The 57,384-nt window shown below is 33.0% G+C and overlaps 1 protein-coding gene across 1 annotated transcript; it reads right to left on the reverse strand.

Annotated features, from left to right (window-relative positions):
* Positions 1-12,735: 12,735 nt before the first annotated feature.
* LOC127737612 (uncharacterized) lies at positions 12,736-50,125 on the reverse strand. Its single transcript, XM_052248456.1, has 4 exons — positions 49,943-50,125; positions 24,072-24,163; positions 17,628-17,677; positions 12,736-13,751 (listed from the first exon to the last, which is right to left on the reverse strand). The coding sequence occupies exons 1-4, from the start codon at positions 50,020-50,022 to the stop codon at positions 13,572-13,574; spliced, it is 402 nt and encodes a 133-aa protein (XP_052104416.1). The 5' UTR covers positions 50,023-50,125; the 3' UTR covers positions 12,736-13,571.
* Between the last annotated feature and the right edge of the window lie 7,259 nt (positions 50,126-57,384).

Here is a 57,384-nt window from a genome sequence, read left to right on the forward strand (position 1 = left end):
CTTGTTTTTTAAAAGTTTAATTCTAATTCAATAGTTTTCGACAAAAAATGTCAAAAAAATGGATACAAATCATCATTGAGGGTAAATAACTATAAGGCGTCTGTTTAGTTTCGGCTATAATGACTGATATGAAGATCTTTATATTGTGCTGAATAGTTTTGCTTTTTTTCTGTTTCTTACTATCTATTAAAGTTCGTGCAGAAAAAACATCTTTCAAAGGGCAATAACTCCTAAAAGGAGTCAGTTGACAATTTCAGTTATGTTTACTTATTTGTGGATCTTATTGTGATTAACATCTTTGCTCTTTTCAATTTCTCTCTATCTATGATTTCTAGAAAAAAATGGAAAAATGGAAAAAAAACCATGTCAGGGGCAATAACTTCTGTAAATGGTCAGTTGACTATTACAGTTAAGTTGACTTATTTGTAGATCTGATTTCGATGAAAACTTTTGCTGTTCACAATTTCTCACTATCCAATATAGTTTCTGTGAAAAAAATGAGCAACATTAGTTTTTCCAGGGCAGGGGTCAATTGACAATTTGTCCATGTTGACTTAATTGTAGACTTTATTTTGTTAAACCTTTTGTTTTTTCATTACTTCTCTCCATCTTTAATAGTTTCCGCAAAAAAATGCAAAATATGACTAAAAATAGTCTTCCAAGAACAATAACTCCTGTTTAGGGTCAATTAATGCCAATTTGTCCATGTTGACTCATTCATAGATCTTCTTGTTCCTATCATTTTACTGTAAATCTCTCTCTATCTGTTAAAGTCTTCAAGATAATAACCAAAAACTGCAAAATTAGCAGAAAATTATCATTTAAGGGGCAATAACTCAAAAATGGGTAGTCCTACTTTTTCTTGAAATTTAGAAGAAGATAGATCTTGACCTGCTGGTCATTTATGCCTATGTCAGATTTGCTCTAAGTGCTTTTGTTTTTGAGATATAAGCCAAAAACTTTGAAATTTCCTTTAACTTGACCTTTCAGAGGCAATAACTCTAAAATCGGTTGTCCATTTTTTTGGAAAATTTTACAATGGATAGACCATGACCTGGTGATAGTTTTTGCCATATGTTAGATTGCTCTAACTGCTTTAGTTTTGAGATATTAGCCACAAACTGCATTTTATGTCCTATTTATAGCAACAGTGGCCATGTTTGTTGATGGATGAGGCATGGATGGGGGTGTCCCTCATTTCTTTATTCTTTTTTTTCTGGACCATTTTCATTATTTTTTATTTAGCACCCCATTATTCTCTATTCTTTATTTTTTTTGCCTATTTTACTCTATCTTTATTTTTTGGCCCTTTATTCTACACTATTTGACCATTATTCTCCATTCTATACCACTGGATGTTAAGCAAACAACAATCAATCACAGACCTGCCAACTTTTGAAAATCTCCATGGGGGATTTAGTGTGCGACCAGATTTTTTAGGGTTACAATTTTTGCAGCATTTCTGTGTGCACTGTTATTTACTCTTGAAATAGTCTCATATTTCTTCTTTTTTCTTTTGGTATACTGATGATGAGCTAATAAGCCTTGTTCTTTTATTTGCATGATTCTTGTACTTATTAATTGGCAATACAATGTATAACTTAATAGAGAAAAATGGCCTAAAAAAATAAAGGAAACAAAGTGAAGACCCCCCTTTTCCCCCTCCAAAGACCTTCTTATCTTTGCACCATGACTCAAAGGACCTAAACCTAATTGTCCTAAAGTTGGAAGGTTGAAGACAGATTTTGAGTTAGTCTATCAATATTAATGAGAAAATGGATAAAATTTGAGTTATCTTTCTTTGTGTTCAGAGGTGCTCTTATTGGCGGAGGATTATACACAGTAGAAGTGAATACAAAATGGCCTTAATTTTAAATCAGAAATGGACAGAAACATGTCTGATTTCAAAAATTTTTAATGGATTTCAAGATAAACGATGTTTTCTAATGAGTTCATTACAGTTTTCGTCTTTCAGTTAATTACGATTTTGTTATGAAACTACAGTAAACGTTGCAAATTGTGATAGCATGATAAAATGATTAAAATTAAATGCTGACTGACCGATTCTGTTAACAAATTAATTAATTTTGGGGATTGTTATGACCCATCAGATAAGCAGATTGCCTGTAACAACAAATTATGACACCTGTTGTGACCGTTGATTAGCGCAGTGTCGTAAACTTGTCATGAATATGTCGCCGAGTAAAATTCTAGATTTATAGAAATTGATCAGAAAAACTTCAAAATCAGTAACCAATAATTTTTTCCGTAGATTTTGTGAAAATTGGGATTTTGACTTGTTTTACGATCCCGATATCGGGATTCGGGTGGAGGCATGAAAATTGGGATGAAACCGCCAAATTCGGGATAGATGGCAGGTCTGCAATCAATCAATATATTCTATAAACCCCATCCAGGTTGCACTTTGTAAATACAGCTGTTTTTTAAACCACGCCTCTTTTGGGGAGATATATAATATTCATTGATATTTTGTTTTGTTTACGTACTGGTTCCCAGATATGATCTCGATGTTTCATCTCATAGAGACGTAACTTGGGAATGTTACCAATATAAATACAATATACAATATATAAATATAGCTGCAAAATTGAATTCTGAGGAGGACCAAAAGTGAAGGCAGGGGGAGTACAGAATTTTAGTATTAGTTTAAACTCTTAGAAGTTCAGGGCATATAAATGTTGAAAATATGCCGCACAGCCCTATATTTTGACCTTTGAAAAAAATTGTAGCACATATGAACTTTCCATTCTAGGATATAATTTTTTATGAAACTTCATTGTAAAAGTGGCACAATTTTAGCTGTAAAAGGAGTTGATATGGGAAATTGCATTGTCTATATTTACAGATGTGCAACCTCCAGACCCTCATGGATTAAATCCAGGGATACTTTAGGGAACATTTAAGTAAAGTTTGGTAACATTTGGCACAGCAGTTTCAGAGGAGAAGATTTTTTAAAGTTTACAACAACAGAGGAACCAGCTAAAAAAATGTGAATGCACGTCGTTTCGTAACCTGGTCGTTTCGTACCTGGTCGATTCGTAACTACGTTGTTTTGTAACTGAGACGTTTCGTACCTGGTGTAATTATATATGGTTATAACGTGTTAGTTTAAATTAATTAGTTTAAATGAAAAAGTTAAAGTTATTATTTAAAAATGATCAAATTGTTCATCTAATAATAACAATATTGTAATATTTTTGATTTAAAACTTTCTTAAATCTTTTTAATTATTGGCTAATTTGCTAATTGGTAATTACGCTCGGTGACAGCTTTAATGGTTTTATGACAACTAATGACAGGTAATAAAAAGTAATTACAGTAGATGTAAAGTGATTAAGTAGATTAATGGCACACGACCTGAAAAAAGATAATTATTTTCTCCTTTTTTTCACTTTTACATGCAATTGCATAACCCTCCTCCTTTTTCACCCGGGCTGGGGACCGGCGTTGGCGGAGTGAAAGTTGGTTTTTTTTAAGAACACTTTATCTTACTCTATTCTTTTTCTTTCTTTCAGATACATCACTATGTTGTCCTTTGTTTGCATGCTTATACTGGCATAAAGCTTGATTTTTCATCCGAAAAACCTAACACGCTGATACCTTTTTAGTTTACCTTCGGATACTAAATGATGATGGACAATTCAAATTCTTCTGTTCTATTCGCATGTGTGCAAAACTGTACTAGTAAAGTGTAAATTTATGTGCAATCAATTATTTAATAAATAAATATAGATATATATATATACATACATCAATAAGTCTTTTTATTACTTTTTACGTAACCTACTACTCTTATTGTTATTATATATTGATATAAGGTTACAAAACGTCTCAGGTACGAAACGACCTAGTTAAGTTACGAATCGACTAGTTACGAAACGACCAGGTTACGAAATGACCTGCGCCCAAAAATGTATGAGGCACTCGCCATAGTATATGATTTTTGTGTTTTGCAAAATCCCCAATTGACAATTCCGATGTTGGTACAAAATTCACCGATTTACAAATATATGATACATATGTTTAGTCTATATAGAACGAAATGGTATATGCAGTGCAGCAGTTGGCCCATATGGTACGAATGATATTATTCATGGGTACGAAATGATTGGAGGTACGAAATGGCCAGCCTCCTTATTTTCAAGGTGAGATCGTCCGACGGACTAGTCAGAGATTACCCTGACGTCCAACGACTGTTTTGTCGGACAAGCTGGGCCTAGGTACTCAAAATTCGCGTCCCTATATTATATTCCACTTACGCTTTGTCTGGTTCCGTTTTCAACAGCTTTCTTATCCTCTGTCTGGTTCAGAACTTTTAATATCAACTTTTACTTTACCCGCGGTTTTCACATACACATCACCAGTTACTGCCCTTTTCCCACCAACAGTCTAGTGGCTGCGGAGGCACTCAGTTTTTTATTTTTCAGTATTCTTCGGATAAAATCATGAAAGACTTAAAAGCCTTGAAACAGTTTTCTTTATTAAAGAGTATTTTCATATGATGAAGACATAATCTTTCGATCAGGTTAATAGACAATAATTTTTTTGAAATTATTTTTCATCCCTATCTGTGTGCTTTAAGACGTGGCCATGGGTGTCAGACCACACTGTTACGACTGCTAGAAGATTGGCGTGCAGCATTAAATAAAAACCAGTATATAGCTGCTGTTTTAATGGATCTTTCAAAGGCTTTTGATTGCCTACCACATGAAATCCTGCTTGATAAATTATCAGCATATGGTGTCTCTGTTCATTCTATTTCACTACTTTTTTAAAATCTTATCTGACAAACAGGAAACAACAAATTAAAATAAATAGTATTCTTAGCAGTTGGGCTGACATTCATAAGGGGGTTCCCCAGGGTTCTATCCTGGGTCCCTACTATTCAATGTTTTTATCAATGATATATTCTTATTTATAAAAAATGGAACTCTGTATAATTATGCAGATAACAATACTTTATCATACTGTAGTCCTGACTATGATGTTTTGATTTCTACTTTGGAATCTGAATCACTCAAACTAATTGAGTGGTTAAAAATAAATAAAATGCAGGCAAACCCCGACAAATTTCAGGTCTTAGCAGTTGGGAAAAAGACATATAACAAAAACCCATCTATACGTATCCAAAGTGCTGATCTTTCGTGTGAGTCAACTGTCAAATTACTTGGCATTGACATAGAATATCAGCTAAATTTTGATATTCATATTGGTAAAATATGCAGGAAGGCATCTCAGCAACTAAATATTTTGAAACGTTTGGGAGCTTATCTGAGAAAGCTAAGTAAGCTTTCTATTTTCCATACATTTATTTTGTCAAACTTCAATTTCTGCCCTTTGGCATGGCATTTTTGTACCGAGAAAAATTCAAAAAAATTAGAAAAAGTGCAAGAAAGAGCACTAAGGGTTGTGTACGAAGACCATTCAAGCTCATATCAACAGTTGCTTGAAAAGGCTAAGATGCCTTCACTGCATATTAAAAGACAAAGATCAATGGCAATTGAAACTTTTAATATAGTCAATAAATTAGAACCTGTCTGTTTACATGATTTATTAAATGTAAAAAAATGTCAATATTCTTTCAGATATAGAAATATACTGGATATACCACATGTAAAAACTACACAGTTTGGTAAGAAAAGTTTTAAATTTGCAGCTGCTACTCTGTGGAACAGCCTACCTGACCATTTCAGGACTGAAAACAGTTTTTTCTCAATTTAAGAGCCTTATACAGTCTTGGAATGGTTCAAAATGTTGTTGTTCTGCTTGTAGCTATTAAGCTTTTTTCATATTTTAGAAGTTGCTCTAACATGTTATTATGCCTTATATTTTTGCATGTGTGCTATATTTTATTTGTGCTTAATTTTAGTTGTGCTTAAATTTTAGTTGTGCTTCAGCTTTGGCTTTAGATATGTATTTTAATAGTGCTTTGCATGTATTTCAATATGACTGTGCTGTTATATATCCTGTCTGCATGTTGTGTGTTTTAATGTTGTGCTTGTGTTACCTTATATTCGGTAAAAAGCTCTTTAGAGCTTATGTTTGTATTGTTATATGCGAACCGAATCAAAATAAAACTTTCGTATCGTATCGTATAACAATATCTATTAGCTCAAACACATTTACATTAAATGGTTATGGCATTCAGAATAGGTCAGTATAGTACAATTGAAATAATAAACTGACAATAATTAAATTAGGGTGACAGTGGTATTCACACGAAGAAGAAGACTACAAATATGTGCGTATTGACAGATAAACAATTATTAATGTCCATGAACAAAAATGGATACATATCAAAAAATTAAAAAATAAAAATTATACAGATTTTCTCATTAAAAGACAATCATTAATATATTTTGTGGTGATTTTTATAATGATTGGCAAACTGCTATTCAAAAGTGTGGTCATATGCCTCAGTGTTATAGCTGATTGCAATTTGATAAAATTGAAATTAAGATTAGTATCAATTTTTGTATATAGGTATCCCTAAATGATATAAAGCATGGATAGACTGAGAAGAAACGGTATTCATCCTCAATTTCTTCTTGCCTATTACATTCTTTCAATATTGGTATAACGCCCCCTTTCAATTGCTAGGCCCGGAATGGGCACTGAATTTAAATTTACTGAAAACTGATCTGTCAGTTTTTAATTTACATATATCGATATACGGGGGTCTTTTTCCAATTTTTTGAGTCTTACAAAAGAAATTTAGTTTTTCACATTTAATGATAGAACAGTTCATAATTTGATAAGCCTGGTCCACGATTCTTTGTTGGATAGTATTTATATGATATTTCATATTAATGGGATCAAAAGAAAGATGGCAAAATCCTAATTTATTTAACCAGTCTTTAACAATGTTAATCCATTTACTTGTTTTCTCTACATTATGATATCTTTTATAGACTAATGAATTAGGTGACGGTTTACAATGTGGTTTAGAAATTTTATAGCTGAAAGCTGAATTTTTAAGTGCAAAGGAGTTCTGTTTGTCTCATCTACACAAGCTACATTTGTTGTTTTAACTGTACCCCTAAAATTTCCTAAATAAATTTTATTTGTAAATGTTCAAATGGATCTGAATCTTTGAACACTTTGCTTACACCCCATACTTCACTTCCATAAAGATTGATTGGGACAACTAAAGTGCCAAATAATTTTTCAAGCATACTGCAAGAATTATCTAAAGATACTGTTTTTTTTAACCAAGCCTCATGACCGAATTAATTGTTACTGGGCTGATGAGGCCTTCAGGACTAATAGTCCACCACCGTGATAATATGAAGTTTTTTTGTCAAGTTTGTGCAGGCGAACGAGTAAAAAAAGGCTTCATAAAAGAGGGGCGAAAGATACCAAAGGGACATTCAAACTCATAAAAAAGAAAAAGACCAACAAACAAACAATAGTACACAAAACCTGGGACTATTATACTATATAGTATAATAGTCCCAGACAAAACACAACATATAAAACTAAAGACTGAGCAACACGAACCCAACCAAAAACTGGGGGTGATCTTAGGTGCTCCTGAAGGGTAAGCAGATCCTGCTCCACATGTGGCACCCGTCGTGTTGCTCGTGTTAGTACAAACCCGGTAACAAGTCTAATTCGGTAGGTCACATTCGGGAAAAGAGGATGGGATTGTAGTTACGACATTAGGAACATATCCGCTATCATCCGTGAAACGGATATTCTGTAACTGTCAACCAACTCGTGATGGCGTCCGTAAAATTTACGAATGGATGATTTCAACTTCACCACTTGGAACTCTTGGTTTAATAGCTTCTTTGTGAGCAGCAACCCTCAATCAAGGAAATCATGATAGGAAATACAAGCCCTGGAGTATCGTATAAACTGGGAGATATATACTCCGTACGCAGGCGCTGCTGGAATGTTGCTACATAAAAATGGAAAGTTCATAATTTGACCGATGGAATCCCGTACACACCAACACAAGTAAATAACATCACCGATTATTTTAAGAGATTAGCACATTTACAAAACCTACAGAAAATGTAAACAACAAGACTAGTATAGACCTCCAAGATGAGCATCACTACACATAAAAATGGAACATATTATCATAAAGACCAATACAACCTCTAAATAAGGAAATATTTACTAAATTTTATCATCGGTACAAGGACATCATTCAAAATATGAATCAACGTGCAGATATCTTATACGTTCAGGAATTTCACATCCCATCTTTTATGGTAATATTCTATACAAAGCTCAAAAATGAGGTCATTCACCTCAAAAGCTAACCAAAGCTTTTTCAGAAATATAGTTTCGATATTGTTGTCAGGCCATTAGAGAAGGCATTTTTTAAAATTAATATTGATTCACTCATAGGTTTTTTTGCATGGGAAATAAACACATTTATTCTAAAACCAGTTTTTGGCATGATACGTTCTTATATCGTAGATCATATTTTATGATGGTATGATAAAGGGATTGTGCTTGATTTTCGTATGATGAAGACATAATCTTTTGATCAGTTTAATTGAGGTCTGGAGCTGGCATGTCAGTGACTGCTAGTAGTCCTTTGTTAATTTATGTTGATTATTGTCATTTTGCTTAGTTTCTTCTGTTACCTATTCTTACATCGAACTCAGTCTTCTTTTAAACTGAATGTTACTGTGCGTATTGCTGTGTGTTTATTTATTCCACATTGGCTAGAGGTATAAGGGGAGGGTTGAGATCTCACAAAACATATTTAACCCCACCACATTTTTGCGCCTGTCTGGCCTATGTTAGTGTTGTGTGTTTTTAAAATTTTGGTTCATTTATATGTTTCGGCGTTTAGTGTGACGTCCATTTTCGCTAAACTAGTATATATATACATTATTGTTTATTGGCCAGCTGAATCCCGCCTCTAGGTGAGGGATTTTCTCGCTGTGTTGAAGACCCATTGATGGCCTTGGGCTGTTTTCTGCTCTTTGGTCGGGTTGTTGTCTCTTTGACGCATTCCCCGTTTCCGTACTCAATTCTAAATGTCAACAGCAAACAAGACCGATATAAGCTAGGGGACATTTGATATTATGTTGCTGCATGCTTATTTTTTTCCACGTCTTTGCCACTGGCAATTTATTTTCACGTTTGTACACAATTGTTTCATGCATTTTGTGTTGCAGAATATTCATTTTCATCCTGTCTTATTCAAGGTTATTTTTTCAAATTTTGTTCAAGTCTAAAGACATCAAAATATGTTAACAACAGACCAATACATATTCTAGGAAATAAACAGTATTACAAAGACACCAGAACGTGAGTAACATGGCCAATATAAAATCTTAAAGATTTGTACAAATACACCTACACATGTGTACGGTAAGACCAATAAAGCCTCTTAAAGATTATCAAATAAATGTTTGGATTTTCAAATAGTTTGGCCTCGAGCATCACTGAAGAGCCAGTGATTGTTGAAATGCGCATATAGTGCAGTAACATTAGTACCATTAACGTTATAAACAAAGACAACCCGCACATTCAAAGACTAGACCAATGTAACCTCTATACTCTTAGTATGACTTAGATGGTTACAGTAGATTACCGATGTTAAATCTCATAAATCGATTAAAAAGTATGGTAACAAACAAAAACAGGGAATCGCATGAAGTCAAGGGGAACGAGACCGGTGCGTCGACTGGGTAAGCGTCTAATGTTAACAACTATAAAAGAAGCATTAGACTAATATAACCTTTTAACACATACTTAGCATTAATATGATAGTTTTTGCATATGCGTAACAAGCGGAAGTAAACTAGCTGTAAATTCACACCCAGGCTGATAACCCTTAATAGTCCTATTTGACCTCACGTGGTCGGGACGATATGGTATTATCATCCTGGGTGCGTTTGTAACTTGGCTGCGCTCACTCCCCAAAAAGGTTCACATTGTGGCTCGCGGCTGATATTTTACGATATCAATTGTGTAGAAACCCCATAATGTATACTACTGATACAATTACAAAGACATAAACAGATGGGGACAACATACCAAACCGACATTAAATTTAAAAGAGTTACATAAACAACCAAAATAAATACACAAAAAACAAAAACTGCAGACTATTAAGCTTGGGCAATACGAACTTCTCTAGCAGTGATATCAAGTACGGAGAGAAATGAATATACCCTGTCACAGAGAGAGAGAGAGAGAGAGAGAGAGAGAGAGAGAGAGAGAGAGAGAGAGAGAGAGAGAACTGCATTTATAGAACATTAAAATGGACAATATGAATCTATTATTGCTCTTCAAGAAAACAGATAATGCTATCAAATGATACATATACAGAATTGCTCCACACTATATAGTCCAGATAGTTAACACACTTGTAAATGGATGAAAGCAAATGTAAAATGGACATGCATCATGTAGTATTAAAGTACTGACTGGATGATTGACTCGTGGGCTAGCTGTTCACCGGCAACGGAGTCAACTTAGTGGGCATACACACAACACATTAGAAAAAACAAAAGTTGATGCATTCGAAGGACTTTTATAGATCAACTTCATTTAGCATTCTCAAAAGTTGGAGGGCCTAAAGAGGTGGAAATACATTATAAAGTATATTGCGCAAAACAATTATAACAAGTTAAATGCGAAAAATGCATTTAATTCTCATACAAGTAAAAACTCATCTATGTCAAAGAGAAAGTATATATAAAGTTTCTAATGTATTTTGTTTAACCTTTTTTTACTATCAAATAATGATTATTGTTGAGGTATGATGACTTGGTTGTAATATCTTCAATATTAAGATTTATCCTGCAATCGACCTTTCTACTACACAAATACAGGTGTACAGATAACAACAAATTTAACAAAAGTACTGAACTCCAAGGCAAATTAAAAAAGGGGGAAATCTATAAAAACTGACACAATCAAACGCTATCAATCTACGGAACATTTAAAAAAAAAATGCCATATTCATGACTTGGTACAGGCATTTTCCGAAGAAAACGATGGGTTAAACCTATTTTTATAACTAGCTAAACCTCCCACTTATACGACAGTTGTTTATATAGTTCAGTTATATTGACAAAATTGGGTGAACAAGCGAAAGTCTCCTGGTATCTTCCTTCTGTTGCGAGCGAACGGTAATGTTCAAATTACTGTTTGCATCACAGTTCAATCTGGGGTCATCATTGCGGTCCGCGTTTAAGTCGTGTCGATTTCATTTACAAAACAAATTTAATGATTGGGATGGTAAAAACTATACATTTTAGCTCAATGTTCAATTGCAGGATAAAAACAATATTCGTGGTACAGTGTAGGAAAATATAAAATGTGCATTCGCTAAAAAACAGGAGAGAAGCTCGACAAACCTCGCTTTTCTCTCTGTTTCTTAAGTTCGCCAAATAAATTTTATATTTTCATACACTGTACGAATATTGTATATATATTTAACTGAAAGATAAAGAAATTGTCAGTAAAAGACTTCGGATCTGCCAAATTTCACAAATACTTTCGGGTCTCTACGGTCAGCACAGACGTTGTTACTTTAAAAGAATCATTATTGTTCTCTTTGCCAACCTTACAATACAAAATATATTAGAAAAAATAACAAGAGCAGAAACCATGTCGTAAAAGGTCAGAAAACACCGTGGACAAAACTAAAATCAGAAATACAAAAAGTCTACAACAATACAGTTGATACAATGTACTAGGCTGAAATTTAAAAGACTTGTCAGACAGCATTTCATCATTTCTGGTTTCTGAAATATTTAAGACACGAGAATGGACAAGCGTTTAAAATTATTTTATCTGACAGTAGCAATACCTTTCTTTACTCCATTCTTTACACTTTTTATGGGAAACTTGATATAGAGCTAGTATGTCGTCGAAATTATGAATTGGTGTTTTGTCTTTTTGTCGTTTTTTTTGTTGTTGTCATGGCGTTGTCAGTTTGTCTTCGACTTATAAATTTGAGTATCCCTTTAGTATCTTTTTCTTCTCCCTATAGAGTCGTCCAATAGGAAATGCAGTTATTTTTCAAGGCATGTATCCATTAAAGGTAAGCTAAGAAGTTTAGAAAAAAATCATATTAGGATTTTGTCTTATAAAGATTATATAATCAAAATTTATGTTGCATAGGGTTCCCATTGTTCCTATTGCGTCTTCAAAGATAATTGTTTAATTTCTTCAATCAAGGCCTAGGATTAAATTTGAACTTTGGATTATTGCAGTACATCCGTACACTATCTAAGCTTGAGGTTAATTTTATCAAATAGCAAGAGTTGGCAGATGGTTTTGAAAAAAAGCAATTTAATTCGATAAAAAAAAATTGATCAATATTGGTAGCAATAGCTTATAAGATAGAAGAGGCACACATCGGTACAAGATAAATGTGTCGTTAAAATTACTATTCGCTCAATTATTGAAGCTTATATACCTCTTGCTATTGACATTAGCCTTATTATAAGAATAAATATAGAAATCTGTAACCCCTGTGAAATCACTATATTAATGCACAATGTATTCTTTTCACCATTATATTTTGCATTTATGTCTCCATTTATGCCTGTCTGGTATGATATGGACTAATACCAAATACACACTGTTGAAATGGTCAACTTAACTGTAGAATAGTCCAGGAAATGTGTAATGCGCATAAGCATAAAAAACACAGTAATTGGTTAACAAAATATTTCCCCGAATCATAATGAACCTAATTATTATGTTAAATGAATATAGCATTGCTCCTTCTATATTTGCAGTAAGATTTTATTGTCATGTATTCGTTTAGAGGATAACATTTTATTTTGTCTAAATCTTAAAGTACAATAAACTGGTCAAATACTATATAAATTCATAGCTTTAAGCTGGGATCAGTATATCTAACAATATATATGTTCCTGCTTTAAGTGACTATTTTACGCTCGATAAATGAAGTCTAGATGTTCAACTTATTTAACTATCAAGTACCATTATTACAATTGAAACACACAAAATTAAATAAAAAATAAGGTTTCTGAAATCATATCAAACGACAACTTAAAGTTTTCTTGTAAATATCTTGTCACTTGCTTGAAAGAAATTCCAATTGTTTTATCACAAAATCATACGAAAATTTGATGCAAATTAGCAGTAAAATTATCAAACCATAGTTCAACGATCGAAAATAATCTGCGTCGAAGATTCGGTTGCATGAAAAATAAAGTAAAAAAAACTAAAATGGCAAACGAAACTTAAAGAAAGTAATTAACATTAACATTTATATACATCTTTGATATGAAATTTGCAAAGCTGTCGACAGAAGAAACTTCAACTCCGCTCTTCTATATGCACTAGGCAACTGATCATAAAACTACAGTGGCACTAGTCAAGTGTTCACGGATGTTTTCTGGCAGAATTTGTTATTTCTTTTTTATTCTTTACGCTGATTCACAAATTGGCCATTAGCATTCACCTTTCTAAAATAAATCTCAATGCTATTTCAAATAATAATTCTTTTGACAATGTTTAGTTTCTCAATAAAACAAAAACTACCAAAACAGTTTGTTACACTACTCTCTACAAAAACTGTTATCACGTGACCCTCAAGAAGTTTTTGCCTGATGGTGAACAGTTTGATAACTATCTCCCATGCACACGTCATCAATAAGTATATAATTTATCATTTCGTCACGATCGTTGTCAACATCACTGAAGATATGGCCTTTATGAGATTCGAAACTGAAAAACAGGTCAACATCATACCCCTCGTCTGAAATGTAGGCCTGAAAAAGAGAAGCAATTTGTAACTTACAGGTCAACATCATATCCCTCGTCTGAAATGTAGGCCTGAATTAGAGAAGCAATGTGTAACAAACAGGTCAATTGATACACCCTGGTCTGAAACGTACATCTGAAAAGGGAAGCAATGTGTACTTTTTAGTCCTTTTACTTTTAGTAACTAGCAGGTCAACATCATACCTTCGTCTGAAATGTAGGCCTGAAAAAGAGAAGCAATGTGTAACAAACAGGCCAACACCATCCCCCTCGTCTGAAATGTAGGCCTGAAAAAAGAGAAGCAATGTGTAACAAACAGGTCAACATCATACCCCTCGTCTGAAATGTAGGCCTTAAAAAGAGAAGCAATATGTAGCTATCAGATCAAAAGTTGAGTTGACAGACCCGTAGAGCGGAAATACTAACGACTATACTTGTCAAATGGTACACCAAATGTATATTAGAAATGATAACATGTGTCTATAGGAGACCATGCCACTCTCTCACTACCACATTTTTATGTTAAGGGAACCGCGAAATCTGGTAAGAATCCCTTTGGCATATATGTTAGACTCAGATCGACGTCCGTTCCTCTAATCGACGTCCAATGTGACGTTATCACATAACAAAAAACGACGTCTGATCGATGAGAGGTTTATAAATTTCATTGAATCATTTATTTTCAAATTGATCTTTGTTTATATTATCTGTATCTTTTTGTCTTTTTGTGAAAAAAATGAAGAAAAAAAAACACAGTATAAATTTAATGCGTCCGAAGCGCTCTTCTGGATCTACCTTCATCAAGAACTAGTAGCTTACCGAAACTATAACTGTTTTCTTTTATTGGTATCAAAATAAAAGGACATATTTGACATCAGAAATTGACAATAAGACGATCACCGACATCATTATTACTTTTACATGTACATGCATAATAATATTTTGGTGAAAGACGTTCATATTCTCGACCTACGTTGTCGTTTTCTTTTCTTGTTCATATAAACAAATAAATATGGGTATACATTGTACGACAAGGAGACAACAACCCAAAGACAAAGATAATCGAAAGCCAACTAGAGGGCAGCATATCTATAGCCCTCTACAATGCTGTACAGACTCAAACAATAGAAAGAATAAAAACGCACGGCACATTGTTGAAAAGTATTATTATTTGGTCTTATGTTTTTCATCAACGTTTGGAGTTTTAGGTTCAACCCACCCTTTAATAAAGATGAGATTTCACTGCGATATGTCTATAAAACGGACGTCGATTGGAAAAGCAAAACAATGGACGTCGATTTGAGAACAACAAAAAAGACGTCGATTAGAGGGACATAAAATTGGCCGTCGTTTTGGAATGTTATTTTATTGTGACGACAGAAAACATAATGTCTCATACTATCTATCGTACACTGAAGAAAACAAATAACGCACCTAATCAAATTTTCATGATTGGTTTTTGAAAAGTTTGATATAAAAGTGTTTAAAAAAACAACTGTTGGATTCTTTTATTTTTGCTGCAAGTCTATAAAATGTTTTTAGATTTTCTGTCTACTATTGTAGTAACTAAAATGTGTTGGAAATATTTTGAACACTAGATTGGCTGAATGTCAGCATGTCAGCTAAATCTAATTATTCAACAACTTCGTTCTTGATTGAGTAATAAATAAATGTAGAAATTATTCATCAACAAGGGTCAGATTTGATATCTTAAATCATACAATCATTAAATATTTGGACTGTAATCCGATAATCCATTAATAGAGACTTGGTAACCATGTAATCTCATTGTCGGACCTGATTCATGCAGTTTATTTGCAATTCAAAAGACATGAATATTTATAAAGTATCGATTTTAGCATCTTATTCTCAGAGAAGTACATGGTTTTAATAGAATTCATTTTAGTCCGCTTTAATTATGAAACTCACAGAGAAATTGATTATTTATGGTTTTAGATAATATTACCAAACTCTCAAGTACTTTCAGGTTAAACAATTGTTAATTTCACAAAATCTTATTTCCAATGCATATTAAAATTCGAAGAAAGATTAAACATGTCACAGAATATGCAGTAATGTAAACAGCAGGTGTTGTAGAAAAACAGAGCCGAAATGTTTTATTCAAGTTCAATACTCTTTAATCAATCATAATGTACTGCTTTTTTCAATTTTGACATTTTATATTTATATTTTAGTTTGTGTTACTTTTTACCACACAAACGTTTTTTTTTTATGGTAGATCTATATTTTGGAAATCCATACATTCATAACTGTTCTGACTATAGATACTGCAACCTAAAAGCTAGCTATTTTTATTTTTTATTTCTTTTCTATCGGACCTTACACGCTAAGGATGACACCATAACAACCCTAGAAAATCCCCTGGATATTGTTTTAGCGAGAACCAAAAGCTTTGCAGATTGTATATTTATCAAAATTATTATGGCATCATTCTGTAAATAAGGCATGTGATTTTTTTTTAATTTGGTGAATACCTTCAAGGTGCAATGCAAGTGGCTTGTCATTTATACGAAACTGTTTGTTTAACATAGGTTGTATTCAGGGGCGGATCCAGCCATTTATAAAAGGGGGAGGGGGGGTTCCTAACCCAGGATAAAAAAGGGGGGGTTCCAACCCCCGGAACCCCCTTCCCCCCTGGATCCGCCGCTGTTGTATTTAATCCTGTGAGTATTCGTAATGATTGCAAGTTGTACATTTGGTCTATTTACTCTATTTGTGATAAACTAAAAATTTGACACTTCGAATACCGGATTAACCTTCATCAGAAAACATAAGGGATGTGCTAGTATGGGTGTATCCCGTCATCTTGGATTGCTTATTACCGCAAATGGTCGAACCAGATTTTTAATAAAATAAACAAATTTGTATTCATTATTTCCACCCTGATTTTTTGTGAGGTTCGTGTTGCGCAGTCTATAGTTTTCTATTGTGTTTTGTAGACTGTGGTTTTTCGTGTTTTCCATCTATGTGTTTGAATATCCCTTTGGTAATTTTCCGCCTTCCTTTTTCTAAATTTACTGTAGGACTATTCATTTCAATTAAGTAATTCAAATGATATTTTTACGATATATCTTAAGTTTTTGATTGATTCAAGCAGTTACAAACTAAGATATCTTAGATAATTGAGTTTTATGAAAGAGTTCATCCCATTTTTTTTTTTAATTTTCTAAAAGAATATGATGTGAGCTTTAATTTTATATCTTATTTAACAATTCTATCAACTAGTTTTCATTTCAGTCACATAATAGTTCTTTTTTGTGTATCCATACAAATTAGGAAAATGTTACCAAGTATGTATCTTGAAAACAATCAGTGGTATATCTGCCTACGAATTTCTTAAATTTGGAGAGAAAAAAACTACATGATGTAAACCAATACGATAATTATTATAAGTTCTCAACGGCATAAACATTGTATGAAATTAATATAAAAGGACTGTGAATAAAATTAACCATCTGCTGGAGCCTTTATATCAGATTAAAATCTGCACTTAATCTCTACTTTGCAATGGATACCATTTTCTTGATTATAAAAAATCAATAAGAATGCATTGTCAGCTTTTCTGCATAAATATAATGCAAAGTAGGAGCTCAATAATGTTAACTTTTTGGTGAATGAGCGTAGCAAAACAGAATTTTATGATGATATTCGAGTTCTTGTTATTAATTGTTCTTCTAACAAAATACTATACAGATCATACATAGACATTTTTTTCAATAAAGATTTATATTTCATATCTAATATAACATTTGCTGATGTTGTAATATCTGGCTGTAAATAATTAACCAGTTTAAATGTACAACTTTTGATACCATACGAGATCACAGTTACATAAATGCAATACATGTACTTATCAAACTTACTGTTGTTTCTACTGGTTCGCTGTTCACCCATACATGAAAGTTGTCACGAGCTACAATAAAAAAAATACTGAGTTTAACTTGATACTATTGTTGCATACATTTTTACTATTTTCATTTTGAAATGAGTATTTACATGTAAGAAAACATTTGGGATGTTGAAACCCAATATTCATAATTTTCTGGAACCGAAATGACTTTTTATTATACAAATAGAAGGTTATTCACACTTTAAAACGGGCTTAACCAATTTACCACGGAAACACACTTTCGCATATTATTCTATCCGTATCAAACCACGAAGAAAACTCATTTGAGAAACCATTTTGTTTTCATTCAAAACCTTTCAGAATTCTTTGATAAATAAATAATTTACATTAAAAAAAAAACAGTTTGTGATCTGAAACCTAGTATTGTTTATATATGTAAAATAAAAAGTGAATACCTTTAGAAGACAGTTAAAACCATAACACCCTTGGAATTTTTTTTCAAAAACCTATAATATTTTTACTGACATGATGATTTGGACTTATATAGAAATTGTACAGCTTATCCCATGAATCCTTAAATTGCGTTAATAAATAAATGTAAAGTGATACTTTTCTCTTCTGTCTTACACAAATAACATTCATTATCCTTAAAAATATTTCTATTTTCTTTTTACTCAAATTTCTTTTACACATTATATCAGTAGCGTGTCGTTTATTCCTAAATATCTTGTCCGACATAGATACAAATTGACTTCTCACATTTTTATCTACTTAAATATTATATAGCACCTTATGTACAGTAATCATAAGAGTCATTAAAATTACTGTCACTATAAAAGACGATTTTAAAAGTGTAAATTGTGCATCAATGTCGTCCGAAATAAAAATAAAACCACTTTAAAAAGTATGAATAGTAAATTTGCCATTCCCTATTCTCAGCGTACAACAGTTAAGATGACGGTACAAATTAACCTTCTAACTAACGGTTATAATGTTTTCTCAAATCACCGTCTCAAAAACAGCTGTAATGTTATCACAAAGCACAGTCTCAAATAACAATTATAATGTTATCTCAAATCACAGTCCCAAATGACATTTATGATGTCATAACAAATCACCGTCTCAAAAACAGCTATAATGTTATCATAAATCACAGTCTCAAAAATAACTATAATGTTATTACTAATCACCGTCTCGGATAACAGTTATAATGTTATCACAAATCACCGTCTCAAAAACAGCTATAATGTTATTACTAATCACCGTCTCGGATAACAGTTATAATCATTACAAATCACCGTCTCAAAAAAAAGCTATAGTGTTATTACTAATTACAGTTTCAAAGCATCTATAATGTTACAACAAATCGCCTCCTCAAAAACAGCTATAATGTTATCATAAATCACGTCTCAAAAATAGCTATAATGTTATCACAAACCACCGTCCCAAATAATAGTTATAATGTTATCACAAATAACCGTCTCAGATAACAGCAATAATCTTATTACCAATAACCGTCTCAAAAACAGCTATAATGTTACCCCATAAATCATCGTCTCAGATAAGTGCTATAATGTAATTACTAATCACTCTCTCAGATAACAGCTATAATGCTATTACAAATCACCGTCCCAAATAACAGTTATAATGTTATCACAAATAATCGTCTCAGATAACAGCTATAATCTTATCACCGTCTTAAAACAGGTATAATGTTATCATAAATCACCATCTCCGATAACCGCTGTAATGTAATTACTAATCACCGTCTCAAATAACAGTAACAATGTTAACAAAAATAACCGTCTCAGATAACAGATATAATGTAATTACTAATCACTGTCTAAGATAACAGCTATAATGATACTCCAGATCTCCTTCGAAGATAACATTTTTAACTCAAACCTCAACTCAAAGTAAAAAACTGGTTTAATCTTCCTCCGCACGGTTAACGTGTTTAATGGAATGAAAATAATCCCTGAACTATTTAGAAGGAAATAAAAGAATGCAAATTATGACTTCATTTGAAATAAAGATAGTTCGGTAAAAGATTCGGAGCAGTGGTAATAAGTGTCATTACAAAAAGCCGTCACTGTACACTGAGATCATATCATTACATATTACCGTCACTGTACGATGATCATGTCATTACAGGTTACAGAGTTATTCACTGTACAGTGATCTTTTCATTACAGATTACAGTAATTGTAAAGTGACCAAGTCATTACATATTACCGTCACTTTACGATGATCTTGTCATTACAGATTATCTTCACTGTACATTGATCGTGTCATTACAGATTACCATTAATGTACAGTGTCCAAGTCATTACAGATTACCGTCAATGTACAGTGACCAAGTCATTGCATATTACCGTCACTTTACGATGATCTTGTCATTACAGATTATCTTCACTGTACATTGATCGTGTCATTACAGATTACCGTCAATGTACAGTGACCAAGTCATAACATATCATATTCCCTGTACAGTGACCGATTCATTTCAGATTTCCGTAACTGTTCTGTGACCAAGTCATTACAGGTTATCTTCTTTGTACAGTGACCGATACATTACAGTTCAATGACCAAGTCATTACATATTTCCTATCTGTACAGTGACCAAGTCATTACATATTACCGCCAATGTGCAGTGACCAGGTCATTAAAGATTACCGTCAATTTACAGTGACCAAGTCATTACATATTATCTTCCGTGTGCAGTGACCAAGTCATTACAGATTTCCGTAATGACACAGTGACCAAGTCATTACATATTTTATTCCATGTACAGTGACCAATTCATTTCAGATTTCCGTAACTGTACAGTGACCAAGTCATTACAGATTATCTTCCTTATACAGTGACAGATTCATTACAGATTATTTTCCCAGTTCAGCGACCTAGTCATAACAGATTTCCGTATCTGTACAATGACCAAGTCATTACAGATTATCTTCCTTATACAGTGACCAAGTCATTACAGATTATCTTCCCTGTTCAGTGACCAAGTCATTACAGATTATCTTCCCTGTTCAGTGACCAAGTCATTACAGATTTCCGTATCTGTACAATGACCAAGTCATTACATATTACCGTCACTGTCCAGTGATCATGTCATTACAGATTATCTTCCCTGTACAGTGACCAAGTCATTACAGATTACCGTCACTATCCAGAGATCATGTCATTACAGATTATCTTTCCTGTACAGTGACCAAGTCATTACATATTACCGTCACTATTCAGAGATCATGTCATTACAGATTATCTTCCCTGTACAGTGACCAAGTCATTACAGATTACCGTCACTGTCCAGAGATCATTTCATTACAGATTATCTTTCCTGTACAGTGACCAAGTCATTACATATTACCGTCACTATTCAGAGATCATATCATTACAGAATATCTTCCATGTACAGTGACCAAGTCATTTCAGATTTCCGTCACTGTACAGTGATTATGTTATTTCAGATTTCCGTCACTGTACAGTGATTATGTTATTTCAGTTTTTCGTCACTGTGCAATGGTCTTTTCATTACAAATAACGGTCACTGTACAGTTATCATGTCATTTTACAAATTGCCGTAACTGAACAGTGATCATGTCATTCAGTTACAGTATCATGTCATAACAAATTATTGTCACTGTTCGGTGATCATGTCATAACAAATTACTGTCACTGTACGGTGATCATGCCATTACAAATTACTGTCACTGTACGGTGAGCATGTCGTTACAAATTACTGTCACTGTACGGTGATCATGTCGTTTCAAATTACTGTCACTGTACGGTGATCATGTCGTTACAAATTACTGTCACTGTACGGTGATCATGTCATGACAAATTACTGTCACTGTACGGTGATCATGTCGTTGAAAATTACTGTCACTGTACGGTGATCATGCCGTTACAAATTACTGTCACTGTACGGTGATCATACCATTACAAATTACTGTCACTGTACGGTGATCATGCCGTTACAAATTACTGCCACTGTACGGTGATCATGTCGTTACAAATTACTGTCACTGTACGGAGATCATGTCGTTACAAATTACTGTCACTGTACGGTGATCATGTCGTTACAAATTACTGTCACTGTACGGTGATCATGTCGTTACAAAATACTGTCACTGTACAGTGACCAGCCAATTACAAATTACTGTAAGAAAGAACCGTTATGATATGATTTTTTTTTAATAAAGAATGGTGTTTATTCTTAGTTAGGAATAAAAACTTTGCTAACAAACAAAAAATATTAAAATAATCAGTATTGATTTATTTTCTCTAAGGATGACGTAAGAAGATTTGATATGATGACGTAGCAATAGTTGTATTACAGAAGATTTATTGATTAATTGATACATTCTAGCCTAAACGTAATAGTGTTTTACTTAGCTTAACAAATGCAGTCTCCTGTGGAATGATAAATTAAAATTCAACCATTACCAATTTACAAAGTGATGATGAAATGTGAATTTTAATTAAAATGAGAATAGTTATAAATTAGTGCAAACGATTTGTCATTCATTCTTATTTTAAAAAGTCTTTAAACTTTTATATAGCTGCTTTCAAAGGTTTTTAAATTTAGCTTTAACGGTGATTAAATTCTCATCAAAATGACTAGCGGAAACAGCAAGTAAGTTAAAGAATATTTTTTTAATGCATTTCCCTTTTGTCTTTCTTAATATAAATCACTTTACCACATTGATTTATGCATTACAATGGAACAAGCCCACTCTTAAACAAGTGATAACATCTCTGCATTGATGTTGAAATTTATTTTTCATTTTTACAGTACGAATTTAAACATAAGATATATTATGTCATGTGTTGTACACATGAATGATTTTTCAAATGACTCTGTCATTATTTCTTGACTAGGAAAGAGTTATATTTGAAACCACATATAGGGCATGGCTATGGTAACTGGAATAAACACAAAGTGTATATTAAACAGACACACTACCGACATTTTGTTTATATCAAGCATTTGTTAGACAATTTTTTGTATATAAAACATTACACACTTCAGACAATTTTTATCCATACATGTAACACGATTACCGCGCTCAAGTTTACAATTTTCCAACTTTAAAAGGGGCATAACTCTAGAACGGTAAATGACTCATTGCCAAAGTTCGAACTCTGTCTTCGAGTTTTGGTTCTTAGGATTGTGTATGAGTTTCATAAAACTTTTGTTTTAGTGCGGAAACGAAAATGGAACGGACGGAACTCCGAAGGACGGTCAATTGTAAGACTTAATGCCCCCATTGACTACGACGGGAACATAAAAAAACTTTTTTTATGCTGGTTTTTATTGGTGGGGAGGGGTTAAACTTAAAGTTCCTTGTTTGATGAAAATAGAAGATAAGGTTAATAAAATATCAACTCAATGACATAAATAACACAAACACATCTACATATATATGTCGAGTTCTGAATCGTCCCGAGTCGAAAAAAGTTGAATGTAAGTTTCATTATTTGTAAACTTTGTGTTGAGCTATATAGATAATTTCCTGTCAAGTTTGGAGACTATGTTCTATCCCATAGAACTGTTTATCAAACAAACTACAAATATAGCTAGGTGTGCTTGATATATTGAGTTTCATGTCATAACTGACTCGAAGGGTTGGTTAAGTTTGCAACAAAGGAGATAGCATTTTCAAATTTAAAAAATTCCATTATTGTACCTGCATGTGAAATAAACATTTCCATTTTCCAAAACTAGTACGTGTTACTTGTCAATTGTTGATAAGGAAAAAATCACTAAACCAAAGATTCTTAAAGGCGAAGTTGTCATCTCTTCGTAGATTTACAGGCGTCATCATGCCTAGGTTAACCTATACAGAATATTTGTCACAGATGACCACATATATGATACATCTATTGCCATGATATATGGGATATATACTGTCTCCCTTTCTGACGCACATGAGTCTCCCTATCTCTGTTTATGATTCATAAATTAATTATAATTATGACAAACGATAGTTGACATTTGTCAATTTGGTTGCGGTTGTGGAATATAATCTCCGTAATGTGAGCTAGGTTATTTGTTTCTATTAAAACATAAAACACAAATTGATAAATTAAAGGGATTTTGAATTAACCAAGATCACAAACTTCGTATAATCGTTAACATTAAAGTGTAGGAAAGTATGATTTCTACCTCAAAGAAGAAGTACATTGAGCTTGATTTAATAATTGTGATCATGATTTCTACATCAACAGATGAAGTATATTGACTTTGCTTTCAGTAACTGCGATCATGAATCTTACACCAGCTGAAGTACTCTGAGCTTGCTTTCAGTAACTGCGATCATGAATCTTACACAAAGTTGAAACAGATGAAGTACTCCGAGCTTGCTTTCAGTAACTGCGATCGTGATTTCTTCACCAAGAAATGAAGTAATTGAGCTTGCATTCAGTAAGTTACTAAGTTACTTACAAAACGATATTTTGACATTTGTTCCATCGACTGTAAGTTCCCATCCTGTCGTAATTTTGGCAACGCCGTCTGATCCTATATATCCAGCTTTCCTACAAGTAAAAAACAACACTGTTTCTTAACATACATATATTATAAAAATGTATATAATTCCAGTAGTGTTCTTTGATATACTTTCATTAGTTTAGCTCCAAACCATAACGTTGAAACCCATAATAGAAAAGGTTTTTAATACAATGTAATATTAAAATAATATTGTATCACAGTTGCTACTCTAAGTCTAACTCAGTGATTCCAACTATCAGGTGCTTTAGAATTCCTTTTTACATTTTTACATATGTGTTTTTTTTCTCGAAAATATATCTTCCCATCATACAGGGCATGTGCTTCATCAAAATCCGAAAAACTAAATGGCCTAAACAGAACAGACAAAAAATCTACAAATGTCAGTAGGGTCACTTATTCAAATATATAATATAAAAGTGACTGTGTCTCTTTGGAGTATTTATTGGTATCGTTAGCCAAATGTGACGCATTAGCATTTAATGAAAACACACTTTGTACAATTTGAATACACTGAACTTGATTCAGAAATAAGCAAAACTAGTGCTCATGTTTGTCTCCTTTAAGACAGATGACGAGACATAGTAGTCAAACATGCAATCGAAAATCCATGCATACGATCGAGACGAAAAAAAGTGTCTTATGCTTATTGTAAGAAAAAAAAATATTTTCGGGGATGTTATCATTTCAGTTACGCGTTTGGTTTTATATATTTTGATATTTACCTTCAAAACAAAAGTGCCTCTTTTTACTTGTTATTTTTAATTTCTATGACCTATCGTGCATACATGATGTTAAATAAGGTATTCTTATTAAACATTTTAATCCTGATATCTATGACGAGTTTACTTATACATGCAAATGGCGTACTTGTTTTCATTAATCAAAGTAGGATTTCATTACCAACAAAAAGCATATATATACTGTTAAAGTGAATACACAATGTGTAGCAACATTACAGTATATTATCCGTTTGTCATGAATCAGTATAAAATCCATTTAAAATATATAATTAATTGATTTCTGGGTGTTAATAATAAAATCGGTTTATATCTTGCTTCACTGTTGCAGGATAATAGAATTCAGCTGATCCAGGAGCTGATATAATAATGTACAATCAAAGATCAAACAGATTTTTTTTATAATTAAAAGGTAATATTTGACCCTGACATATTTGACAGAGGGCGAAGTTTGAGGATTATCGCCACAACATGTATAACTGCGTGTTACAAGTCCGACGTTTCTTTGATGTCAATGGTATCCGGTGTGGGAACAGCTAACACTGCATATGCAGAGAAATCCAGGTTGTCAATTACTCATTAATATCGGTTTCATTATTTCCTGGATGTATTGATTGACATTATTTTCTCTCCCTTTACAAGATTAAATGCATGATAAAACAGCCTTCAAGCGATTAAATAGCTGTTCTAAATTTCATGGACTATTGAAAAACAGCGATACGTCTTCAAAGAGATCTAAAATTGTTTAGAAACGTTGACAACGATATTCATGCATATTCCGGGATATTTTGATAATACTGAGCTCCCTCTTATTTGTTATATTTACAAGAAATCTACCCGGAAATTTGTGTTTAATTATAGCCAATTGTGTAAAGATGTTAATATCACTGAAAATACACCTACTTCATGTAATTGCAGTAATTCCGAATACATTTATGGACCCATTTCCCATGTTATAACAGGAGATCTTAACATCGTTCAAGACCGAGAGTTAAAATCATTCCTCAGTAAAGGACCTAAATATCGTCCCCCGTCAATTATTAATTGGAATGAGTGTCGTAATATCATCTACGACTCACTCCATACTTACTGTTTGAAATGGATAAAACGGGAAAAAGCTGACAAAAAATCTTTGGACTCTTTTTTTAATTCAGTAATGAACATAGTTGATATACGTATTCAACATTTTAAAGAACATTTTACTCTTAACAATAACCACAATAAACCTATTTCTCGTATCAAACATAAACTAAAAGAACTAGCCAAGGAATTTGTTTTTGTCCCGGCCGATAAAGCTGCTAATAATATTATTATTGTTTGACGTAAATTTTACATTGAGGTTCTGAAAAAAGAAATCACCAATTCACCAACATTCCAACTGACTCCATTTTCAGAAAACGACATCTGTAACAAACATAAACTTTTAGCTACCGCTTTACAAGCAGAACCAAATACAATGAAAGTCCCAACTATGTATTGGCTTCCGAAGCTACACAAAACACCTTACCAATATAGAGTCATTTCGTCTTCAAGCCATTGTTCCACTACTAAATTGTCTATTCTTCTTACCAGTACACTTGGTACAATCAAAAACCTGATAATAAATTGTTCAAATAAGGCCTTCGAAAATAGTGGAATTAATTACTTTTGGAGTGTCAAGAACTCGTTGGAAGTACTTGATAAATTACATGCATATATTGGTGATTTTGAATCTGTTCAAAGTTTTGATTTTTCTACCCTATATACCACATTGCCTCACATTCTCATTAAGAAAAAATTCACACACATAATTAAATGGGCATTTAAAAAGTCAGAATGTGAATATATATGTTCAAACTCTTTTAGGTCATTTTTTAGTAGCAATAAACAAAAAAACTATGTCAATTGGACATGCTTTGATACTATATATGCCCTTGAATTTTTACTAGATAACATTTTTGTTCGCTTTGGAGATTCCGTATATCGTCAGGTTATCGGAATTCCAATGGGGACTAACTGTGCACCACTTATTGCGGACCTTTTTTTGTATTGCTATGAGTTACAATTTATGACAAAAATCAGCAAAGACCCATCGAAACAACATCTGATACACAAATTTAATAATACTTTTAGATATTTGGATGATATTTTGGCTCTCAATAATAACGACTTCAGTATGTATACTAAAGAAATTTATCCTGTTGAACTTACTTTAAATAAAGCTAATACTAACAATGACCACTGCCCTTTCCTCGATCTTGATATCTATATCATTAATGGAAAGCTTAATACTAAAATATATGATAAAAGAGATGATTTTTCATTTCCTATCGTAAATTATCCATTTTTAGATGGTGACGTTCCCTTGTCACCATCTTACGGTGTTTATATATCTCAACGTGTACGATTCGCTCGTGTATGTAACAATGTTTTAGATTTTAACGAGAGAAATTTATGTATTACTGAAAAATTATTACACCAGGGTTTTCGATATCACAAACTAGTCAAAACATTTACTAAATTTTATCATCGGTATAAGGACATCATTCGTAAATATAGCTCAACATGCAGACTTCTTATACGTTCAGGTATTTCACATCTAATTTTTTATGGAAATATTCTTTATAAAGCACAAAAATGTCAGTATTCACCTCTGAAGCTAACAAAACCTTCAAATAGACTTATTAAGAAGGGATATAGTTACGATACTGTTGTCAGGTCATTAAAGATTGCATATTTTGGCGTTAATATTGATTCACTTATAGGGTCTTTGCATCGGCACTAAACACATTTATTTTAAAACCAGTTGTTGGCATGACACGGGTTATGTTCTTCTCATATATGTTATGATGGTATGATACTAAACCCCTAACGGGAAGGATTGTGCCTGATATTCATATGATGAAGACATAATCTTTCAATCAGTTTAATTGAAGTCTGGAGCTGGCATGTCAGTTAACTGCTAGTAGTCTGTTGTTATTTATGTATTATTGTCATTTTGTTTATTTTCTTTGGTTACATCTTCTGACATCAGACTCGGACTTCTCTTGAACTGAATTTTAATGTGCGTATTGTTATGCGTTTACTTTTCTACATTGGCTAGAGGTATAGGGGGAGGGTTGAGATCTCATAAACATGTTTAACCCCGCCGCATTTTTGCGCCTGTCCCAAGTCAGGAGCCTCTAGCCTTTGTTAGTCTTGTATTATTTTTAATTTTAGTTTCTTGTGTACAATTTGGAGTTTAGTATGGCGTTCATTATCACTGAACTAGTATATATATTTGTTTAGGGGCCAGCTGAAGGACGCCTCCGGGTGCGGGAATTTCTCGCTGCATTGAAGACCTGTTGGTGACCTTCTGCTGTTGTCTGTTTTATGGTCGGGTTGTTGTCTCTTTGACACATTCCCCATTTCCATTCTCAATTTTATGTATATATATATATTTTTTTAATGATCTAACAAATTGAAAAATGTGTAAATTGCACACACATACACAGATGCTGGCTAAGTATAGGCAACTGAAGTGAAAGATCTGATGCTTAATAAGTTGAAAATCGTTTGCATCAGTCTAAAACCAATTGTTTATTTGATACCTTTCTTCTATGGATGTAGCATAAAAAGTAAAATCACAAAAATAAAGAACTCCGAGGAAAATTCAAAAAGGAAAGTCCCTTATCAAATGGTAAAATCAAAAGTTCAAACACATCAAACGAATGGATAACAACTGTCATATTCCTGACTTGGTACAGGCATTTTCTTATGTAGAAAATGGTGGATTGAACCTGGTTTTAAAGCTAGCTAAACATCTCACTTGTATGACAGTCGCATCAAATTCCACTGATTATATTGACAATGATGTGTGAACAAAACAAACAAAAACAATAGGTAAAAATGTCACAAATAGCATTTGATTTAATAAAGTCAAAACGTGATGAGTAAAATGCACAATTAATGGCCATCTAAGTTCTATGACGATGAGCAGAGCACACAATTGATGGGCATCTAAGTTCTATGACGATGAGCAGAGCACACAATTGATGGGCATCTTAGTTCTATGGTGATGAGCAGAGCACACAATTGATGGCCATCTAAGTTCTATGACGATGAGCAGAGCACACCATAAATGGCCATCTAAGTTTTATGGTGATGAGCAGAGCACACACTTGATGGCCATCTAAGTTCTATGACGATGAGCAGAGCACACAATTAATGGCCATCTAAGTTCTATGACGATGAGCAGAGCACACAATTGATGGGCATCCAAGTTCTATGACGATGAGCTGAGCACACAATTGATGGGCATCTTAGTTCTATGGCGATGAGCAGAGCACACAATTGATGGGTATCTAAGCTCTATGACAATGAGCAGAGTACACATTTGGTGACCATCTAAGTTCTATGATGATGAACGGAGTACACAATTGATGGCCATCTTAGTTCTGTGACGATGACCGGAGCACACAATTTATGGCCATCTAAGTTTTATGAAGATGAGCGGAGTACACAGTTAATGGCCATCTAAGTTCTATGACGATGAGCAGAGTACACAATTAATGGCCAACTAAGTTAATAGGACGACGACCAGAGTACACAATTAATGGCCATCTAATTTCTATTACGATGATCAGAGTACACAATTAATGGCCATCTAAGTTATATGACGATGACCAAAGTGCACAATCAATGGCCATCTAAGTTATATGACGATGTACAGAGTTCACAATTGATGACCATCTAAGTTATATGACGATGAGCAGAGTACACAATTAATGGCCATCTAAGTTCTATTACAATGAGCAGTGTACATAATTAATGGCCATCTAAGTTATATGACATCATATTGAGACGTTTACTTCATGACCAAACATTTTAGAATCAAAACTTAACGAAAATGCACGTGACCTTGATTGTTTCCTCTTTATTTGCATATTTGGTCTGTTATATAAGTAAAAAGAACAAATCAACCTTTAATTACTTTTATATAAACTTTTTTTTTCAAACAACAAAACTAAGCGTATTAAGTTTATCTGATTGGATAAAAAGTTGCTCACAATGAATCAGTTAAGCCTATTTCATGTTTACTGCGATATATGATACTTGCTGCCAGAATTATTCAGGAAAAGTCTTAATAAAACTGTTATGAACTGTAACTAATCATATGTATGTAATTAAAAATGAACTCATTGACATATTCTTCATTAGATAAATTCAATTATGTTTTTCATTAATATATTAAAGATGTCATTCTACTAATCACGTACAAAAGAAAATCATCAAAGTTAGGCATTATGGGTCTTAATTATTCAATAGAATTAAAACACCATTAAAATTAATTATTTTGCATTGTATAACTTAAATATTTATTGAAGCCTCCTCTTATTTGAAGTTTAACGGGCATGGATATATGTCTTCAAAAGCTTAAAATGATACGTTAAATAGTTTTTCTGATAAATATGCAAACAAAAGACAGCAGGCGACCCCTGAATCCGCAATTTGTGTTGCAGTTCTTCTAAGGACGACATTTTGTTTTACTTCATATACCTTTTCACTTAGTTAATGTCTCCAGATGGAATTTTAAAGTGTTTCAGTCGATTAGAATGGTTTGTGTTCGGAAAATTAGTTACATTTATCCAATTTCAATTTAAACCACAAAAATAAAAAAACTCATGACATTTAATACCTGGAATGCTCAGACAAACCAAGAGTAGCACGTATTATATATATTAGTGAAGTAACATAAGGTTATGGTTGGGATTGGCTATATGGAACATATCACTGTAGTTAGCTGTGGAAAAATACTAACTGTTGGATTATAACCAGGCGAATTTGTAGGAATGGGAATTTCTACTAGGGGAATGTTGAACAAGGCAAACTTGTAGGAATGGGAATTTCTACTAGGAATGTTGAACAAGGCAAACTTGTAGGAATGGGAATTTCTACTAGGAATGTTGAACAAGGCGAACTTGTAAAAGGGAATTTCTACTAGGGGAATTTTGAACAAAGCGAACTTGTAGGAATGGGAATTTCTACTAGGAATGTTGAACAAGGCGAACTTGTAGGAATGGGAATTTCGACAAGGGGAATGTTGAACAAGGCGAACTTGTAAGAATGGGAATTTCTACTAGGGGAATGTTGAACAAGGCAAACTTGTAGGAATGGGAATTTCTACAAGGGGAATGTTGAACAAGGCGAACTTGTAGGAATGGGAATTTCTACTAGGAATGTTGAACAAGGCGAACTTGTAGGAATGGGAATTTCTACTAGGGGAATTTTGAACAAGGCGAACTTGTAGGAATGGGGATTTCTACTAGGAATGTTGAACAAGGCGAACTTGTAGAAATGGGAATTTCTACTAGGGGAATGTTGAACAAGGCGAACTTTTAGGAATGGGAATTTCTACTAGGAATGTTGAACAAGGCGAACTTGTAGGAATAGGGAATTTTTACTAAGGGAATGTTGAACAAGGCGAACTTGTAGGAATGGGAATTTCTACTAGGGGAGTGTTAATTAGGCGAACTTGTAGGAATGGGAATTTCTACTAGGGGAATGTTGAACAAGGCGAACTTGTAGGAATGGGAATTTCTACTAGGGGAATGTTGAACAAGGCGAATGGGAATTTCTACTAGGAATGTTGAACAAGACCAACTTGTAGGAATGGGAATGTCTACTAGGACTGTTTAGGGTCTGTCTTCAACACATATATATAGATTGGTTTTTTTTTTGTCATTTAAAAAAGAGAATTTCCATGTTTGTTCTATATTCATTATTAGTATCAATAAGAGACAAAATGATTTTTTGTAAATTGGATATCGGTTGACACATGCAAGGTCATTGCTTAATGGAAGAACGAGGTACGTTTCATTTAATCGATTTCACTACTCGTATTATATTCATGAAAATTCATTTAATCAGCGACAGATTAAGGAAAAACTAGAACAATCACTTTCACCAATAAAAATTGATTTTTGTAATAATCATATTCAATACATTCCGGCTAGATTCTTCTCATTGTAAATGATTTTAACTTGTTAAATAATTTCAAAGATACTGCCATGAAAAGAAATTGATTTTATTCTGTATGAATTTGTCAAAAGAGCAAGATTTCAATCGAATCTTTTTTCATATGAAAACTCTGTGCTGTAAGAGATATTGATTTCATCATTGCATGAAATTTAACAGCGACATGCAACTATTTTATCAAAAAAATTAGACAAGTAATCAACTTATGAATAAAAGGAGATGTGGAAATTTAAAACAAATTGAAAGAATTGCGCCAATTTTATTTCATAGAATATGACCAAAGTAGACATACATATTTCGTTTTAGGATCGAACAATCATAACTCGTAAAAAACCGCTCTCATTTTAACAAACTCGAAAGCTTTCTTATCAAAACTGAATTTTTAATTGACGGAATTTTTGATATATCTAGTGGTAATGAATTTTGAATAACAAAATTAACAAATTTTCTAATGAAGAACGTTGCACTGTGGGATCTTCTAGATAATTCAAAGTATATATATAAAGTCCTTTAACATTATTTCAAAGACCGGTATGCAACTATTCTTATCACAGTCAACGAATTTTGTGAAGAGGTACATGTAGACTCTACAAGAAGTGATCAGATATTTATTCTTATAAATTCAAAAGATGTCTTCGATTTCAAAAAACCAAATTTTGGTTCAATTTTTCTACACATAATTGCAAGTTATAATTCCCCATTGAAGTGGCAAGTTAATTTACAGCTTCCTTCAAGACTGTTTCCTTTACATTCAATAACCGTTTTTTTATATCTATAGGTAGAGTGTCATCATCGAATGCACTATGTCATCGGTTCAACCCCTGCTGAGTCAAAGCATGGACTGGTTGGCTTGGATAATGATATATTTTAAGTTAAGGTTAAATGTATTCCTGTGTACTGTTGTTAACTTGTGAAAATCTTACCTAGCATGTCAGATTAGTACAAAGCAGGGTATATGTTTATCTCATTGATATGTGATCATCCTGAATATGCATGTAATATTTTATACTGAACAATAGTCAATCGAAGTAAGAAGCTGTCGCCACAATATATATAATCATTGTTGCTTGTCCGTAGTCGAGAAAAGGTACAAAACAACCACACTGATTTTGATAACAACGTCGTTTATCGTTTTTCGTCACAGCATTGTCAGTTAGTTCGAGTATCCCTATGGTATATTTCGCCTCTCTTTGATTTATTATCAAAGTTTTTTAAGATTTTAAATTGTTACCGAATTCATTGATTGTTTTTTTTTTTTTTTTACACCAAAACAGGTAAAACGTATATTCTTTTATAGACAATGATACATTTTGCAAATGCTGATCAATTTTGGAAAATTGTCTACGTATCAACATTCAGTTTAAATGTATTCAGTATCAGGTTAATAAATAAGAACACAAAACATTAGCATATTGAGGTAACAAATGATTGGATCAACAAGTTCCAACGAAAACAATTTTGAAGCGATGTTAACTTTGACTGCATTCATAAAATAAAAAATAATTTCATCCACATTAACGTATAATGACTTCAGAACATAATCAGATGATAATGGTATATTATTGGATATATTCAAACCTTCAGCTTCCCGTGACCGAACTGTTATATTGTAAATGTGTTATTAATATGTTGAAATTCTCAACCGCACACTAAATATTTATAGAGAAGAAGGCAAACAATTGGATACAATGAGATACGATTTAAATGAATAAATTGCCTAATAATATCATTTGTTACTTGACCAATTTTAAGGTGTTTAAGTGAACTTAAGTGAAAGTAAACAAAAGAAATGAAGCAAAATTGATTTTCAAAGGATCAATGAGTGTTTTAATAATATTTTTCACATACATTGATTAGGTTTAAAAGCTCTCAAGTATGCAAAATTTATGGATACAGAAATTAAATTATTGAACAAATGCTGAGTAAGGAAGATTGAGTTTATGTCAAAACTGTCATCTTCAAAAACAAGGAAGATAACTGTGGTACAACAATATGGTCGCCTTCTCTCCCAGCAGTAAAATGCATGCCACTTACTATACGGAAGTGCTTTTGATAACTATCGAAGGCCGTGCATTAACCCGTTGTGGGTCATACCATGGTCCTATATTTTTTGTAGATGGTTGTCTCATTGTCATTAATCTCACATCTCCATATTCCATTTAGAGGTTGTCCGCTCAGTTGGATGTACAAATACGCAGCTATGTCCAGTCATAAATAACGACGACGTTAAATCCGATGCCTCGTGTAGAGTTTGTACCATGGTACCATTAAAACGTTTAAACCCGCTGCAATTGTTTGCACCTGTCCTAAGTCAGATTCGAATCTGATGTTCAGTAGTTGTCGTTTGTTGATGTGGTTCATAAGTGTTTCTCGTTTCTCGTTTTTTTATATAGATTAGAACGTTGGTTTTCCCGTTTGAATGGTTTTACACTAGTAATTTTGGGGGCCCTTTATAGCTTGCTGTTCGGTGTGATCCAAGGCTCCGTGTTGAAGACCGTACTTTGACCTATAATGGTTTACTTTTATAAATTTTGACTTGGATGGAGAGTCGTCTCATTGGCACTCATACCACATCTTCTTATATCTATCTCAGTATGTTAAGATTATAGAACTCTTCCATCAAAGGGATGCATAGGTGGTCATCGTTTTTTAAATGTTAGTCAAAATTCCGAGACCTTCATCGCGGTTCACCTACTTTACCAAACCTAGTTGTTAAATTGTTCTCGTCCTGATATACTTGAAATATTTGCCACTGGGTGTTATTATTCACTTGCTGTTAAGGCATTGTTTCTTGTTTAAATTTATATCAATCCGACTTTTTTAGGTTTATCACAAAAATAACATAATTTTGTTTGTTTTAGAATTGAATATAAATTTACTTTGGGCAATGCACATGTCTTGTCTCTCTACATGGTATATGACGTGCTCTGTAAAATTTACTCTTAAAGGAGGCGCCGATATTAGAGTATAAGAGTGTGTAATCTGTATCTGTATCAGCAAATTTTACTGTTACTTGAAACATATTTCAATGTCAGAACAAGAAAAGTTACTACGGTTAGACTTTAGATTATTTGGCTGTTTAAGTAGATAATAAATCAAGATTCCTAATGCGTCTTTCTATTTGAATACTAGTATATGTTTTTCCATCACGTAAAATAAAATGTATTACTGTATTACTGTGTTGCAGAATGTTGCAAGTGCGATAAAGGCCTTTGGCTATAGTAGCATAGTACAGCTCTCGAAGGAAAAATATCATTTCCAGCTGTAAAATTTACACATTTCGTGTTATCAAATACTTTCATTAAAGCAAATCTGCGTATCTTCGGTTTAGTTATTTTGTCATTTGAATAATTGATCTTGTTTTATTGCAGATAACATCAAAGTGTGCATATATTAAGGTTTATGCATATATTTTGTATAAATAAATCAATATTTTGCCTTGTTTGCTCTCCTCGAAAATCATTAATCATGTTGAAACCACTGTAATATTCTTCACATTTTCACTTTTATTCTAGTAGCGGTTAAATATACCCGAATGATCATAAGCTACTATAATATTATATAGATATAGGAAGATGTGGTATGAGTGCCAATGAAACACCGCATATTTGCTTGTTTTTATCAATGATAAAACTTTTTCAGGGATCATCAAATGATTGGACGTAACAGAGAAACATATACAGAACATCCTTAATAAGACACACAAACCAATGAGAAAACAACACAAAGGCAAAGACACAAAAACCAATGCAGAAACAACACAAAAACACATAACTAATGAGAAAACAACACAAAGATAAAAAACATTAAGGAAACAACACAAAGATAAAAAACATTAAGAAAACAACACAAAGACACAAAAATCAATGTGGAAAAAACGGAAAAAAAAACATAACCAATGAGGAAACAACACAAAAACGCAAAAACCAATTAGTAAATATCACAAAGACACTTATACCGATGAGGAATCAACACAAAGACACAAAAACCAATGAGTAAATAACACAAAAACATATTACCAATAAACAAACAACACATAGATACAAAAACCAATAAGAAAACAATACGAAGACACAAAAACCAATGAGAACCAATAAAAACACATAACCAAATGAGAAAACAACATAAAGACACAAAATCCAATGAGTAAATAAAACAAAGACACAAAAACCAATGTGAAAACAACACAAACGACAAAAAAACAATGGTTAAACAACACAAACTCACAAAAACCAATGAGTAAATAACACAAAAAACAAAGACCAATGAAGAATCGACACAAAGACACCAATAGCAATGAGTAAATAACTCAAAGACACGCAAACCAAAGACCAATGAGTAACTAACACAAAGACACATAGACAAATGAGGAATCAACACAAAGACACAAAAACCAATTAGTAAATATCACAAAAACACATTACCATTAAACAAACAACACATAGATACAAAAACCAATAAGAAAACAATACGAAGACACAAAAACCAATAAGGAACCAATAACAACATAACCAATGAGAAAACAACACAAAGACACAAAAACCAATGTGAAAACAACACAAAGACAAAAAAAAAACAATGAGTAAATAACACAAAGACTAAATGAGTAAATAACAAAGACACAACAAGTGAAACTGCGAGCTACTGCTCACTGATGATACCCCCGCCGCAAGTGGATAATTTTAATAGTGTAAAAATATGTAAGTGTTCGGTAAACAGGAAGTTGTTGAGTGATGAATCTGAAAACGCATCACACACGGTAAAGGTGACCTTTATAAACCCTGAAACCAAATTTCAGAAATCCTTGTATTGTAGTTTCTGAGAAAAATGTGACGACAATTTTCAACTTGGCTATCATGTGTAAAATGATACAAGTGTTCGGTAAACAGGAAGTTGTGGAGTGATGAATCTGAAAACTCATCACACGGTATAGCTGACTTATATAAACCCTGAAACCAAATTTCAGAAATCCTTGTAATGTAGTTCCTGAGAAAGATGTGACGAAAAATATTCATGGGACGGAAGGACGGACTGAAGGACTGACGGATGGACGGACGGACGGACGGACGGACAGACAGACAGAGGTAAAACAGTATACCCCACTGTTTTTAAAGCGGGGGTATAAAAATAAATGAGTAAACAACACAAAGACATAAAAACCAATGAGTATTTAATACAAAGGCAAAAAGCAATGAGTATATAACCTAAATACACAAAAACCGATGAGTAATAACACAAACACCAATGAGAAAACAACACAAAGATTTAAAAACAAAGTAGACCATAATAAGCTAAGAGAAAAAATAGGAAAAATTTCCTACATGTATTAAACTTACATCCCACAGCATAGAATAATAAGTTAGTATAAAATGGTATGAATTATTAAATGGGCAATAAATCATCTAGTCTCAAAAGAATAAAAAGTACCAACATGGTCACTAGTTGTTTCAATTAAGGTCATTGCAAACATTTGAATATTTGAAAGGCAATTTCATCAATGTTGCTGCAAGAAGTCTTAATGCTCCAAGTAACTATGTAAAACAAAATATTTAATTGAATTTTCTGCATTATAATTATCTCCATTCGTTGTCATCCATGCCTTTTAAAAATAGTATTCTTAATAGAACGGAAGGAAAAAAAGATGAAAAAAAAACAAAAACGCATGGAACATTGAAAAGTGTAAGCTGTCAATGTTTGTGGACTCTCTAATTCCTAAAGTGAGTAAGTGGCACAACAGTTGTTGTACGTTTAAAGAGCACGGCATATTCTAAGATGTGAAATAAACCTACAACGCTCAGTCAGACCAGGAGAGAAGATATACTCCCGCACTCCCAGAACAGATCCCCCACCACCGAATTACTGGAAGACTTGTTCTAATGACTTTTGATAGGGATCATGACAAGTAACTCAAAATGAATTGATTTCGAGTTTATTTTGCAAACACTGAAATGTCTGCATCTAATTCTTTTCTTTGGGACATTCGCGGTGCCTAGTGCTTGTCGATTACAAATATTTCTTTATCTTTTTTTGCAAAAACCCTAAAACCTTGTATAGATCCTTCTAAATTTGAAATAAACACCATTCGTAAAAAACGGAATTTCGCAACCGGTTTATGTTGAAATGTCAATTACAGAGCAAATGAATATAACGACTGTCGTATTCAAACTTATTATTTGACTCTATGAAATTATTTACATAGGTTATATTTAATATATATAACAGTTATGTTCTTACATTTTGTACTTTATGATAAATCGATGTTAAATAGCATTGCAGGGATAAATTTACAGTGTTCAATAATCATGTTTCTTTCATATTTTCTTTTATTGCAGTAAATAATTGAATATGTCTCAGTAAAGAGTTATATCCGGTGTACGGAAAGACACTCTGACCACTGGTAAGAATTCTAATTGATTTTGTCCATTGGACAATCACATGTGCTATTGGATGGATAAATGTGTTTTATGTCTTTTTGATTATATCACTTTAGTATCTGATTTTTCATTGAACATATTTTTCCGGGTGCTAAATTTAATTGGTTATAAATGTCATTTAATTGATAGTTGAAATTCTACTACAACACTTTTAATGACATTATAAGATCTGTTTTTAATTTTTCAATGAAGCACCGTACATCAACGAAATAATCACATTGCCGTTTATTCTCTTGGGAGACCATATGTAAACATATTCTTTCCGAATTCTTGCAATTCTACATTTTAAAATTTAGTATCATACGATTAATTATCTCTTACACATTCAGATGATCGTTGAATGTTTCAAATTGCTATGGAATTTTGGATTGGACTACACACATTTTGTCAGTAAATAGAGAAACATTTTCAAACTCAAGTACCAAACCTTATTGCGATCTATGAATCCGTTCAGCAATGCAACAATAAATATTGCGATGTCTGCCGTAGTAAATGCTACGTTAATGGAATAGATAAATGGCGAGAAATGCAGATTTAATGGAATCCTAAGTAGGCCGAGGTACAACAACTTTACCAGATTTTAACATTGAAATCAATTAAAACCATCAGCAAATATAATAAGCCGTGTATCTCAGCAGTTCCAGATGTTACTCTGCTTATAAGACATGTATGTATACGTGACATTAAACCATCTAGACTATCGGACCGGGATACAGTCGTGAGGAAGTACAATCAAGACAATGTTATCTTTCTAATCGAACTGTACACTTTTAAGATTTTAACAGCAGAAAACCATCAGCAAGATTCTGTCGCCAAGTTAACGCTTAAGATCTTATTAGATGTTCTGAGAACTACATAATCATTAAAGGTATATTTTATAATTTACATAAAATTCTATATTTCAATTTAAATAACTGCCTTGATTGGTGAAATATTGTATCGAATGAATATCAGTCAGAAATTCTATAAATTTCTATATATTGTTTTCAAGAAATTCTGTTTGGAAATGTTCTTTTTGCATGTGAAGGGTTACAAAACATAGGATTAGGACAATACACTCAGTCTTTAAATCCTCTGTATATCAGCGAAAAGTGGATCACTAATATTTTGATTTTTATGTAATATTTTATAGGCAAGAAAGAAATATGTCCACACTATTAGGATAAATCCCAACTTATTACTAACACTCGTGTCAAATTTGCATTTGGTTGTATGGGATGATAAAATACGCAGCCAACCCCGGTCAGAATGGGACGTTAAATTCGATGCCTCGTGTAGAGAGAGCGTAACGCTCTTTGCACGTTAAGAGCAATTGTTACAACTCTTTAGGGATCCGTTGCAAAACTAAATTTTTGGGACTATCCAGTATGCAAAAAATTCCAGTGGCAGTCTAAATTTCCCGCTCTTCATTCCGGTCGAATCCTATTACAGGAGCTACCTAATGTATTTATTGTTAATTTGTTCTTTTCCTGAAAATGCATGAAATATTTGCCACTAAATGTTAGGCAAACAACAACAATAAATCAATCTATCTCTTTTTCCTTACCAACATCTGCACTACCTTTTCTTTATGTCAATTAACAACATATACTAAACTGTAGTGAAAAGGAGCATAGACACGGTAGGTATAGAGTCCGGTTTGGATTGTGTTGTACAGGTAAGTTTTTTTTCGAATGTGACTAGGTTGTTTTTGAGAGAATATGATGCAAAATCTAAGCATCTTATCTGGTGAGACGTAAAACCGAAACTTAATAATGATATAGATGGTATTTTAGTATACGTGATGAAAAGTTAACCACATATTATTTGAATTTATACAAGTTGAATATATCTTTAGAATGCTTTTATTCAAACTTGTGGAATAAAACCATTATAAAAAAATCAAACCTATATGAACGCGTTTTCTTTGATTTGTACATTCGTATGTTTTTTTATAATGGCTCTTCAGAAGGCCATATAGTTTACCTCAATTTAGGATAGACTCTTGAATTTTAAAGAGTCGAAATAGGATGAACGGATCATATAAACCATAAGGCAAATATAATACAAGCCCAAACGAAAAAATATAAATAAGTCTAAATTGAAAACAACGTTCAAACCTATGATTGCGTTGGATAAAAACCGCAGTTTTTATACGTGTGCATGCAAAACAAATTTCTTGGTAGAGGGGTCTAAATACAGCACAAACAACATTTTCCAAAAGACCAAAAAAGTGAAAAAGTATATTTAAACAAAACGTATTTGACTAACAGGTCGAACAACGGATGTTCTTAAACCCTGCTGACTGCCATTGGTTTTACAAATTAATGTAGGATGTAGTGATATATATATATAGATATTCGATTCCTAACATCACTGAAGAGACATTAATTGTCGAAATCCGGATATGGTGTACTAATTTTTGCACCTTTTGTTTGCGGTATACCATCTTTTCCGCAAGTTTATTGTTTTCTGTTTGGTATTAAATTAATAGTTAAGATCCATTTTGTTACATCTGGTGATCCGATTATTTGGCAAATGAGTTTTGTTAAAATTTACTTTTTCACTATTTTTGGTCTTTTGGAAAATGTTGTTTGTGCTGTATTTAGACCCCTCTACCAAGAAATTTGTATTGCATGCACACGTATAAAAATTGCGGTTTTTATCAAACGCAATCATAGGTTATACAATCAAAACCGAACACAACGCTTGTACAATTCTAAAATTTCAAAAATGACGTATGTTATATAGGTATTTACAACAGAGATTGAATAGATATGCTTTTAATAAAAATAGTAATGTGCGATATGAACTGGTACATTTCTAAAATTTCAAAGGTGACGACAGTTAAGATAATACAACAAAGACTGCGTACAAATACATTCCCAATGAACAGCACTGACCGATTTGAGCTGGTATAATAATATTTCAAATTTGACGACGGTATTTACAACAGAGGCTGCGTATTTAAACATCCCAAATAAATAGCAGTTTAATAATGATTAAAAAATATTTAATAATAATAACTTTTGACAAAGGTTAAGTAATTGAACGTGGATGCGTACTTATACCTCCCAAATTATTAGTACCCTGCGATTTAAACTGGTATAATTCTAGAATTTTAGACTATGAATGCAAGCCAACCCTTCCTCTCAGTCGACAAATTTCGAAAAAAAACTTTTCGAGAAAAAGGACGAGACGTTATTTGACAAAACCCAGGTTCATTAACTTTTTCGGAATTAATTCGGCATTTTTCTGTTTTAATAAACAAAAAAGATAGGAATATTTGTCTAAAGAAAACAGCAGTACAATTTATGACAGTTACGGCATATAATGCATGGTAAATGGTCGTAATTTTTCGTAACGTCTCAATAAAAGAACAAGGCAATTTCGTTATAATTCATTTTAAAAACAAATTAAGAACTTAGAAGACAGAAGATACCAGGGAGACCATATAACAATCATAAGTCGAATAAAAGCAGACAGAACATGGTAAAAAAGAAAAACGACGGTAAGAAAAACAAGAAGATACAAAACAATATGAGAATTGAAACGGGGAATGTGTCAAAGAGACAGCAACCCGACCAAAGAGCAGAAAACATCCCAAGGCCACCAATTAGTCTTCAACCCAGCGAGAAAATCCCGCACCCGGAAGCGGGCTTCAGCAACAAGAAACCCACTAAAAATTCTAGGTGACCTCAGGTATTCTGGAAGGCGAACCTCACATTGAATATAAGATTGTAATAAACCGGTCTCTTAGTACTATGTGAATAAATGAAATAGCATTTTTTGTAAATATTGTATTCATTTTTATGTTTGCGTTGAAATGATATACACTTCTTCCCTCTACCTGTCGTCTCCAATCTTAATTGACTAGGATTGTTAGTTTTTCTACAAAAGATCGGTGGTTCACTGCGGGCACTCTGGCTTCTTCCATAAATAAAAACTGACCGCCACGAAATAGCCAACAGTGCTGAAAGTGGCGTTAAAAACCAATCAATATATCAAGTATTTGGCGATGAAAAAAAAGATACTAGCATATATACCAATTAAAATCAAATATACGTTATGAGATAAACAACAATGAATTATGTCTCTTTATAACAATTATAAAGATAATTAATCATTCATCAAATTGTCTTATTTCCCAAGTGTTGTTAAAGTTCTACGGCAATAATATATTATTCATTATTAAAAGGGGAGCACATGAACAATATTGACCAGATACACTGAATCTATGTCAATGAACAGGTTAATATCTGCGTTTTTTGTAGCAAATAATAAACTTGCATTGACATTACTATGACGGAAGGGTGGGGAAAAAAGAACACTTAAAACGCAAATTAACTAAAATAAAAAATAGATATCAAGTTTTATTTGGCAAAATTCTAAGAATAATAATCAAAGCTTAGTATTTTAGAAATGAATAATAATAAACAACGAAAAATCATATCAGAACCAGTATAGCTTGTCAGTTGTATTAAACAACGTATGCTAACAAGATCATATACAGGTACCGTCTTAGGTCGCCAAATCTAACTTTTATAGCAGACAGGAAACTTAACTTATTCCTCAGTAAGATAAAGTTCTTAAAATAATGTATTCAGAGTCCGGAAAGAAGAAATAAATCTTGCAACAATATTCATACATTCAACGGATATAATTTGCTATCGTTTTCACACATTTGTGTTATCGTTGTTAGATGTCTTGTCCTCGAGATGTTCGTTATTAATTTTGCATTGCACTAAACTGCGTTTCATTGTCAGTTTAATACGATCTATATTGAGACTTTGTTAAAGATGAAGGTAGTTTTAAAATGTTTAGTGTTTAAATCATACATTAATGTAAGTACATGTACAGTATGTATTGTAACCAGAAATGATAACGAAATCATCGGAATAGTTTGAAATCTATACGAAGTGAGAGCGCACGCGTCGTCAAGGTAACTAAAGCATCTCCTGCTAAGAATGCATCAACGTCTTTACGATTCCATAGTTAGGGTCATATCGACTATAATTACTTTCACAGCTAGTCCGGAAAATGACAAAATTGATGAAAATGTTTGTTGGACCATAGTAGACTTGTAGTATCTATGGCAGAGATATCTTGTCAATCGTAAAATGAAAGACGCAGATACTGTAACAATCAAATCTATCACTACGGTGACTTGTGAAGTGAAAAGTTCAGATTTTATATCCAACAATCTTGCTTGGTAGTTTGAACGACACTATACAAACAGAGCAGTATCTGGTTTGAATATTTTATTCTTGTTATCAACATTGCTTTTTTCTAAACTAAAGATTTGTCTCATTTTATCATCCAAGCAATTATTATTATTTATAAGCAGCATTGTCTATGTGATCATTAAACATAAATTACAACAAATCGTTTGTAGAATTTCATCTAAAAAAAATTCTTTTTCTTGTCTTAATTGTTATTGATTTCCCTCACACAGAAGTGTTATTATCACTGGTTATTATATGATTTTGAATAAATTAAAAATCTTTCTTCATCTTTGGTGAGGGTGGTAAAGGGTTATTTTCGTGCAACGTGTTTTGCCATTTTTATTTCACGTGCAGCCGTGAAAAAGGTTCGTTATTCACCGTGTTTCGTGAAATCGGTAAAAGATCAACGTGCAAGAAATTGTTAGTTGTTCGTTCATCGTGAAATGGCAATTTTATTTCGCGTTCTTCCGTGCAGATACCCCCCTTTACGCCCCTCTTTGGTCCCCTTATGATGAAATTAATGTTCCCTGTATTTTAGTTTGTATTTGTTGTCCCTATGTTGTTACTGAATTTGTTCCCCGTCGTTATAGGTTACAAAAGCGCAAGTATATGTTTACATGGTACTCAGAATAGAATCCTGTACGGCTTCTGATTGGATGATACATAATTGGAATTACTTTTAATCGAAAGCTTATCCAATTAGGTTTAAAAAATCCTGAAAATCAAATTCACATTTTGCAAAGTATAGAAAATATCTTCCATTTCTGCACGGCGGGGCCATTAAAAATATGCCTTTTTCATTAAGCGAAAAAAATAGACGATCTTTTTCAACTGCATTTTAAGTCAATTTTTGTCGCATGACCATATATATTTTTTTGGTTGTAATGCAACACTGGCATTTCTAGTAACAGGAACTGATACCCGTTTTTCCCTAGTTTGTGTAGTCTTCGAGAAAAAAAATACGGAACACCACTGGTACCCTATGGAAAATGCATTACGAATAATTGCGCTCTTGTAACCTGTACATAGTGTAATGCTTTATTCCCGTCATTGTAGTTAGTTTTTATCTCCAATCATTATAGTTTGGCACTTTATTTTCCATCATTGTAGTTTAGTGTTTTATTTCCCGTCATTGTAGTTAGTTTTTGTCTCCCATTATTATAGTTTGGCAGTTTATTTTCCATCATTGTTGTTTAGTGTTTTAATTTCCATCATTGTAGTTTAGTGTTTTATTTCCCGTCATTGTTGTTTAGTGTTTTAATCCCCGGCATTGTAGTGGAGTGTTTTATTTCCCGTCATTGCAGTGAAGTGCTTTATTTCCCGTCGTTGTAGTTTGATACTTTTTCCACGTCATTATTGATTGGTACTTTTTCCCCGTCATTATTGTTTGGTAATTTATTTGCCGTCATTGTAGTGTGGTGCTTTTTTTTGCCGTTATCATTGTTTTTTGTATTACTGTGCTTATTCAGTAGGCTTTGGGGGTATCACAATAGCAATGGCTAAAACAGTTTACCAAATTGCAGTTTGAATTATTCTCCAACAAATTACTTATAAAATGAAGGAAGTTGATATTTGACAGAACAAAATTTTGCTGATTTTACAGTAATGTAAATTATTTCCCTTTAATATTAGCAGAAAAAGTAATTGCTTTAGAAAAAAATATCCAAATTACAATTACACATTAACTTGCTGTTAGAAAACAGAACTATAATTTATTGACCTACAAAACAATGTTTTGAACTATTTATTTATAAAATTTATTTAAAAGTCATTATATAGGCAACAACTAACTGGAGCTGGATGGTATGTATTACTCTTTATTTCACTGCACTCACTTCATACTAACAACCTTCACTGAAGGAATTTGTTAAAAATATTTAACCAGTTGATCAGTTTGTTGGAGAAGAATTCCAACTGCAATTTGGTAAACTGTTTTAGCCATTGCTACTAGAAGTGTTACGAAATGGTGTATACTCGACGATGAGGTTGACAAATTAGACTTTAAATGTGGGTATCGTATCAAAACACAAAAGCGATTGAAATATTTAAATTACCTGTGTATCAATTGAATCTTCTGTTTAAACTGCATAGTACTGATGTCCACGTATATTTGTTCGTTATAACAAACGTCCATTTGAAAACTTTTTTTATACAATTTCTTTATAAATATTCCTTATGGAACAAATATTCCATAACAATTACGGTATTCTGTGTGAGGAATAAAAATGATAAATCCCATAATATATCTTCCTTTTGGAACACTGATAGGAGGCAATGGTATTGCAGAAAGGATATAAATCTAGAAGAAAAGAGAAAAGGAAAGCCGGGAAAAAAAGGAGTAATGGATGAGAGAAACAAATCCCCGCCAATCCTTATAAAGTAAAGCAATATGTACTTGCTATTTTATTTTTTGGCGTTTTCGAAATCAATAGCGACGGACCATTTAACTTAAAGGGGTGTTTACCCGAGGTCAGAACTTTTTTTCCTAACCTAGGAGCTTTTAAACTTTGCACAAGGTAAAATTAATACATAGAAAATGTGCAACTCCTTTAATGGATTTATTTTGGATATAGTTTGCCGTTTGTTTTCTGAGGTTGAAACTTCGTGAATTTTTCAAATTGTACAAATGACCAACATGACACGTCAATGACCTCTCTAGCCTTTATTAGACCGAGGAAATTATTTTATATATAATAATATGTTTTATATTATTTTCATGTTAAATGTGACTGGTTCGACTCAACGAAATGAGATTCTTTGGAAAAAGACATCCTATACATATTCATGCAAAATTTCAAATCATTTCGCACTGTAATTTCTGAGGTCTGAAATTGTCTTACCCGTTTAACACGCTTTTCAAACAGTCCGAAAATTACTCCCCGTCATATATCCTCTAATGCATGTTTTTTTTCTTTGTTTACTTCTTAACTCTAACTTTAACGAAGTCTTTATAAAACAAATAGAAAACAAGTTTAAACTGAAATTGAGATTTCTTTTGTAAGGGTTCTATGTAAAATGTGACTCGTTTTTCGCCGGTTTGATATCCTAAATACATATTCCTGCATTTTTCTCTTTGAGTTTTCTGTTCATGCTACGAGTGCACACATACATGCTTAGATACCGATTCTTTGTGAAATCTATGCACTAAATATTTCTTTGTCGACCCGCAGAAAAAATGAACTTGCGATTATCGTTCGGATGTCGGGAATAATTATATGGAACACGCTTTTAGGCGCTTGAAAACTTTCAGTCAGTGGAAGCCTACGGAGACATTAAAAAAAAACCAACCAGACTGGACCAGACTGTAGAGCTTTGTGCAGGTTTAGTAAAGGTTGTTTGATTGTTGTTTGTTTTTCGTCAAGTGACAATTATTTCATGCATTTTCAGGACGAGATTTAGTATAATGGAGTGACAGAGTGATATGTTCGAAGAACAGTAATTAATATAAAAAAATCAAACTGGCTGATTATTAGTTTTTTTTTAATCTAGAAGTGCATACTTGAATTACCATCAACCCCCTCCCTTCCCACACACGTACACATTTCCCGCCCTATAATCACAAGCAATGATATCAGAAAATGAGTATTCTAAATTAATATAATTAAAAAAGAACCAAGCAGTGTGTATGATACCTGGTTAACATCACGCAAATTGTATGTTACTGGTTTTAATCGACAATCAATGACACAGTCCCCACATTTAAAATCTAATTTGTCAACCTCAGCGTCGAGTATATACCTGTTCGTAACATGTCTATTGTGATACCCCAAAGCCCACTGAATAAGCACAGTAAAATAAGAAGATGTGGTAGGATTGCAAATGAGACAACTCTCCGCCAGAGACCAAATGACAAAGAAGTAACAGTATTTCCCGCCATATTAGTTTGGTACTTTATTTACTGTCATTATTGTTTGGTACTTTATTTCCCGTCATTGTAGTTTGGTACTTTATTTACCGTCATTGTATTTTAGTACTTTATTTCCCGTCTTTGTATTATTGTACTTTGTTCTGAAAGATATAATCTGAGATAAGCTTGAGGCAGCCAGAATTGTAACAGGTCTTCCTGTTTTTACTAGTAGTAGAATTATTTATGATGAGATTGGTTGGGAAACTCTAGCTGAACGAAGAGAAAGGAGGAAGTTACAATTATTTTATAATATTCAACATAATAATGCACCAGCCTATCTTTGCAATTTAATTCCACCAACAATCCAAAGTACAGCTGTTTACCCCTTACGTAATGGGAATGATATAATATACCCTTTTTGTAGACTTTCATTGACCCAAGAATCCTTCATACCTTCAACTATACGACTGTGGAATAACCTTAATGTGCTGACCCGCAACATTGACTCTTTAGGTAAATTCAAAACTGAATTGAAAAATCTTAAACTGAATTCAAAAGCCCAAGTACCCAAACATTATAAATTTGGCAATCGTAAACTCAACATCATTTTGACTCAACTTAGATGCTCAGCCTCGTTTTTGAATTATGATCTTAACAGAGTTAATATAATTTCAGATCCGTCTTGTAGCTGTGGTGCTAAGCGTGAAGATTCATTTCACTTCTTTTTTGAATGTCCTAATTATACGAATATAAGAATCAAACTATCTAATAATCTGAACTGGTTACCAGAGAACTCTCTATTAAATTTGAACATCTTAACCTCCGGTGATTCGTCATTAACTAATGATGAAAATGAAAGAATTTTAAAGAATGTATATGAGTTTATTAAAGAGTCAAAGAGGTTTCTAATTGTGTAATACAGCACACTAAAGTGCATACACATGTATATTGTGTACAACCATTCACATCATCACACATCATCTTTTACATATCCAATATATACAATGTATTATTTGCATGCATGCTTTGTAAAAAATTCTATTGTTATAAATTGTTCATGGGAGAAGAATTCATAAGTTTGATTAACTTGTGTCTCATCCCTTTTGCATATTTAAGCAAATAAAATATGTTTAAACTATATAATCTGATTTTATTGTTCGGAATCCGTTTGTTGAAGTGTACATATTTATGTCTTTTTTCTTAAGTTTTTACACTCCGTTTGTTTTAGATTGTTTGTGTTTTTGGTTTAATATATGTTTTTGTTGGAGTTTTTGTTATGGTTAACTATGTGATCAGTGTTTATTGCTCTTCACATTTCAAATAATGGTTATCCCATGATGACGCGGTGTGTCAGTGTAAGATCACCCCGATGGCCGGAGGCCAGAGGGTGATCTAACACTGAGACACCAAGTCCGAATGGGATAACTATTTTACATCCATTAGACAAAAAACCATTTACAATTCATAAAATCTAGTTTAGAACGCCACACAACCATTATAATATACTTTATATATTACTATATAATATATACCCTTTATGACCCCCGAACACGATGTTTAAATATGAAACCATGTCAACTCGCCCCACAAGCCAATCGGCCCACACTAAATCGCCACTTTCTAAAATATCGCCCCACTCTTGTTTACCAACTCTCCCCACTTATGAAAAAGGGTAAAATCCCATTGAACAATCAGTCTGACAACTCGCCTTATTTATGAAGAGAGTTAAAATCCCACTGAATAAAGGTCTGCCAACTCGCCCCACTTATGAAAATATCTTGCTTCCTTTAGATATATTAAATTACTGTGAATTGGTATCCAGTCGTCCTGGTGTAGGGGTATGTGTCGTGGGCTGATATGCTCAAGGTCTTGAGTTCGAATCCCCCAGCATAGGCAATGGATTTTTTCTACATAAATTTTGAAAAAAGAGTGTCTTTATTCTATCCTTTATAAGAATAATTCTAAGTTTTATTGTGGATTAGGCATTCCCGCCAAAATGTTGCAAAACAAAGGAAAGCATGCAAAACAAAGAGACTGAAGCTGTGGTGATCTGGTAGGGATGATCCGCCTCAGATCACCCCTGGTAGAACAAAGGAGCTCGGACGTAATGTTCTTTGAACACTACTTATTTTTGAATCCAATTCCTTATTTAGTGTAATTTTTTTTTTTACTTCATGACGTTTTTATTAGTGTTAAATAAACCCCTTTTTCAAGATGACAAAATCTTTGAGAACTGTTCATGAACATTACAAAATATGAATTTTGATGATACATATGTTTGTTAGCCTTTCAATATTAAAATAATAGAGTAAGACATGATACGTGGAACGAAACAATTGATTTATGCGTATCTTACTAAAAAGGGGGATGATTACTCAAAATATTTAGTTTGACATCTTTTATTCCTAAAGATTTGCATGTGATAACGTGAAAACTTAGGGAAAATAAGAAAGACAACCGCTGACTTTCGGTATGTTCGGATAGGCATAATAAATAAGGCAAAGTTCAGATTACGTCAGCCTCGAGCTCGCTGACAGATTCAATTATTTAGTAAAATCTATGAAACATAAATGTGAAAAAACCTTACCTGATAACTTTCCTCTTTTTGGACATGTCACGCTTACTTATATCTAACCTCTTACGGCCGGCCATCAGAATCACGGACATTGTCACACCGACACTGACAATATGGTCAAAAACTTGTATTTCTAACGCTATCAGTAGGAGTAAGATATCGACAGACACAACAGACTTAAGTTTCTCTAGTTCTAAAATTTTAATAAAAACAAATTGATTACTTTGAATAAACACAGGTAAAATGAAATATACGGGCTGATGATTGGTTAATACGATGGCTTTGAATAAAATAGGAATTAACCAAACAAGGAATGAGTCGATAATATCGAGCTGGCCTCTCGGGTAATACATCAGTCTTCAGAATTAATCCTTTAACATGTCATCCAATCTCGCATTTAAAGTTTGAAATACTGATACTGTAAGGCGAACAGTTCAATTAATTGATCAGTAATTGCCTAGTATTAGGTGTTATATTCAGAGGAAAAACAAACAATTTTTCTTCGCGAAAAAAAAGTTATTCCAATTATTTATGATTTGCAGTAAAGTAAACTCTTTTCAGAAGCTAGATTGTAAATAAAAGTTTGTCAATACCGAGGTCAGTGACTGGTCAAATCTGGCATGACAAACACGTTTGATTCTATTTTATCTTTATTATGAAGAGAAATGCAAAAGCTAATTTAGAAATAGCGTGATCAGAGATGCAAAGGCGAATTTATCAAGTAATGTGATAAAGATACAAAAACGATTTTATGAATAATAATAATGTGATAAGAGAGGCGAACGCGATTTTCTAAATAATGAGCTAAGAGATGCAAAAACGATTGAATAGATAATGTGATAAGAGATAAAAAAAAAAAACGAATTTATAAATAATGTAATAAGAGATGCAAAAACGAATTTATAAATAGTTTGATAAGAGATGCAAAAACGAATTTGTAAATAATGTGGTAAGAGATGAAAAAAAAACCCCGAATTTATAGATAATGTGAAAAAAGACACAAAAACGAATTATAAACAATAGTAAGAGGACATCATTGATAAAGCTTTGTTTCATTCTTCCTAAAAAAACTCATATGAATAAAGGAACTGCAAACAAAAGAACACAGCTGGTTCCCATTCAAATGCCGATCGTCTGTTGTAAAACATGTTTAAAAAAATCCAGTATTTGGTGATGTCATTTTCGGAGAATTTTATCTTTGAATCATAGCGGGTTTTTTTTGTGAATTCCTTACACCAAAGTTGTTTTGATGAGGTCCTGAATGACGTCGAACTTTCAATCTACTACTCAATAATTATTCATAGTCTTTATCTTTAAAATCTATCTGGGCGTACAGCACTGTAAAATCTTTACATGGAAATTAACATCCTATTAGAAATAAGGAGATACTTGATAAATAATTAATTGCATGCACCATTGTCAAGTAAATCTGATGAAACTATTTCTATACCCCTGAATGCATATGAACTGGTTCCGACCAGTTCGATACATTTCAATAAATTACACGGTTACTAAAATTTGTCTCGTACATTTTCCTGCAATATCAATTCTTAACATTGTATTTGACTGTTCCCATTTAATAATTAGGTTTACAGTACCAGTTGACGACAATATTTATATTTATATGTTTTTGATTTTTAGAATGCTCGCTGGAACTGGCATTTTTAAGTAAAAAAACGTCAAAAATCAGTAACGACCATATTTCGATAAATATCTAATTGAACGGGTGTAGTAGAATCAATATTTACAATATTGTTTGCAATATACGAATTTCATGCTTTCATTTAGTTTTCTATTAATCCTGATCAATTAATTTCATTACAATAATGAGACAAACAGTGCTATAACTATACACGAAAATAAATTAAAGCAGACAGGAACCAACAACAATCACTAAATTACAGGCTCTTGACTTAGGACAGGTACATGCAGAATGTGGCGGCTTTGCACGTCACAGTTTGTAAGCGCCAACCTTGTAACAGCAAAATATAAGAATAAAATGTAAAAATCAGTTGAAAAAGGCTTGTGTATCTGGTCGACACTTATTACATAAAACAAGAATCAAAAGACGAAGAAAACAACACAAGGTACCATTATTAGAGTACTTACAGATACTGTAAGCTAGTTCCTAGACAATTTCAAGTAATAAATAAACCATGATTTCCAAGACTAAAATATCAACCAGTACACAGTCAACGGATTTAGTGTAACAGTCTGAGATAAGCACGATCTTGTACAATGCCAAAATATAATTCTCGACAGGATTTACTGTTTAGTTCAAAGATAGAACTATCAACTGATAAGAAATCCATTCGGGGAAGTTATTTTACATGTGATGAAATCCACACTACTTTGTGGACAGACTAATAGTACGAATCAAGCGTTCCACTTTCAAAACTGTGAAAATATGGTCTATCGTAAAATTGTAGTCATTTGTTGAGTCATTCACCTTTAGCGCATGTTTTAGATGTGTAATCACATGACTCATGAAAGTTGAAAGCTACTGTTGTTTGGATGATATTTGAGTCCAACCAACATTAAAGTCCTTATGAATAATATAGTTTTGTCACAAATTCATCTATTTTGCTTATAAAGGTACCTTTTGCTTTAGTTTACCCACTGCAAACCATATAGACGTATATTTTCATCAGTCTCCGGGACGCTCCAATAATTAATCCAAATGCCGTATATGCATTTACAGTTATTTAAGCATCTTCAAGCGCATTGTGTAATTGTTTTGTACGTTTCCGAAGCTGTCTAATACCTTTAATTGGAAGAACTAGAAGCAACATATGTGTCATTGGTAAAACAACATGTATATAATTACTTTTTCTTTGAATGATTCCTGTACTGAAAGCCTTTACCTTTTCATTATTGAGAAAAAATGTAAAGTATCCTATGGATATGTTGTGAAAATATCTTATGATTTCATTAAAACATTGCTATGTTCTCCTTCCAAACGTTTGTGCCTAATAGTTTGTATCCAGTATAGATGAGTGAATATGTAATTGTTAACATGGTTAATGACAAGTTTTAAATAAAACATATTGTAAACAGCAATTACTGAGATTCCACCGAAAAGCTATTTTTAGTGTGACTTCCAAAAGACGCTTGTAGAAAAAAAAATCAGCATATTTTTAAATACCCTAACATTGATCTTTCTTGTAACGTAGTGCATTTAGGACACTTTATGACAACAGTTTTTACTGCAATCTTTGATTTGCTGAAAATTTTCAATGCACTGTGAATGGAATTGTCGTAAATGTAATGAGCTGGTCTGTCAGTAAGGACAATAACCATGATTATGTTGGTAGAATTTTCATTAACCTGCCTGCCTGTTGAAAACTCGTTGGCCTTGTGTCACATAGCTCTTTTCTACTCCTGCTCATCTACTAAGAAATCTATAAATAGTATGAGTTTTGCAATAATTTATTTCTCGCTTTCGTTGTATCTTCCATAGAAAGACTTGCAAGATCTTTTCAAAGCATCTCCATCTTCATGCAGAAAACTCTTCTACATTTCTCAGAAATAGCTTTGCCACCAAAATGCACGGAAAGAAATGCAATTTTAAAACTTTCTTTGTAAGGTCCTGTTTCATTTATTACCTAAACCCCTATTCGACAGTCATCGTCATTTTGTTCAATGTCTGGTTCATGTAGTAAAGTTTTTATTTACCTTTCTTGGATACTACTAAGTCTTCTATGTGAGTCATCATAATAGGCAGCAACCTCATCTAATGTCACCAGCTCTATAGATGGTGGTATATCGCAGAAACGTCATGCATGCTATATTCTTATCGTCATCTTTCAATGCATCTAGAACACTGCCTTTTTCATGGATAAAGTTGTAATCATATATACACTTCTTCATGGGCTCCTACATCGGTAGCATTTCAGAATGGATGGCCATCTGTTTTTTAACTGACTAGTTTCAGTTTGTGGCCTCTGCAATAAATATTTTTTTTATAAATGATCGTTCATTCCTTTGTGACTTCTTATTATATAAAGCAACGTATGTAGCATAGGCATTGTCATCTTGGATATATTGAACAACTGTTTGGCTCTCCCTGCTGTCATAAAAATAATCATGTGTTTACACACTGCAAACCACACAGATAAGATTGATAATAATCATGTGTTTACACACTGCAAACCACTCAGATAAGATTGATAATAATCATGTGTTTACACACTGCAAACCACACAGATAAGATTGATAATAATCATATGTTTACACACTGCAAACCACACCGATAAGATTGATAATAATCATGTGTTTACACACTGCAAACCACTCAGATAAGATTGATAATAATCATGTGTTTACACACTGCAAACCACAAAGATAAGATTGATAATAATCATATGTTTACACACTGCAAACCACACAGATAAGATTGATAATAATCATGTGTTTACACACTGCAAACCACACAGATAAGATTAAACATGTCTACTTTCATCAGTCTCGGGGACGCTCTAATAATTAATGCAATAATTAAGCGTTTAAAGAAAGCTGTAAGGGAGCTACCATTTGATTTTTATGGGGGGGGGGGGGGGGGGGGGGGGGGGGGGTGGGCTAGGATGAAAAATTTTGTCCTGCCTTTTTATTTTTCCCTCTATTCGGTCCTGCCTTTTTATTTTTCACTCTATTTGGTCCTGCCTTTTTTTTTAGTTTATCCTGACTTTTTTTTTACATAAATTGTCATCCTGCCTTTTTTTTTGTGCAAATAATCTCATCCTGCCTTTTTTTTACTCAAAACTCCTGTCCTGCCTATTTTTTTCAAATTTCATCCTAGCCCCCCCCCCCCCCCCCCCCCCCCCCCCCCCCCCCCCCCCCCCCCCCCCCCCCCCCTAAAAATCAAATGGTAGCTCCCTTAAAGAAGTAACAGATGCCCAAAGGGCTTTAATATATTCATCTTCATTCAAGTTTAGTCTGTGCCGAATTGAATTTATAGTAGCATTTTTATATGTCTACTATGGTGACAAGTTCTTTTTTATATAGTGTACCAAATAGATTTGTATTTTGTTTTTTCATCATTAGAAAACGTAGGAGCTTCTAGAGGATATAGAATAGTTGTCTCTTCTATTAAGGAAAGCCATGAACGTACAAAACCTCTTCTTTTTCTTTCTGCAAGTTTTAGTGTGCTTGCTGTTTTTACTGCATAAGTTACTTTTACTCTCACTAAAAGGTATTGCATTTAATAAAAAATTCAAAATGGCTGTCGTTATACCCCTCGGTGACCTCGAGATGAAGAACAGCCAGAACGACGTTCTTCCTTTGATCTTGGTTTTTCCGTGTGCGTGCAGTGATTTCTTATCATAGATAATTGATACACTATATTTCTTACATTCTGTTTCATTAATTATGCAGACGTTTCATGTACGGTCAACCCATATTCTGACCCATAGTTTGTTAACAGCATAATATTCAATACCATACAAGCCACCTGTAGTGTAGCCAAGTTGCATGTTTGTCTAAGAGAAAATCAATGTTGCTAGTCCAATTTGTTTAATAAGAGAAAATAATGCCTTGCGCACTTTTTTAGAATAAAGAGTCTAATGCCATGTCATAAAAAAGTGATCTAAAACTGTTGTACTCTGTAAATCTTTTGAAGTAAAAGATAAGGTCTTTTGTTTGAACCTATAGATCATTTAAATGAGTTAGAAAGTATTCAGTTGAATTTTCTGGGTTTTAAAGAATAGTTTCAACTGATCTTGCAGGTCGTCTCTCTGCGTTTCTTAGCTCAGAATTTACAGTTCACCTTATGTTTTATTCATTAGTCTATCTTTATAGGATAAATGTTTTGTTCCACAATAAATACAAGGAAATGCAAACTCTTCAGCATCCTCTAAATCAATGAGCTGGAGGACAATCAGAATATTAAGTAGTTAAAAACTGACAATTTTAAGTGTCATCCGATTCTTCTGAACAATTAGTACTATTGTTTCAAAAATCCAAACCTGTATTGATGATCACATTATAATCCTTATAATAACATTAGGGGACCAATTTTACTGCACCAGATGTACAACTACTGTCTTCTCAATGAGGCTCGAGGTCAAAATATTTGAAAAACCAGAACTTAATAAAATCTTCGAAAGAGCCGATATAAACGAAAAGGACAAACAAGTATGAAAGCTCTGTATTACTGAAAAATTATTACACCAGGGTTTTCCATATCACAAACTAGTCAACACATTTACTAAATTTTATCATCGGTACAAGGACATCATTCGGAAATATAAATTAACATGCAGACATCTTATACGTTCAGGTATTTCACATCCAATCTTTTATGGTAATATTCTTTACAAAGCACAAAAATGTCGGCATTCACCTCAAAAGCTAACCAAACCTTTAAACAGACTTATTCGGAAGGGATATAGTTACGATACTGTTGTCAAGTCATTAAGGATTGCATATTTTGGTATTAATATTGATTCACTCATAGGGTCTTTGCATCGGAAATAAACACATTTATTCTAAAACCAGTTGTTGGCATGATACGGGTTATGTTCTTCTTATATATTTTATGATGGTATGATACTAAATCCCTAACGGGAGGGATTGTACTTAATTTTCATATGATGAAGACATAATCTTTCAATCAGTTTAATTGAGGTCTGGAGCTGGCATGTCAGTAACTGCTAGTAGTCCTTTGTTAATTTATGTATCATTGTCATTTTGCTTAGTTTCTTTTGTTACCTCTTCTGACATCCGACTCGGACTTCTTTTAAGCTGCATGAGTTTTGCTGTGCGTATCGCTGTGTGTTTCTGCATGAGTCTTACTGTACGTATTGCTGTGTGTTTCTTTATTCTACATTGGCTAGAGGTATAGGCGAGGATTGAGATCTCACAAAACATGTTTAACCCCGCCGCATTTTTGCGCCTGTCCCAAGTCAGGAGCTTCTGGCCTTTGTTAGTCTTGTATGTTTTTTAATTTTAGTTCATTTATATGTTTTGGAGTTTAGTATGACGTCAATTTTCACTGAACTAGTACACATTTTCATTTAGGGGCCAGCTGAGGACCACCTCCGGGTGCGGGATTTTCTCGCTGCGTTGAAGACCCATTGGTGGCCTTCGGCTGTTATCTGCTCTTTGGCCGGGTTATTGTCTCTTTGACATATTCCCCATTTCCATTCTCAATTTTATAGTAAAAAACGAACCAACATTCGGAGCTATATATATATATATAGTCAGCAGGGTTTAAGAACATTTGTTGTTCGACCTGTTAGTCAAATGCGTTTTGTTAAAATATACTTTTTCACTTTTTTGGTCTTTTGGAAAATGTTGTTTGTGCTGTATTTATACCCCTCTAACAAGAAATTTGTTTTGCATGCACACGTATAGAAATTGCGGTTTTTATCCAACGCAATCATAGGTTTGAACGTTGTTTTCAATTTAGACTTGTTTATATATATATATATATATATATATATATACACAAGGGA

Source organism: Mytilus californianus, unplaced genomic scaffold (genome assembly GCF_021869535.1).
Source record: "Mytilus californianus isolate M0D057914Y unplaced genomic scaffold, xbMytCali1.0.p SCAF_4, whole genome shotgun sequence".
Lineage (NCBI taxonomy): Eukaryota > Metazoa > Mollusca > Bivalvia > Mytilida > Mytilidae > Mytilus > Mytilus californianus.

Bases quoted from the DNA above. Each gene is read 5' to 3' on its own strand.
- LOC127737612 (XM_052248456.1), bottom strand. From the start codon at position 50,022: ATGTCCGTGATTCTGATGGCCGGCCGTAAGAGGTTAGATATAAGTAAG. The intron at 24,164-49,942 runs GTAAGGTTTTTT...TTTTACTTGTAG, and splicing joins AAAAAGAGGAAAGTTATCAG to GAAAGCTGGATATATAGGAT. The intron at 17,678-24,071 runs GTAAGTAACTTA...TTTTTATTGTAG, and splicing joins AAATGTCAAAATATCGTTTT to CTCGTGACAACTTTCATGTA.